The following is a 60000-nucleotide window of genomic DNA, read 5'->3' on the forward strand; positions in this document are numbered from 1 at the left end:
TGAGATTAGGGCTCAATGTTTAGATCATGTTTTTACTTAGTGTGTGTTATTGTAGATCTCATCCTATGGTTTTGTTGCCACTATACAAACGCAAATCAGATTTGTGCAAGTATGCAGTGCACTCCTTTCTAAATTTTATATCATAATATACAGTATATTGTTTAATGCCTTAATACATTAAGATTGTTAACTGTCCACTTTCTATTCAAAGTATTATTTTATTTTGGATCTTTTGACCCATCTACAACATGTCTTTAACAGCTGACAGTGATTTGCATACTGGATACCCTGGACTACACCATGGTAACAAGGCTGCAGCTACATTACAGCATGTTATGATCTGTCAACATTTACTGATATCTCAACAGAGACAAGGTTCACTGTTGTAAAGAGAAATTTCCTCTACCTTGCTCTGTTTGCAGAGGGATTTGAAAGTGCAAGCAATTATTCAAAAAAAAAAAAAAAAACTTATTTTAAAATGAAAAACCGATGCAAGAGAAACTTTTACATCCGAGAGCCACTTCAAGTCCTCAAACAGTGAATCATAGCTGGATGCTATCTTCCAGTTTCAGCGAACGCATCAGAGATAATTTCCGATGGCCTCCCTTTGAAGATGATGTTAGATTATGCCCCCATAATGTGATTATGGACCCACAATGCAAATGCCCCACTTTGGATCAGTGATATATGATACGTAATAGATCATCTTCTCTCCCTCCTCCAGGTAATTGTGACTGTAACGAAATGAGCTAATGACTTTTTTCCCTGTTCGAACGGCTAATAGTCTGATTCTGCCCCCACAAAGAAGGGCCCGCAAACTAATTATAGTCTGTTAATTCACAGGTGTCTTTATGTGGAAGGTATCTAAAATACACACCCTGAAGTGTCATTAGAGCGGATCGAAGAGTCGCCAGCAACACTATTTCCCAGGAGCACCAGTGGAAAGAGATATTCAGTCAAGGCTCAGACTTAACACGAATCAAGTGATGGATGTGCTTTAAAGTTGTAAGTAGGATATTGTTATTTTCTCTCTTTCCGTAATCCACATAGACATTGGAGGCTGTGTATTTGGACCATCTTTGAATGTAAAAAGAATGCATTTATATAGCGCCTTTCTAGTCTTAACGACTACTCGAGGCGCTTTTACATAGTACAGGAACCATTCACACACATTCATACACTGGTGCCATACCTGCTCATCAGATAAACACTCATGAACATTCACACACCGATTGGGCAGCATTGGGAATTCGGGGTTCAATGTCTTGCCTAAGGACACTTTGACATGTAGAGCAGGGTCCAGGGATCGAACCGCCAACTTCTGATTGGTAGACGAAGAATAACCAGGGTTATTATAGTGAACTAAAACTAAAAGGAAAATAAGCAGTGAAAAATATTATGTAGTAAACTAAATAAAAACTAAAACCTTAAAGAAAAACTTAAACTAAACTGAAACAATAGTGCCAGGTTAACAAATGAATGTAAATCATTTCAGGTTTAGTTTTTTAGCTATAATATTTCACTTCTGAAAAGAGAGACAGCATCACTTTTGGTGAAACTATACGGACATGACATGAATGCAAAGATCAAACATTAAACATCATGGCTATACCACCTGAGCCACAGCCGCCCTGATTGCTTTTCATAGTCTCACATTGCCAGACCTTCCTCCACAGCGCTGCGGAGGAAGGTCTGGCTACACCACACAGCATTCTGGGATGGGAGAAAAACGTGCTCTTTAGTTTATTGGCATTTCTTAAAACCAATCACAATCGTCTTGGGCGGTGCTAAGCACCAGACGGAGCAACGGTGCCTCTGCATAATAGCCTCGGTAAGGAACTTGTTTTGGTGGAACGTGTACGTTCAAAAGCAACCCCGGAAATGAAACGTTGTCTATAAAGACTACTTTGTTCATATCCTGTCTAAACTAACTAGTTTTACCAAGCCACACCAAATTCCAATTGTCACTTGTACCTTTTTAATATGGCATGGCCTGTCATATCCCGTGAGAGGAAAGCTGCAATATTTTGCACTCACCACCAAACATTTGAAGTACTGCCCAGCCATCACATGATGTATTGATTACTTACTTATTTCTTTATGTAGCCTCACTTCCAATCCATCCAGCCAGCCAGAAAGAAAGCCCTGTGTTGTTGATTGTCTGCTCCATTTATTCCATCTCATCAGCTGAAGTACTTTTTCACTCCCAGTGTAATAGTGTTAAGAGTGTTCCATCACCTATCTGTGATCGGTCATTGCTTGTACCATCTATCACCACATCCCACAGGGACCTGCACTGAGTGCCGGTGTAGAGATCCTTTTGAAACACTCAGTGTAGAGTGACAGACATTCAGGTCTTCACCGGTTTGAGTTTGTGCCTGCCTGGCCTGCGCACGTGCCCGGCCTCAGCGCCACTTTTATCAGCTGCCTGTGAAAAATAAATGGTTGACATAGCCCAGAGGGATTAGGTGGTCGGATGATTGCTGCTCAGCAGGAAAAGGGCATCAAAAGATGAAAAGTGAGAATTGGTAATGCATGCAGACAATGCAGAGAACCCTAATGTTATGCAATGTTTATATAATCAAGTTAGTTGAGTACTCACTTATGGTGAGTGTACAATCATCCACTCAGGCAGAAAAATGCCTGGATGGAAAAAAAAAGCATACTCTAGATATACAATACACTGAATGTGAGTGTATGGGTGTAAAGTTGAGGTAATGGTGAGATATTTTGTGGGCTGATTAAATAGTGTACGTCACAGTTTGCTCGGGCTTAGAGGATGAGGAGCGCTGAGGCATGATGTGGAGCAGTGGTGCAGAAATGTGGGGATTTTGTGGGTCGGCTCTCTGGGGGGGATCAAGGACAGATGGGGAAAGGGCTGGGAAATGAACCCCAGACATAAAATGACAGGTGTGGTGCTGAGGTGTGATGCTTCTCATTTGCTCTTTGTTACGGAGACATTTTACCCAAAGAGGGTAAGATGAAAAAGAATACTTGAATGCCATTTCAAAAGGTCACTGTCTCTTTAGCATTTAAAATATGGTCATGAAGCTATTTTATGCAAACGAGAAGGATAGATTGTGCGCTTTTAAACACATGTATGCGCTGAAATCAAATGGTTAACAGCTGACAAAATGAACAACTGTTAATGCTAACATAGGTCATTATTCAAGTGTATTATTCCCATAGCATGCTTCTCTGTACCTCAGGAACAGAGAGCAGCACATTGTGGTGGACCACATCTAGAGTTAGGGAGACATCTATTGCCCTGGAGCTATAGCTTCTTCCAGGGTTTTCAGTATGTATTAATGCCGCCCACTTACAACAAAAAAAGAGACATTTATGTGTACAACAATTCCTCCTGGAATTACTGTAAGGAAAGGGCTTCTGGGGTAGAACTGCCACTGGCATGGCTGACTGTTTCAGAGAGAGAGAGAGAGAGAGAGAGAGAATTGGGTCTTGGTGATTTCAAGTCCATTTCTGGGTAAACCACCCTCTTATCGTCCATTAGCGAACAGTGAGCTGTTAAGGGAATAGGAGGAGAATTGGTGGTTGGAGTGAACAACAGGACATCGTGGGATCTGAACGGTCATTTAGCCTGAAAGACAGTACAGGATGACATCTACATTATTGCTATGCCAATAAGAATGAATATGGCTGTTAGGTTATGTGCAAGAAAATAAGACAGCACTCTGCACTCTGAACAGCTGTCACCGGAAGGCTAACAGCTGTTAAATATGTTTCACTTCAGTTGTAAGTCTCGAAGGCTCAGATTTTCATCAGAAATACTGATCACCCATTTAATTACCATGTGTCTGTGTTTCACAGACTGAGTCGTTGAATTGCAAAATCCACTATTCAGAGACAGAAAAATCTGCCCGATTCGGACTCTTGGCAAATTACACAGCACTTCCACCAATATGCAGATGCAGCCATAAATAGTAATCTAGCTACTAATGTATCTTTGTAGGATACAATCTCTGCACATTTTCTATCAATCAGACCCATCGTTATTAAACGGGAATGTTGCACCCATTTCTCTTCAGACTGATTTTGAACTTCTAAAAGGCTTTAGAATTCTTTGAAGAGTTGCTCTGCTTTGACCTCGCACTGATCGTTATCATTAATATGCTCATTAAAATCAACCCAATGAGTATTGGTGGTCGTAAAGCTCTCTAAAGACTCTTGAGGAGGGCACTGTGGGAAATGCGTGCTCAATGCATTCAGGCAACAGAGACTCACAAACCCAGTGAGTCACCAGGCAATCTGGAGAACATGCCCTGTGGCTTGGCTGTGATAACGCTGGCACCGAGAGAGGCCAGACCTCAGCCGATCTGCTGGGGGAGAACAGCCTCCGCTGTCTTTGCAGTGTTTCATCTCTCCTTCTGAGATAGAGTCGGCCCCCCAGAGGAGACATCTGAGGCACAACAGAGAGGAGAAGGGAGGGAGAAAAAAAACAAGTTTTAAAAAAAATGCTCCTGTGACTGTGGAGAGGCAAAAGCACAGTCGGGTTTAAAGGCAAAGTGAGAAATCAAACAGCCTCGAGGGGTTAAGTGTGATTTAATCTCGTAGGAGAGTGTGCACATCCACACTGGTGATGTACTGTAGGCGTATCGATAACCTCTGCCGCATGGAGGGAGAATGTGAGAATTTACAGACTCCAAAAAGGAGGAATTTTTACACTGTTTTGAGAAATTATGTTTTTATTCTTGTGTTTTGGTTTTGTCAAACGACAGTAGTGTTGATTTGATAGACAATATTTGTACTCGATATTTGTAAAATGTGCAGATGTAAAGATCCATTAGAGCAGGGGTCTTCAACGTTTTTTTAGGCCAGTGACCCCTTTGCTGAAACAGAGACCGAATAGGGACCCCCTACTACATGTACTGTATACAGTTGAGTTCCATATTTTGGATATATGGATATTATTTACACATGTGGAAAGCACAGTAAATCCTTAAGCTTAACTGTATGGCTACCTATAAGCTTATCTTCAATGTCACAAATAGGCCAATTTATCTTTGCTGTAAATATGTTGCATTTATATTAGTCTATGTCCACGACGTACCAACTTCCGGGATTGTTCAGGTGCCGCCGGAAATTCTGCCGGATGTCCTTTTTTACGGCCGGATGTCCGTTACCTTCCTCTTTCTTTGTGTTGGAATTCTAAACTCCGGTGGATTCATGAGGTCTATGGTTAACTGCTCCTCAGATCTCTGCAGGGTAAATCCAGACAGCTAGCTAGACTATCTGTCCAATCTGAGTTTTCTGTTGCACGACTAAAACAACCTTTGAACGTACACATGTTCCACCAAAACAAGTTCCTTCCCGAGGCTATTTTGCAGCGGCCGCAGCTCCGTCCAGCACTTAGCACCGCCCAAGACGATTGTGATTGGTTTAAAGAAACGCCAATAAACCAGAGCACGTTTTTCTCCCATCCCAGAATGCTGTGTGGACTAGCCAGACCCTCCTCCGCAACGCTGTGAAGGAAGGTCTGGCAATTCATATCAACATATTTTTTCAGACTTATATTCATTTTTTTTTAAAGTTTCAAAAAAATCTGATTTATTTTACATAATTTGGTGGCCCCCTTGCACTAACTCTGAGGACCCCCTGTTGAAGATCTCTGCATTAGGGACCGTTTGGTATTTATGGAATGGACCACCAGAGGAAAATAGGGGAGGGTCATGTCTTTTTATTTTTTGCTGAGGGGAGGGTCATCCAACATTTTTTAGTCTGGGGGGGGGTGGGGGGGTCAACCAACTTTTTTTATTCATGAAAAGAGCAAAATTTCAAAGTGGCTTGTTTGGTGCATATTTATCCATGCAGCTCTCAGTCTCGGCCCCCTAGCAGATGGGTCTGACCGCATACGCGGAGTTTGCTGGGGGGGGGGGACAGGAGGAGCACTGCCCCCCTGGTGGCTCAAACAGGTAATTGCATTGTTTAAAAAATGAGTGGAATAATTACATCTGGCATGACCAGATATTTTATAAATATCTTAAATAACACAAAACAACTAAATGGTGGTAGGTAATACATCTGATTTCATATACTGCTTTAGTAAAAAAAAAGTATTACCTGGCTGACGATGGGAGCAGCAGGACGCAAAAAAAAACGAAAGTTACTGTTGCACTATGTCTGGACATCTTGCCGTGCCAACCTTGCAATAAAGGTTTCCTAAATGCCATGTATATAAATGTGATGTCAGCTTACTAACTGATTGCGGGTTTTGTGTAGATTTGGACTTGTATACGTTTATTCCACTTTGTTTAAACGGCGAAGTGGAGAGGCCTCGTTCACCTGTTTGGAGCTGGCTGGTGAATGTGACGCTCGTATCGGCCTTGCTGGATACACCGTGACCCTTTTTGTGGATCTACTGATCGCTGTGGATTACTTTTTTTCCCGTGTCATTGAATTACGGCAAAATACGGATCTTTTTTCTCAACGTGTCTTAACGTTTTATGGTGTGACTGCGCTTCGTTTCTGCGTTTGGAGAGGCATCTCAACAGACTGGAGGTCCAACACCGATTGTTCACTGTTACATTTTAGTTGAATTTAAGCGTCTGTCTATTGCGTTCCAAAACAGCCGTGCCGCGATTGGATTTTATAAGGGCGAATTGTTAAATTGTTACAATGTAACAGTGGGATGTGTAAGATGAGAATGCAGAGGTTAACTCCTGTACGTCAGGGCTGTAAAAATCAAATGATATCTGTACTTCTTTGCTACGTGCAAAATTGCACGCAAGTGGAGGGTCATGCCTCTTTTTCAAATCATTTTGGAGGGTCATAGGAAAATGATTCCTGACGAGGGGAGGGTCAAGTCTTTTTAGGTTAGAGGCCACAAAACTCCTCCGGTGGCCCCTTAATTAAATAACGAACAGTACCTTAGAGACATATTTCATTTTTCTCTAGGATTTGTTTTGATGTGTTGACCTTTTTCCATCTGATAATGCCCAAAATGAAACGTAATCCAACCTGGCACAGTGTTGGAAAGCAGAGTTTAGGGTGGCTTTGCTCTAATTTCATGGCTGGAAGATGGCGCTGACTGTAATCAGCGGCTCACAGAGGCTGACAGTGCAGGTGCCTAATAACCATTCAGTGACACACTCGCATCCCCGTTTTAGAAACCGAGGCCTCCTTCCTGACCCAGAATTAGTGATGCAGCAAATCCAGGCACTGGCATTTTAATTCCTGACTGGCTAACCTGCCTCCCCCTAAATTACTGTAATTGATTTAATTAGTTTGGACACAGGCCACGAGGTCCTCACCGGTGACATGCAGTAAACATCTTCTCTTTCCTTTCACGCTCCTATTTTTATATATTGTTCTTTCTCTTTCTCTCTCTGTTGATCTATCTATCTAGTTCTACTTGAAAAGCATCTTAATCCCGAGAACAGAGTGTGGAAATATTGGCAGGATTGCGAGTCAGAATACACACACACCTCGACCAACACCTAAGTGACATTAGTGTGTTTAAAGCCACCCAATCTAGCTGTTGAGAGAGATGTACAGTAGAGAACACACACACACACACACACACACACATCTATCTTAGTGTTTAGCTACACTAAGCAGTGACATTAGTGAATGATCTAACAGCCAGTATAACATCAGGCCATTATTTATAATTCCCAGGCTGCAGTGGGTAACAGATGTTCATGTACACAGTTGGGAGGGAAATTGTTATGCCTCTGTGCCTGATGTATCTAGATCAGTGATCATGCTTAATGATGCATAACTGACATATTTATACTGCTTAGATAATGGCACAGACATGTTGTTTATGTCATGCAATTGGTGGGCAACGGTTGTAGGTATATAGAAGCTTAATTTCATTAACCTGGTGGGCGTGTAATCTGTTCAAATTTAAATATAAAATAAAATGATTGAAAGAAAAACAAAGCCATAAACTTTCCTACAATATTATGAAGAAGACTGAAGAAGAGAATGAAAAATACAGTATGAAAAATCTAATTTGACTGAATTATTACAAACAACAAGGCCCTTTATCTGTTCACTCTCTGTTTCCCTTCAGAAGGTGACAGTGTGACGGTGGCAGACGGAGCACAGGGATGTAAGTGGACCAGTAAAGATGACCCTGTTGGCGGGCGATGGCTCCGACTATGACTACAGTGCCTTGAGCTGTGCCTCGGATTCCTCCCTCAACGGACCCCCCCTACAAGAGGAGGAGGCTCGGAAGGGGGCCTTCTACAACAGGGCGCAGCGGGCACCAGAGCTTAGCTCCATCCATGAGGACACCCTTTCCGGCGCCCGTAAACTCCACGCCATCATCAATGTGGGCGGCCTGCGCTACCAGCTGCCCTGGACCACCTTAGAGGACTTCCCCCTGTCCCGTCTGGGCCAGCTGCACCTCTGCAGTAGCTTTGACGAGATCATGCGCATCTGCGATGACTACGATGTCACACACAATGAGTTCTTCTTCGACCGCAGCCCCTGTGCCTTCCGCACCATCCTGACCTTCTTGCGGGCGGGGAAGTTGCGCTCCCTCAGGGAGATGTGCGCCCTCTCCTTCAGGGAGGAGCTGCTCTACTGGGGGGTGCCCGAGGAGAGCCTGGAGTGGTGCTGCCGCCGCCGGCTGCTGCAGCGCGTGGAGGAGTTTGAAGCGATGGAGAGAGCGGAGGAGGAGGAGGACCTGTTGGAGGATCTGTTGGATTCAGACAGTGGGTACAGGGAGCACGCGGCCGAGTCTAGGCTCAATCGGTGCATGGGCAAGCTCCGGGATATGGTGGAGAGGCCTCACTCGGGCCTGCCAGGGAAGATCTTTGCTTGTTTGTCAGTACTGTTTGTCACCATCACTGCCGTCAACCTGTCCATCAGCACCATGCCCGCCATGAGGGAAGAGGAGGAGGCGGTGAGTGGTGATGACATTTATATCACAGAAAGTTACCATGTACAAAAAAACATGTTGACGCCAGAGCAGAAATGTTTTCATTGAAGAAAAGTAAAAATGAAGCCGTGACCCAATACAACTCCATAGTCTGTTGGGAATTTCTCACCAAATACACCAAATATAGTCTCGCATCGCCAGACCTATCTCCACAGTGCTGTGGAGTAAGGTCTGGCTACACCACACACACGTTTTTGGACGCTAAGCTCTGGACGCAGCGACGGTGACTCTGCAAAATAGTCTCGAGAAGGAACTTGTTTTGGTGGAACATTTGCACCCCGCAAAGAAAACGCCACATACAATATTAAAGGTACACTGTGTAGTATTTTAAGTATGTTATTAGCTCAAATCAATGTCTTCATTCATAAATATGTCCTCATTGGTGTAAAGTTACCTCTGCCAATCATCTGACTTATCCTCGTAAGCGAATCATTTTTTATTTGTATTTACATTGGACGGGCAAGTCCAAGGAGACTTCCATGTCGTTCCGCCATTTTGAAAAACTATAATCGTTGAAAGGGACATAAAGCACTAGCCTACCTGTCTAGCTAATCCACGTGTTTTCGTTCAGAGCCAGCGTCACGTGAACCAGTTGAAACGGAGAAGGAGATCAGTGAGAGGTGGCTTGTCACTGCCCCGGCAAATTTGAAAGCCTCCACTGCACTTCAGTTCATAATGGAGGATCATACCTATGCTGAGCCACAGGAGAAGGAATCCTCGTCGCCAAAAAAGCGAAAATCGTAGTTGCAACACGCATTTGAAAAAGCGAGGCGCTAGAGAGCACTATTTGTTTGAATGCAAAATACAATTTCGCCGCTAGATGGGAGAAATTCCTACACAGTGTACCTTTTTAAATGAAGTTAACTTTTCACACAATACAGTAACGTGAGCTTTTTCAATTACCTAGATACATGCTTAAACATAATTTGCTCTTACCAGTGTATCGCCATGTGTACTTCGTCCTCAGCGATCCCACCAATCGGTCCCAAAACTGAAAGAACCAAGCAGGCCTGCCTTATTGCAAGACCCAAAGTTTCTTCCAAACTCTGCCATTTTTCGCGTGTAGCTTGATAGCTCGAAGTTTGTTGTTGTTTCCCGAAGCGAACATAGTTTGAGAACGGCAACACACAGAGAGAGTAAAGTGAAAGTATTGACAATGCACATTTGAACCCAACACTGTGGTGACATTGGCTTTGTCTGAGCTGTATTCAGAAGTTAAACCGAGGTAAATTGAGGTGTTACTTTGAATAGTAGGTAATAGAAAATTCTTATGATGGCTCGTCTCATCTGTCATGTCATTTAAAACGTCCTCGCAGGGAGAAAATGGAGACTAAGCAGGTTGTTTTGCCCGATTAGGAAGGAAATATTTGAAGACGTCTCGGCCTGCCTAATTATTATGTCTGACTTCAATCAGAACCTTAATTAGCACACTGGCCTCTGTAGTCAAATCAAAGGAAAATGAAATAATTGAACCACACATTATTTTCTTGCAGAGTATAAACAGGCTTAACTTTTATAGGGAGGTCTACTTTGGATGGAAGTGAAGAGTAAATGCCACCACTTTACTTTCCATTTCAAAGAAATGTTTTTTTGTGGTTTTCACTGCTTGTATATACCCAGAAAATCAAGTGCAGATACTGGATGTGTGGTACGACCAGTGGGTGGAAGGCGAAACCAAAAATCTCAATGTTTTTTATTTGAGAGTAACTGCAAACCACATATGATGCTGCTGACTCAACTTTCCAATCCAGTTGGCCTACTTCAATCTTGTGCTGTGACTCGGTGTGTTTCTGTTTCAGTCATGTTGCTTCTTAGAGCTCCGGTGTATGGAGCAATTAAATGTGGGTTAAAAGTCACTCAGCTAAACCAGTCAGCAATCACAATTTTGTATTTATTAATTTATTATTTATTTCAGGTTTATTTATCAGGGGAGAATGCACACTAATGATACATAAATACATGTACATGTAAACATGTGCCAGAATTAGCCTGGAGGCTATTTTGCTAGTGTACCGGGAAAATATAAAAGGGGCATTGAAAACAAAATGAAATAATTAAGACTGCACTGATGAAGTTACAGTATTATATTCGACCTGGCAAACTTGCTTTGTCTTCACACCTCAGTATTCTTGGTATGTTTCAAAAAAGCTTTTAAAATAGAAGTGCCAGTAACTCTCAACAACTCCGCCGCCTCTAATTTCTTGCAGCCAGACAACAAAGTGTTGCATTGAAAGTGTTTAAAGTGTTCCTCTCTGAGCGAGAACAGGTTCACTGGAGTTTTCAGGTGCTTGTATGGGTCTACTCCAACCAGCTCCTCTTCTGTGGGAGTATGTTTCATAATGATATTTTTGCCCTGATATGGACTGCATTCAAAGGCTCCGTGCCATGTTCCCATTGCTTTGAACCTTCACAGCCACGCATTGAATCAGCATCATTACTGTTTTACATCATAAAAAAGCTTCTTTTTTTTTTGAGGTGACAGTTGCTATGGTTTTATTCCACACATCATACATTTAATCAAAATTAGAGCTGCAAAGATTAATCGATTGTTGGATTAGTTGTCAACTATTGAATTAATCAGCAACTATTTTGATAATCGATTAATCGGTTTGAGTAATTTTTTTTATGAAAAAAAAGCAAAGATTCTCTGATTGCAGCTTGTTAAATGTGAATATTTTCTAGTCTCTTCACTCCTCTGTGACAGTAAACTCAATATCTTTGAGTTGTGGACAAAACAAGACATTTGAGGACGTTGTCTTAGGCTTTGGGAAACAATTATCCACATTTTTCACTTTCTGACATTTTAGAGACCAAACAACTAATCGATTAATCCAGAAAATAATCGACAGATTGATAAACGGTGACACTTATCGTTAGTTGCAGCCCTAACGAAAACTGACATTACTAAAACTTCTGCCCAAACAATTGAGCTTAATCTATGATGAGCAAATGTCTTTCCTATTCTTATTTTGTGTATTGTAAAGATATTATGTCTTTGATGTGTTCAATGCTGCAGCATCTCAAAATGCTTTTCCTGGGTTTCACATAGAAGTGGTTCCCTCTAGTGACTACGGACAGCTACCACTCACACATATAATAATAATAATAATAATAATAATAATAATAATAATAATAATAATAATGATGATAATAATAAACGTTATTTCTATAGCACTTTTCTTAACAAGGTTACAAAGAGCTTTCCAGAAACAAACAGAAGATTTCAACCAAGAACAACACAACCAACAACAATGAAGTGAAATACAAACCAGAGGTATCATAAAATATAAAACAACTGGGGGAAAAAACATGCATATATATATATATATATATATATATATATATATACACACACACACACACACACACACACACACACACACACACACACACACACACACAGGTTTGTGGCACTATCTTTGTCGGGACCCGTCATTGACATAATGCATTCCCTAGCCCCTTACCCTAACCTTAACCATCACAACTAAATTCCTAACCTTAACCATATCCTTACCCTAACCATAACCTAATTATATCCCTAATCCTAAAATCAAGTCTTCACTCTCAAACAGCCCTTTAAAGTTGTGGGGTCCAGCATTATATTAAGTACACCTGACTCCTGGTTCTTGGACCCCACGAATATAGTTAAACAAGAACACACACCACACACACACACACACACGCACACGCACGCACGCGCGTACACACACACACACACGCACGCACAGACACACTGTGCGGACACACTAAGACATACATTAAATGGTCAAGACAAGGAGGGATGATAAACCCAACAACATATTAAATAATAAACATAAACGCTTTCCTATGAAAGAAAGTTTTTAAGGAAAATGGTTTGCTGATGATGCCCGTGCTCACTCCAGTGTCTTTCTTCCCTAGGGCACATGTTCCCAGATGTGCTACAACATCTTCATAGTGGAGACGGTGTGCGTGGCCTGGTTCTCCCTGGAGTTCACACTGCGCTTTATACAGGACCGCAGCAAGCTGGCCTTCCTCCGGCAGCCCCTGAACCTGATCGACGTGGTGGCCATTCTTCCATACTACATCACCCTGGTGGTGGACAGCACCTCCCATGGGGAGAAGCGCCTGGGCTCCGGCAACAGCTACCTGGACAAAGTGGGCTTGGTGCTGCGCGTCCTGAGAGCCCTGCGCATCCTCTACGTGATGCGGCTGGCCCGCCACTCTCTGGGCCTGCAGACTCTGGGCCTAACCGCCCGCCGCTGCACACGGGAGTTCGGACTGCTCCTCCTCTTCCTGTGTGTGGCCATCGCCCTCTATTCCCCCTTGCTGTACTTGATTGAGAACGAAATGAACGCCACGCAAGAGTTCACCAGCATCCCTGCCACCTACTGGTGGGCCGTGATCACCATGACGACTGTGGGCTACGGGGACATGGTGCCGAGGAGCATCCCAGGTCAGGTGGTGGCTCTGAGCAGCATCCTGAGCGGGATCCTCCTCATGGCCTTCCCCGTCACCTCCATCTTCCACACCTTCTCGCGGAGCTACGTGGAGCTGAAGCAGGAGCAGCAGCGCCTGCTGCAGAGGAGGACACACTTCCTGCTGCGCAGCCGCATGGCCGGCCTGGGCAGCGACCTGTCCTTAGAGAGTGACGTGCTCTTCCCTATAGGGGCGTCTGACATCAGAGGCAAGGACAAGTGAGACTGCTGGACGGAGAAGGACATGCAAACTGGGAGTGGGACAGGAAGATAAGAAGAGGGGAGGCTACAAAAGAGACCGAAGGTGTGAAGAGAAGAGAGAAAGAGAGCAGGACAGAGATGAGGATATTACGGAAAGAGGATCAGGGCCACATGTGAAAAATGTATTTGAGATCTAAGTTTAGAGTCAGAACTCTGAGTTTAAAGTCAGAATTCTGAGTAAACATCTGACTATTTTGTCAGAATTCTGACTTTAAACTCAGAGTTATGACTTTAAAGAATTTTCTGAATTCAAAGCAAATTTTTCCACATCCACATTTTTCATATGTAGCCCTAATCCTCTTCCGTAGAATATAGATAGCTAGAAGGGTATAGAGAGAAGTCTGTATAAACAGGATACAGAGGAGAAAAGGGGATTTTGTTCTTCCCAGAATTGCAGACGTGCTGTGTAGCAGTGTACTTTTGGATAAACATGACAAACACACAGAGAGGAGAGGAGAAGAGGATCATAAGTATTAAAGAAATGTTTCCATCAAAAAATAATTTATCTCTGGATAAAATGCATTATCAAGGGTCACGGAATATCAAATAGAAGTCCAATTTACAGAAGAAAAAAACCCAGAATGAATCTCATCAAGCATTCGAGCATAACAACAATCTATTGTATTACAACAGTCATACTTTGAAATATATTGTAATTCAGACGTGAAATATGTTACATGACAAAAGAAATAACTGTAGAGCACGGCGGTGATGTGTCTCATCTCCAGATGTTTTAATGGCTTTGTTGATGTGGTGTGCTCCTGGAGTTAGCCAGTGTCACTAAGTGACAAAAGCTCTCCACTTTTGTTGAGTCCCAAAGTTTAAATGGTAAAACATGACACTTAGTCCACTGATTATTTTCTGAATGACTGTGCAAACTCTGAAAATGATGTTGGGTTCCTCAGTATTCCCCCCTATCTGGCACTGCCCCCATTCCACATATTAATTATGATGTATTAATTGTGCTTTCTCTACTCCTTGAGGTTCCATATGCAATTTTTTTTTTTTTTTTAATACTTTTGGACACTGAAGATTATTGTGCTTGTAATTACTGCAGTTGCTGTCCATAGCTGTTTATAATTATTTCTCTCCTTAAAGTGGATTTAAATGAAAATCTGTCTGTTTTCATTGTCGCTTCTCTTTTTCAATTTTACAGTCCCAGAGGGGAAATTGGTTTGCAGCAATAACAATAACAGTCAAAGACATAGTTCACACTTGGCATCCAATACTAGTGACAGCATACTGTATGGTGTCATACAACGCAGGCAGAAAGAAGACAATATTGCAAAGAGTGGTGGAAAGTAACTACAATGTGGAGGTACTTGTACTTATGTCCATTTTCTTCTACTATTTACTTCAACTCTGCTAGATTTCAGAGGCAAATATAGTACTTTTTCATTACTTTTTTATATAGATTGTTAAGGACTACCTCACAGTAAATGGAATAGTTATTTGATTGATTTGTTCATATGAGCGTCCTGTACCAAACAGTGCATGTAGCCTTACCAGACACAAATCATAATCATGTCATAGAATACAGGTACATACATTCGAAAGTATTCACTTTACATAAGTGTCCTATTATGGAGAATACTGTGTAATCTGTCTTATCTGCCTTATATGTTCTATACATCTCAGAGAAAGTCTACAGATCTGGATTCTTTAACTAAATTTTCAGAAAAACAGATGATTCCTAAAATTGATTGATGGAGATAGGGCAGTGAAATCCATCTTCGACAACATCGACATCACAAAAACACATATCAGGAATGCCTTTACAGCTGCTGACCTCTGAAAGGTACCAGCTCTTAACTTTAAATTAAACTCTTGACAGAGGCCATTCTGCTGCCCCATGAGTACTTTTACTTCTGCAACTCTGCATTTTGCTCATAATACTTCTGTATTTCTACTTAAGTAAATTCCGAATGCAGGTTAAATATCTTCTACAACAACTGACAGAGCACAACAATACTACACAGAACCAACCTGCAGGGCTTATGCAAGTACAAGAATCCCATGTAAGAAATAGATGTGTTTAAATAATTGCAAAAAGCAATACTGCAGAAAACAGTAGGCACAATACTACTACTAATACTTATACTATGCAGCACTATGAGTACTTTATATGAAAAAACTAAATGTGTTGGCCCTTAATCCTGCAACTCATCCTTACAGACATTTGAACACAAGGTGGCAGCATTGTGTCACAAAAGTACAAGGAAGCTTATATATGATTTTGGATTTTTACCACCGAAGGATAAAAAGCATTTATTTTGTACTGTCTTGTGCTCTAGTTCAAATGGTCTTAATTAGCCTACAGCATGGCTGCAGTCACAGTTGGTATAAGTCACATTTGAAGTCAACACTTTTGATATGCTACAGGCATCAAAACATAAGCTTTGACTTTCCATCCTAAACATTGCGTAGGCTTGTAGGATGTGAAGTTGACTGAAATTCTAGGCATAAAGAAAATAAATCTGAGCCACGTCTGAACCTGCACCCTCAGGTGAGCAGATACGTTCATGTGAAACGCCATTCACCTAAATCAGGGCTCGATTGTGCATAAAAGAATCCCACCAATCAGAGCTGGCCGATAGGCTGTAGTCCCCGCCCCCTGGCTGCCTCTAATATCACCTCCCAGTGTTGTTGTCGGGATTTGGTGTTCCTGCCTCCTCCACAGGCTGTCTGTCGGGGAAAATCTAGCTTTTACTTGTGTGATTAGGGCAAAACCAGGCATTCTGCTCTTTTCTTTTAACTTTAATGTAATTGATTTTTATGTGAATGAAAGATGTTTTCTTCAGCCTCGGAGTCATTCTCCGTCATGACCTCACCGGGCCGCCCCTCCAGTTGAATGGGATTCCTCATCGCCTCCCTGTCGCTTGTTTGGGCACCGACTGTCTCTGCTGCTGCCGCCGCAACAGGCCCCCGGTTGTTAGGATCCGTGAGCTTTTGGTTTCTCTATTCAGTTCATTAATGGTTTAATGCGAAACCAGCGTGTCTGATCGGCAGAAGAGCGACGACTCCAAATCTCCGGTAGCCTGCGCGTCAGGGTAAGTAGCCCCAAACTTGTTGTTTCAGTGCGGCTGACTTCAGTAATGACAGGCAGGACACACACACACACACGCACGCACGCACGCACACACACACACACACACACACACACACACACACACACACACACACACAGAGAGAGAGGTTAATTACAATAGACATGAATGAGAGGTTTGATCTCAACAGTGCTGCTGATGACTGTTGTTTGGAGATGGAAACCTTACTCAAACACTGACACCCCTATGACCTAAATTGTCACTAAAATGTTGCTCTGTATTTAAGATAGGCCTACTTGCGATCTAATCTAATCTTGCTTTGCTATAGTAAATCAGTAGACTGATTTCACACCGTCATTTTCTCACTTAATGATTCACCCAAAATCACTGTTATACCAGCAGCCTGGGTGTTACAGTGACTCATCAGAGCTTATTTTATTTATTTATTTTATAAGATACACGCTGCAGCCTTTGATTTAGGCCACATGCTGTACTATACAGTCACTGTTCGTCCTGCAGCACTTTTGGGAACATATAGAGCTTAATCACACAGCGCTGTGCATATGCTCACATTTTAAGAGAAATGGCTCCCTGGGTGGAAGCCTCTTCACAAGAAAATCTGAAACCTGGCAACTGTAGGCACTCTGCAGTGAGAGTTTTTATGGGCTACCTGCTGTACTTTTATGTGTGAGTGAGAAGATCAGAGCGGATGAATAAGATATAGCTGTGTATCTTTTGAACAGGACTTGCTTGCAATACTTTGCCTCTGCTTGTTCACCCAGAATGCCACCGATTTTCACACTTTGAAGACATGGCTGTCATATGCTTAGGATTAGTCTCTCCCACTCAACATGACTCAAAGGCCCAAATATTGACTGTAATGTGGTGGCAACTAATAATAGAAAAGACTAGTTACGCATAGACCTCAAAGTACTCGTATAGCCTGTAATTGATGCCCTTGAACATATAGATACAGTCAGTATCCTTCCATATTGTTTGTGTCCTAACATTGTGACATTGGCCTGTGTATACTGTACACATCAGTCCCTCTGACTGCTGATCCAGGATCACCGCACAGTAGGGCTGGGTATCACCAATGATTTCCCAAATCGATTTGATTCCGTTTCACAATGTCCCGATTAGATCACATTTCCAAATCTATTAAAGATTGGGACATGTCAGTTACAATACCAGTTTAGTTGGATATAAAAGAGATTCTCAGAGAACTTCTGCCGTAAATTGTACAAGCAAGCACCAACCCTCAAATATATTTATTTTTTTAAATGCAGCATGATAATGTTTACATCCAGAATTGACCTCCCAAAAGTTAGTTTAAAGTACTTTTTACTTAAATGGACTAACATGACATGTCATGTCATTGAAAAGGCATATATTAAAAAGATTGATTTCAGGATTTTATGAATCTATATCAGATCGCTCAAACAAAGATTGATTTTTAATTGGAGAATGGATTATTTTAACCCAGCCTTACCGCACAGATCTGCTAAACTTAGGCTGTGGTCATCTACGAAAATGAAAACTGGCTTAGTGTCTAGACCTCTCCGACGTTTCTGCAAGGTGTCACTATATGACACATTTGCCATCATGACAGTGGACACTTTGTACAGCTCTTCAACACACACACACACACACACACACACACACACACACACACACACACACACACACACACACACAGCACTTGAGCCAGCTCTGCCACTATTGCAGTGTAAAAATTGTCGCAGCTTTGTGATATGCCTAAAACCTAAATATTGTGTATAAACCTGCAGTGGATTCCAGCTTTTTTGTACCGTCTCTGTAATCCTTTCCGAAATCTAAAACTTTTCACCCAAGGCATATTTCAGAGAGGCATCGATATATTTTTACATGAAAATAAAATTGCCATGACTTATTTGATTATCAGTAGTGCATTAGACTAATCCTCCACAGATGTCCATTGTGTTTGTGTTTTCCTGAATGAGTTAGGATGTTTGGCAGCAAGCAGGCAAAATCATATTATATCCCAAGGATTCAATATCCTTAAATTGTGTATCGGGCCAGCGACATGCAAGCTGATTCTGGGGATGAAGCCCTGTTACGTATAAACACCCCAGGGCATGCATGATGCCCTTATTTGCTTGCTGTTTGTTTCCATTACACATTCTGCTAAATTCACACATCTAACATGTTCACAAAGGAATAAATGTTGCCAGTCACCAGGTTTATATTTATATTCTATTCCATTCAACCAGTGAGTGAGAAGTGTTTCTCAAGGTGGTACGAGACGCTCCATTGTACTTTCTAACTGCCAGATTTCAGGCTCCACAGAGGGGACCTAATGCTCCTTGGAATCCCATGAATGCTCTCCAGTGAAAGCCATAGATGTTTATGTCAGCTGCGATGTGATTGGTGGAAAGTGGCTCTTGAGGTTGAAATTCCTGCTAATTGGCAACATGGCTGTGGACTGGCTCCTTTGTTCCCCCTTATACTGGAGTGGTCTGTCTGTCAGGGTGATACACTGGGCCTAGCATCAATGAACTGCTTGTTTCCGCAGCTACCCGGCCCGGGAGGATCGGCGGCTTTAAGACATGTCGCTTCCACTTTTTCAAAATTGCCTTTGTGCACCTATTCAGAAGGATTTAAGGGAAGCATTTAGGGGTGCTAAGAGAGGCTGTTTCTCAAGCATCCCAGCCAAACATTTTGATAGTGATGTGTGTATTTGCCTCGGCACTGAAGTGAACTGAGCAGTTGCATTGAACGGTTTGCTGAGTTTCATCATTTGATCTAGTGAGTGGCCCACTTTCCCTTAGGTCGGATGAGGATGAATTGGCATTGAGCACTGAGGACATATTGTAATTGTTTGTGATACTATAAAGAGGATCTAGCTTATTGGCCAGAGGAATATAAAACGAAAAACAAATTGCAGGACTGTACATGAGTCGGGGCTCTAATAGCAGTCGTAGTAGTGTGCCTCTTCTTTGTTGAAACAACCCATTATTCCCCTTTGGCTTTGGAGTACTTAACAAACAAAACACTTATCTAATGCCAGCATCAACCACTCTTCAGCTTGCCAATGAGATGTGTGATAGACTCCGAAGGGGGGGGAGAGAGAACACGAAAGGGGGGCATGAGATTTAGGATGACTTCCTGCTGACAAGAGCCTTTGAATTTTTCATGTGGCAGAGACTCAACTTCTGTTGCTCTGGCCCAGATTTGGTGCTAATTAGTGCCCAGTCATTTTGAAGGGCATGCGCTTGAGCATGGGAATGCTAGTGCCACCTGTTCTCTCACTCTTTCTCCCTCCCTGTCTCACAGCTCTCCCATACTGTCAGGCTTTATCTGTTGGTCTCTCTCTCTCTGTCTCTGTGTTTAAGCTTTATGTGCCAGTGGCCTACTTTTGTGTCAGTCATTGCTGTCTTCTTTACAGTGTACACTAGGGCTGCAAGTAACCATTCTTTTTATTGTCGATTGATCTGTCGATTGTTTTCTCAATTGATCGATTAGTTGTTTGGTCTTGAAATGGTTCCGAAATGCTAAAAAATGTGGAATTCAGTGTTTCCCAAAGCCCAAGACGACGTCCTCAAATGTCTTGTTTTTTCCGCAACTCAGAGATATTCGGTTTACTGTCCCAGAGGAGTCAAGAAACTATAAAATATTCCCATTTAACAAGCTGCAATCAGAGAATATTATGACTTTTCTATTCATAAAAAAATGACTCAAACCGATTAATCGATTATCAAAATAGTGTACACTCTGTCGGCCATTAACCTAAAGGTTTCACTTCCGTGTCAATTCTACTTTGTAGCCCACGCTGTCTTGTATTACTGCCTGAATCAGCGATGTATAACACTGTTCAAACATGAAGCCACAAAGCCGGTCCGTGTAAAGGCAGTTGAATGATGAGGACGCAGAACTGAAGCGCTCTGACATGTCCCTCCTCGGGGCTCCTCGGAGGGGCCTGTGCTCGCTGGCCATTTGAATAAAGTATGTGATAGTGGTTTGATACAGACAAACAGAGGATAGCTTGTATGCTCCCAGGATCCCTTGCCACTTCCTGTCCCCTCTGCTCTGGGAACGGGCCAGCGTGACACAGGCCACGCATCTCCACTCAATTCACCCACTGTTGCAGGTTCCACAGAGCGATCGCTCTCACACCCTCATTCCCATCGCTCCGTGCACGTTTCTGGTGACAGGAAAAGCGTCTCTGGCATTTAGAAAGATGCCTCTATGTGTGGCTTTGTGTAGGCGCAGCTGTGCGAGCCTGGTCAGGATGATGAGATGCTGGGAAGAAGAGCACATGCTGCCCCCCCCCTCCTTAAAAACGTGAGGCTTTCTATCCTCTGAGAATCACTGCAGTATATGTTGACATGGGAGTTTTTTTATGCAGATCATGTTCTTGCGGAGAGGATCAACCCTGTCAGACTCAACCTCTGCCCCGGTCTTATCATCTGACCAAAATCAGATAACAGGAACATATCTGTGTGGAATTTCCCATTCAAAATTTAGCCAACGTTTAAGGGATGTGGGTACATGATGTGATTCCCATGACGCATTAAAAAGCAGAATCAGTGCCTGGATTTAATTATTACTGTACTTTCCATGGATGTCTCACTACACAATTAACTTGATTAGAGCTGAAATTATTATTTGTTAAATTGATTTGATGATCGACCAAAAATGTACATAATTGACTGTTCACTGTAACAATTTCATCCTTTTATCTGTCTTATGTGATAGTAAACGGAAAATCTTTGGGTTTCGGACTGTTGTTTGGACAAAAGGAGCTATTTGAAGAGACATAAATTTGGCATTTTTCACTATTTTCTTATGTTTTATACAAGAAACAAGAAAAGAACTGGTAGAATAATCCATAATGAATATGCTTGTCATATGTAAGTACTGTAGTTGAGATTCATGATCTGGCATCAATATTAAAGGTGCAGTAAGTCATGTTTGTTACTCTCTCATATCACAGAATATCTGTGGGAGGATGCTAAACAATACCAATGACTCAGTGATTACTTTGCCAAGAGCTGTGATTTCTCACTTTCAAATTCACCGTTATAGCCCGTAGTCTGTTTTTGAGCAAAAATCCTGCATTCGTTGGTGTTTCAAAAATACGTGCACTCTCCACCTACATCAGATTTGTTTGTTTTTTACGATTATTTTTGGGTTTTTTTGCCTTTTAAAGCTATTGTGTATAGTTTCTGTCGCCCCCCCCATGAGGAATTCTAAGTAATGACAACAAAACTGTTGGCGCGTCCACATGATACAAGCCTTCCGTGATCTCGCACACAGTTGCTAGTAGCCAAGGAGGACACGGAGGATTAAAAAACATGGACTGAGATTCTGACGGTATGATAACCTTAAGCAAAAATATCACAGTTTCACGGTATTGCGGTATTCCAGTTACAGCTTTAAAATGTATTATTTTGACATGTATGGGTAAAAAAAACTACATTTTGTTTTTCCAGTGAACACAATGTATTTTATTTTAAAACACACTGCAGGGAGAGGGGTTTCTAAACTCCACTTTCTGTCCTTGAAGACTCCGCAGGAACGCAGTGACGGAAACTTGTAGTGGTTTTGAAACCGTGACTTTTTCAAACCGCGGTATACAGTACTTTGAAACTACTAACCGGCCCCATGCCTAGTAAGGACTGAGCCTTTGTACATGTGGCGCACGCTCAACCAGATGAGCAAACCAGCACGCCCTTACACCTGATCTGTAGCTGTTAATCGCTGGACAACAAGCAGCAACACATCGATCTCGACATGTAAAGGTAAACCAAAAGCTGTATAATTATATATTTCATAACCACCTCTTTGCTGTAGTGCCTTTTTGTGTTGGTGCTGATCTCTATTAAATGTGACAGGTACAGGATCTGTTTCCTCTCTGCTCTCACGTCTGCTGTGAGTCTGGATCAGATACAGAGCGGCGGGGCCATCTTCCTCTTTCTCAGCAGGGGGGGGGGGGGGGGGGGGGGGGGGGTTTAGTGAATGCACCCTGCTGTATCTTATAAGCTCCAGCCATGCCACCAGCTCTCTGCTCTCTACTGATTGCCTGGCAGTCGGCGTCTCGTTCACCGCTTCGCCACCCCGCCGAGTAGCATTTGAATATTGAAATGAGAACAAAGAACTCTTCTGAACAAAGAGGTGGTTTAAAAGCCATGGAGGAAATGACTCCAGTTTTTTGGGGGGGGGGGCCCTCTCACCCTCCAATCTGTTATGGAAATGTCGTGGCTGGGAGCAGTTATGTTTTTGATGATGAAGCGTGACACGGGCACATTTTAAAATTTTAATGCCGAAACCCCCCGGTGTTTTTTTTTCTGCTGCTCTTATTTGTCTATCTCCAAGGAAGCAGGGCCGGCATCTTTTAGTGTCTTGTTCTCAGTTTGAATTCAGCCAAAGCAGCTGTAGAAATGTCGAGACAGCATGCTTTATTTATACTTCACATGCATCTGCACGGAAGCACACAGGTTGTGTTGTTCCCACATGTTTTGTAGGATTTGTACAAACTCTTGTTTAGTTTTTTTCCCCCCACGCTTTCTGTTTTGTCAGGGAAACATGTCATTGTTTAAAAATATACACTATATATCTGTAAATATTAATATTAAAGATGCTCTTGGAGACACAGAAATGCCAGCCTCAGCTGATGATCAGCCACAGCGTATGACAGCCTCAGCATTTCATTTTTGTGTTGACAATAAGCACAATCTGGTCTAGCGTAGGGCTGCACGATATGAGGAAAACATGCGATACGCGAAAATATCGTTTAATATCGCAGTAACAACGTGACTTGCGATAAATAAACCGATATTAAAGTGTACTCAGTTCTGCCTTTCTGCTGCTTTCAGTATTCTGCTGAAATACAACAAACTGCTTGTTGAATTTAAAACAGGAAAAGAAGGAAAATAATTTTTTATATACGGATATTTTCTTTTAACTAACACCAAAAATCTCTTGCGTGTCTTTCGCGATATGTCGCAGCCGTTCGCGATGTTTTTATTGCACCACTTGATATCGCGATGACGATTAAAAAAAACCCAACTATATACAGTATTGTGCAGCCCGAGGTCAGAGCCCTAAATGGCAGGATGAACATCCACAGTGTGTTGCAACCTAGACTCACATTCTTGTTCTTCCAACGTGGCTGCTCGTTGCTGCTTTCCCTGACAGACGTTACAGGGAATGTGTTGGGGTGGGTGGCGTGTGTGTGTGTGGCTCGAGGGCAGCCCGGGCATCTGCCGCTGTCTCTACCTGCTCCTAGTACATTCCTGCTTTAGGCTGTGTGAGCAGAGAGAGGAGTTGCAACTCGCCTTTTTCCTCCACTGTGCATTCCTCAACCATGACTGGGCTCAGTGGCGCTGCTGCAACAAACCTGGGAATGTTTCAGTGCACACGCACATGGACTGTACATGCACCTGGCTCAACTTCTCATATTTGAACAGGTTTACATGGTTATGTCGCTAAATATTAGAGATGTTCCGATACCATTCTTTCCGTCCCGATACTAGGGCTGTGCAATGAATGGTGTTTTAAGCCCCCAACGTCGTCTTCATGGCAGCGCTGCCTGGAAGGCACTAGGATTAGGCAAGGTTAGGGTTAGGGTTAGGTGCCTTGAAGACGACGGTCACAGCGCTGCCTTGAAGGCTTGGTCGGGGGCTTAAAGCAACACTATGTAACCTTTCCCGCTTCAGTCCCCCTACAGTTTGGAAGCGGAATTGTCCATTTCATTATATTATGCAAGTTTGCCAGATTGGTTAGCGGATCTGTAGTTCGAATGAACTGGACAATGTAATGTAATGGACAAATCCACTTCTAACCTGTAGGGGGACCGAAGCGGGAAAAGTTACATAGTGTTGCTTTAAAACACCATCGAGCACAATGAATGGAATTTTTTTTTCAATTTCCATTTTGGCTCCTAACGATCACAAAAACAGAGTGACCTAGAAAAAAACGATTATTTTGCACATTGCGAATAATTGTGATGATGATTTTTTTTCCATAATCGAGCAGCCGATAGCGATTGTGATACCTGAACTTGCGTATTGGCTGATACCAAGTACAGATCAGATACCACTGCGTAAAAAAGAAATATATATTACAGTATATATGTATGTTATTTTAACAGCTGTATACTACTAACCCTGTATAGCTGTGATATGATTGCTATCATTGCTGTGTGGCCTGGTTCAGGTTAAACTCTTTGTGCAGCATAAACAAATACAGAGAACGAATGCCATACGACTGTCTTTTATTATACAGTTTGACAGGCAGTCATTACGGAAAAAGAATGTAAATAAACTATTTTTAAAGTTGATTTCCTCAGGGGTAAATTACTTGGCATCAGATCGGTGCATAAACTCCAGTACTGGCCAACATTTTAGGCGGTATCAGATTACTGGTAATCGGTATCGGAACATCTCTAGCAAATATACATTGATCCAGCGATTTTTTTATTTTTTTTATTTGATTAGCAGAACTTCTCTTCTATGTATTCCATATATTCCCCCTGGGTCAGGCCTTAGATTTCTGTGCCTGAAGGGATTTCTCTTCCTGCCTGGCTGTGCTGCAGATGAGAAGTTAAACGGTGAAAGCCCTAGGCTACTGAAGCAGGAGGCACTTGGGAGCCTCTGCGGACTTGAGCACATCAAATGCTGCCTCTTTGGAATGTGATGAGAGGAGGTGAATTTAAGGGTTTGCCATCACAGTGCTTGAGTTCACTGTAGTCGACATATCTGAAGCATTACAAGGTAGGCCCACACGATATTTGTGCATTTTGATGCTGCATCTCTAGTATGTTTGTCATGTTGCGTTACCAGCTGTAGAGTTTCTTGCCATTCTCTTTCTCTGTTTCTGGTTCCCCACCTTTTGAGTTGACTAGCAGGTCACTCATACTTGGGAAGCAAAAAAAAAAATGTTTTCCTAATGTGACTTAGGCTACACTCTACAGTATACATACATATATCTCCATTATAGATACACCACTACGTTTTTAAGCGGCGTTTTGAAACAAAAACACAAGAGTTTTAGCTCCAGTAGCAGAACTAATCTCTGTCCATATTAACACATCTGACAATACATATCGCATGACCATTCTCATACACTGGGCATGTGCGTGCTGGTGTAAACAGGAAGCAAATCGGAAACGCTGGAATAGTATGGACGCGTAAACATAGCAAAAGATATTCGTTTTTTTTTTTTTGTTTTTTTTTTACCAAAACGTAGTAGTGTGTTGATGTAGCCTTATGGCTGACACATCAAATTAATTGAAATCCTTTTATTTATTTTTTTCCTTTTGGAAATCTCCTGAAAGGATTGGAGAATATCTGCAGCAAGAGTGCAAGAGAAGTGGGGGTAGACTGAGTCGGGGTAACCAAAGCCCTGGAGGATTATCTTTTTCTTCTCCTCCATCTCACTCCCCTCTCTCTCGTTCTCTTCCCGGCTTCTTGTTTGAACATATGACCACAGCTCATCAGTCTCCATTTACTTAATGGCCATATTTCCAAAGAGCAGAGCAGCGCTGCAGAGAGAGGAGGACAGAAAACTGATTTCAGAAAGCTCTGAGTGAAGCAAATTTCACTGATCCTGTAGTAGTAACGTGCTCTGCCTATTCTTGGTGTTCAATGCGCCACAGAGGAACAATACGCAGCTTCTCACTCAATCAACACAACACCGTGAACACCCGGGGGTGCCCGCAGCGCAGTCATGGTACACTGTGCCTGCCACAGATGCCTCAGATCTCTTAGTGTTCCAGGAGGAGAGATTGCTGCTGCTGCTGCTGCTGCTGCTGCTATTGGATGTATGTCTGTATTTTTTACAAGTGATAAGGTAACAGCTGAGAGATCTTGGCCTGTAAAACAGGGCATGAGGTTGGGTAATGTTCCATTCGACATCATGCTTTCTCCCCCTTCTAAACACGGAACTGTACACTAGGGTAGAATATGAAAACGATTATTTTCATACTCGATTAATCTGTTGATTCATTTCTGGATGAATGGATTAGTTTGTTTGGTCTCTAAAATGTCAGAAAATGAAAAGTGAAAAATGTTGATCAGTGTTTCCCAAAGCCCAAGATGACGTCCACAAATGTCTTTGAGAAACTAGAAACTAGAAAATATTCACATTTGACAAGCTGGAATCAGAGAGTTTCTACTCAGAACCGATTAATCAGTTATCAAAAGTTGGCGATTCATTTAATAGTTGTAGTAGTAGTAGTAACTAATTGATTAATCTTTGCAGCTCTACTGTAAAATATTGAATTATGCAATGGTAACTATTGGTTAATGTGCTTTTTTGCAACAAACATTACAGACATTACTGTAATGTCTGTCTCGTCAAAGCCATGCCTGTCACACCCAGTCTAGGAAGGTTAGTCGAAGGTCTCAGTTAAATCAGGGGAATACTTTTTGTGCAAGTAAGTAGGCCCTGTTTTCTTTTCAAGGTCTACGCCAGGAGGGCAACATTCCAAGGGAACATGGTGTGAAGTTTTCAAAGCTGGACACGATTGACAAGGAAATGTGTGAAATGATTGTGGGGTGAGGACACAGACAACCACATTGTGTGTGTGTGTGTGTGTGTGTGTAAACTCACACACTACTAACCATGTGCAACTAGACTTACTCTGTACAGATATGTGTCATATGTCTGGTCTGGTCATCACTGAAGCGGGGAAAATGTTGGATGACATGTCTAGATGTGTCCCACGGTGATGTCACGTGGCTGCTTCTCCATATTTAATCACAGTGCTGCCTGTGAAACTGGGTAGTGTTGGGCTCAAGTTATTTTCATTTTTTATTTATTTTCTAAAAGTATCTAATTTCGCTGTGGTTTGCTGCTACACACCGCCGTCTGCCTTTGCAGATGTTGGCATTTTAGGCCTTTTATTTGATATTCTATTGATATTTGATTGGACAGCTTAGACAGAGAGAGGGGAGAGAGAGGCGGAATGACATGCAGCAAAGGGCCCCAGTTTGGAACTGAACCCACGGTGAGGACTGAGCCTCTGTACATATCGGTGCACACTCTACCAGGTGAGCTACCCAGGCCCAAGTGTTGCTATGTGGGATTTGACATAATGTTGAGGATGGAGTGGGTGGCGCTAGTTCCAGATGAGTTGAAGGAGAAGGCGGAAGATGGAAAGGAGGAGATTACTGGAGACAATGAATTATACTCGGGGGGATGCCTATGCTCTCTCTGTCCATATAACAAAATGCTACAGCATGTTAGCTTAGCATAAATACTGGAAACGGTGGGAAACAGCCACCCTGGGTCTGTCTGAAGGTAGTTTATATCGACGAGGTTTCACTTCTGGGATTGTTCCGGTGCCGCCAGATATTCCGCTGGTTGTCCGTCATTCGCCCGGATGTCCGTCACCTTCCTCTTTCTTTGTGTTGTAATTTTAAACTCCGGTGGATTTATGAGAACTATGATTAACTGCTCCTCAGATCTCTGCAGGGTAAATCCAGACAGCTAGCTAGACTATCTGTCCAATCTGAGTTTTCTGTTGCAAGGCTAAAACAACTTTTGAACGTACACACGTTCCACCAAAACAAGTTCCTTCCCGAGGCTATTTTGCAGAGGCACTGTGGCTCTGTCCGGCACTTAGCTCCGCCCAAGACGATTGTAGGTTTGGGTATCAAAACGCAGTGCTAATATGGCACTGGTGCCTAGATGGCCGGTATCTACCGGACCAAATAGCAACGCAGATTTCGGTGCCTCATTTCGGTGCCACTTAAATGCCTGCACTGCTCTCTGATGCTCCGAAACAGACATTACAGGCAACAGAAACATGCTGCATGTAACGCTAGTTAACACTAAACTTGCCAGCAGGTAACGTTAGCCTACCGTTAGCTAGTAGCTGGATTAATCATGATTAAAATGCTGACAGCTAAACGGTGTAAGTGACTGTATTTCACTGTAGAGGATTCCAACACCAGGGCGTAACTGTGTGCAGCTGCCGTTGTCGGAAAAACACAGACGGTGCATTCACTTGAAACCGCTAGCTTAAGCCTCGTTGTGCATTCAAAGTTATTGTAAAATACCCTTTTCCCCATCTTCCCCTTTTTATTTTTTTATTTTTACATATTTTTACATTTTTAAAAGTATCGGTTTAGGCACCGGCACCGTTTTAAAAGTATCACTTTAGCACCAGTGTTAAGGAGGAGGGTCCAGTTTTAGAGGGTGATTACCATCGTCATGAGGCATCTGTTAGAATGCATGAGTGAGCCACAGAGTTTGTGTTTATTCAACAAAGATTTATTTAACAAAAGGGTGAGGCAAATGATAATGGAAAACATAACAGACACACATGGGTTGGAGGATCTAGAAGAAACAAATAGAAATTAGAACTTAACAAAGTCAATATTCTCACAGATAAATAGGGAATAGGGATCTTTAGTACAACCGGTATCGGGAAAAAATCCAAACGATACCCAACCCTAGATGATTGTGATTGGTTTAAAGAAATGGCAATAAACCAGAGCACGTTTTTCTTCCATCCCAGAATGCTGTGTGGACTAGCCAGACCCTCCTATGCAGCGCTGTGAAGGAAGGTCCGGCAATGCGAGACTAGTCTGAAGGTAACAAAATCAGCACCTCTAAAGCTAATAAACATTGATTTATTCTGTATTTTTCTTTTCATTCTTCTAGTGTAAAAAAGTCTGTCGAAGTAAAATCACTAGTTGTCGTTTTCACACTTAACTAAAGAAGGTATGACATGTTTTAGAGGTGCTGGAAGACATTTTGTTTTCTTTAGAGAGCCAGGCTAGCTGTTTCCCCCGGTTTCCAGTCGTTAAGCTTAGCTATGCTAACTGTCTGCTGGCTCCGGCTTCATAGTTAGCATACAGACATGAATCACATCTAACCTTGCATTAAGAAAGCGAATGACCATATTTCCCAAAATGCTCAACTATTCCTTTTTACCAACATGTATCAGTAGGTCTCTCCCTTCAGTCCAAAAGCCAAGACCTCATCTAAAATGGCTCAGATATTTTCTTACTGAGCCTCAATCCCGGAAATAATTTCATGTATGTCATACTCAGATTAGCAACAAGGGATAACAGAAAATCCAAGGACCTAGAGTTGGTGCCAGCAGTGTTTGTTGTTTGGAAGTGGACGAGGGGGAAAAAAATTCCTGTATAAGCACGGGGTTTAAGATAGAGCGGCCAGCTGCTCAGCTCTGCGAGCCCAGAGATGTCATATGATTTTAAAGGTTGGGTAAGCTGTGGCGTTTGGCAAACAAAAGGTGATCTGACATCACCTACAGCACACTGTAGGTCGCTTTTTTAGCACAAATACCAGTGGCACACACGCAGGCACCCAGTGAAAGGGATAAGGGCTCACAGCCTCTGATCCTATTATAGAAGCCAAAGCACTGCAGCCTCCTGAGAAGCTGGGAAAATGGGTAAACATGATGTTTTTATTGGAATCTTCGTGCTGTAAACCCGGAAATATCACAATGGAAAGAAATGAGGTGATCTCTCTTTCTCTCTGTGTCACTTTTCTCTCCCGGTCAGCCCACCCCCCCCCAATTCACTTTTTCTCAAATTCTTTCAGGAAGTGCCAGACGTGTCATAATTTAGAGAGACGGAGCCTCCGCTAATCTTGACTTTTTCTTCATCAGATAGGCATGCAGCGTTCTGGCCCAGAAAAGTCTGTGTGCAACTATCCTACATCTGTGCCGTTTGTTGGTTTGTGGAATGCTTGGAATCACCTCCATGGCAACGGGCTGTGTGTGTGTGTGCGTGGAGCGGTAAATATTGACTTCACCACCTCCCCATCCCTGTGTCAGTCCATGACAGGAGCATGGGGGGGGGGGGAGATCAGTACACAAACTTTATCCAGGAATCAGCAAAGTCCTGCCAACGGGGGCGTGTGTTTACCTTCAGACCTCCAAACACAGAGGAGCATCCTGGCTCCGAGTGGTTCAGTTGGATTCAGTGTGTACTTACAATACAAAAGAACTGCAATGCCAGGAGATATTTGGGACATACTACTTCATCTTAATTCTTTTTTTTAATGATCGACCTAACGGGGAAAGTAAACGGAAGTGTGGTTTCCCTACACAGGTTTCAGTCTTTGAAACTTAACTGTCTGTATCTGATTTTGTTTGGCCTTCCTGTCTCTCATAACCACTCACACATACACACATAAGTCCACACATCCTCATTGTATCTATATTCTTGTAATTTATTTTATGCCTTTTGCTGTTTCATGTAGCCAACCTTATGCTTTATGTTTTCTAATTCCATGCTTACTTATGTTTTATTTGTAGATTTTAGGACTTTTGTAATTGCTCATAATATACATATTTGTTCTCTTCCTTAAGTGAGATTGCTTCTATAAACCCCTAGGGGTTTTCTTAATCTCACTTGCACAATCTTTCTTTTTATTTTTATTTTCTTGTTGTGTTTCTGTTGCCTTGATTTTATTGTGCCAGTTACTGTACATAAACCTTAAACCTGTGCAGGGGAAGCACAGATGTGCAAACACATCCAAGCAGCCATTTCCTCTATTCGTGTTTAAGAGAAACAAGATGACATTTAACCGTTACCAATGTTTGTTCAGAACCAGGAACCAGTCCACCTGTTTTGGTACAGAATGAGTTACTTATCAAACTGTGTGATTAGGGCTTGTAAACCGTAAGTGGAGATTGTTTGCAGTTTTCCCACAGCAGATGGATTTGTTGAGACAGAATCAGAGAAGTGCGTTAAGGCCTAGCAGCAGCAGCAGCAGTAACAACAGTAGTAGTAGTAGTAGTGGTTTGACCTGTCTATCCTGTCTTGTCATTGCAGTGGCTGTGCTGTTTGCAGGCCCCCAGATGGAATGTCATCACAGCGTTTGGCGAATACGATTAGGGAATAGATGTTGTTAATCTGGAGAGAACAAGCAGGGCTGGATTATGCTACGATTGGTCGCTGGTGACGCAGGAGCCAAAGCCCAGCTGTAGTAATTACATATAGTGTAGAGAGCATTGAGATGAAGGAATACATCCACCAGGCTGACATCAGGATCACTCGCCTACACAGGCACAGACTGTATACATTACCTATAGACACACACACACACACACACACACACACACACACACACACACACTTCCAATACCCTAAACTACATCAGTTGTCCCCTCTTTACTCCAACTTTTAGGCACAGTTCAAGGCAAAAATAAAAAAAAAATGTATATATTTTTTTCTTACCTGTAGTGCTAATTATCAACAGGGTTGGGCATCGTTTTGATTTGAACAATTCTGATTCTTCCTTTCGAATATATATATCTCTCTCATTGGAATCATAATAATTGAAACGATTCCAAGTTGGAACTCGATGCCCAATCTTATTTATGAATCAAGATGGTTTTGGTGTGAGTTACCCAGTGTTGGAGATATTGGCTGAAATGATGTCTGCCTTCTCTCCAATTTAAGGAAACTAGACGGCTCTCAGCTTGTAGTGCTCAAAGCGGCAAGAAATCTCCTCGAACAACTCAACATCAATGTCTCTTTACAGAAACCATGACCTGGTTACTCAAGATGATCCACAGGCCTGGTTGGGAGCAGTTTCATCTAGGAACTTTTCTTTCTACCGAAATACACCCGCCAATCGTATCAACCAACCTCCTGATACTGAGCTGTTACTGCAGCCAACCGATACTGCTAGCTCACCTGAGCTAACGCTACAGCTCGGCAGAGGAGGATGCAATTAGCCTTTACATCTCGCGCTGTCACGAGCATGAACCTCTTATCCATGAGTACACTTCCTTCTGCGCGGTGATACGGTTGGCGGGTGTAGTTCTGTAGGAAGAAAACAGTTCCTCCACGAAACTGCTCACAACCAGGTTTGTGAATTATATTGAGTAACCAGGTCATGATTTCTGGAAAGAGACCTTGATGTTGACTTAGTCAAATGTATTTATTTGGCGCTTTGAGCACTATCAAGTTCTAATTTCTTTGACAGAAGGCAGACATCTCTGGAGCCGATATCTCCAAAATTGCACCACCGTTAAGAGGAAAAATATGTATTTTTGAATTTGGGATGAACTCTCCCGTTTACATAACAAGAAGACTGGTGTATGGATTTTTTTTCCTACTGTACCCCTTTTAAATAGAGTACAGACTGTCCATCCTTGTTCATGGTCATGGTTTCCAGCACACATGAATAATACACACACACACACACACACACACACACACACACACACACATTTAAACGTTTGATCTCACCTTATGCAAATGCAATAAAAACAGGATGATATCTCCATGTAGTCCGGCACCTGTTGTTCACTCAGCCTGTGGAGACGACATGTTAATTTGTCTCCTGCACATGTTCTGCACAATGGCTTCATTCAGGATCATATCAGCTATCTTTTCTAATTCAAAATGTACTTTTTTTTTTTTTTAAGTGGTCAACCTTGGGTCATCACTGTCAGTGTCTAAGCCTGCAACGTAATAATCACTATCACCACTGTTTTGTCTGCTGAAGTACGCAACTTCTAAACAGGAGCATGGTAGAGTTACCGCATCCGATCACTAAAATGTCCAGCAACTAGCCATCTAGATTCCCGCTTATTAAAATGTACCTCCCACCATCTGCCGCGGGAGGTCGTTGTTTACATGATCCTGTTTAAATAAATCTAAAATAAAATCCATTACAGCTAGAGCTAGTCATTCTTTTTGCCACAGAAAGCTAAGGCTTTTGTCTTTCGGGTCACGTTGTACACTCGGGATGGCACGATCACGTTACGGGACGTCCGGTGCAAAAACGACAGGCGGACCATTTCTATTGAAGATGAAACTATTAAAACGCCTTCATACACTGCTCATAAAAATGAGCAAATCTCAAAAATGTACAAAGTTCAAATAACTAATGGCGTGTTAAGCAATATTTTGTTCACGTTTCTACATTCAGAAATCTTTTGGATCAATATGTTTTGTGTGTTTATAAGGTTGATGAAAACACATGTCAAATTCTTTTCTTTTTTTTTAATGAATGCAGTGTTTCCTCTGTTGATTTTGTAGTGGCGGCCCGCCATGGCAAAATTTCTGCCGCCACGGTATCAGAAATAGGGCAGACGCACAATGTAGTCGCGGTTGCCTTTTAAATGATCCTGCCGACATAATGCACATAGGCACCGATAAAATACTGAGCACCCACAAAGGTAAAAATAGACATACACAAGACGTATGTTAATGTCATGTGAATAACCATAATTCCAAGGACATTATTAAACAAGATAGGCAGGCAGAATAATTTTTTTTTTGTCTTCTTAAACTCATGGCTGCACGTTCTGTATGTATTTCATCTTACTCGGGTGGCGTCAGAGGAAAAAATGCAGAGGGTTTTAAACTAATCCCAGTGTGCCTGCCCTGAGCGATCCATCATCATATGTGAACGGGGACACGTGAAAGAATGTCATTATACAGGAGCACTTGTTTTTCCTATTAAGTGTTAAGACAACAGTTTCATTGTTGTAATTCTAGTGTTACAGAAAAGGCTTAATTGTGACCTTTTAACCTGCTGCCTGAGGCATCAAAGATGGGTCTTTTAGTGAAGGTAGATTGTGAGTACATGCCCAATCCATATATTGGCACCGTTAGTTGGAAGTGAGGGGTCTACTGTAGCTGTCATCGCAACATACAAGTCGTGACATGCCACTTCACATAGCAGAGTTTCACCATTTTCCTCAGTATTTCTTTGTGTTTGCTTCAGCTTTGTAGTGGAAATGTCTCGTTAATACATAATGCATACAGAGCATCTGAAGCAAGATTTGTTCAATTATGATGTGCATGACTTTTTGATCCTTACCAAAAGATGAAAAGAATTAAACGAGCCAGTCAGAGCACAGTAGACTTCATTACAAAGCCTGTGTTGTTGGGGGGCAGTGTCATGATCCTTCACTGACAAAGACTCCATCAGTGAAGCCTGTTTATAGAGAAATGACACCACCTCCTTTCTTTTATTTCAATAAGAGGATACCAGTGAGAGATTTGTAATTGTTTTCTTTTCATATTAAATGGAAAAAGCAAGCAAAACAGGGATATGCAACATCCTGTAGGGGGAAAACAACCCACGCAGCAATATTTTTAAAGACTATTCCCATTTACCAAAAGCCCAGGAGACTTGAAGGATTTGGAATTCATTGTCAGATCTTATGCATAATTAAGCAAATCCCAGCCCCCCACCACCACCACCACCACCACCACCACCCCAGACAGTGGGTGCTTGTTACAGTACCTCAGCTCTATTAGGCCAGAATCAGGCTCTCGTTACCATTAGCTACTGATGATACTCACACAAACATGATTCCTGCAAGACATGACATTGTTTGGCTTCATGACTTCCTTCATTTCCATATTTCCCGCCGGCTGTTGAGAGCTAAAACACGCTAAGATCTGGCAGCCCGCGAGCCGCAGGCCACTTCTGTGTCTTGTTTATGGCGCCTGCTGTGAGCCGACAAAAGATGGCTCTGTTGCAAACTGAGTGTGAAGTAAAGGTCCGGGACTCTCTTAGTGCTCTGTTTGGCGTTTATTTAGTTTGGTCTTCCCTTTCTGTGAGTTTTCATTGTCTTTGTCTGGGTCCCAGTATTAGGACGCTGTTTGGCCAAAAGAAACAAATTCTATTTAATCCTGATATTATTTTTCCCCCCCACTTGTTCACCACATCCGATGCCATCTTACATGCACAGCTGCTGTCCTACAAGCAAATTCAGCGTGTCAGCAAGTGTCATTTAAGCACCATCTGAGTTGTATCATTAAGGCGACATCCCTTAAGTGAAAGTGTCATCTGTGTGGAACGGGGAAATCTTTTCCACGGCTAACAACTGGAGATGTGTGTGTGTGTGTGTGTGTAACCGCACGCTATGTTACACTCGCTGTGATGCGACCCCCTTTACGCAGACATGCCCCGGGGGGAGATATTGACTGTCCGACCCTATTGACCCCTCTTCCCATTCATGATGCCAACCCAAAATGAACCCCCGTGCTATGTTCCCCTTGCCATTCCTCGCTCTTCTCGTACTTTCATTTCTCCTGCCGAGATATTATCGGTGACCGCTTCACTAATATCCCTTGCGTGGTTAGATAACTTCTTTGTGCCACACATTTTCCACCATATGTCTCTGCATTGCTCTGACTGCGAGCATGCCTGCCAGCTTGTGTACTGTAGCTTGTCTCTTGTTTAGGATTAGACTGTTTGCCTGTGAATGAGAGTGGGCTCATGCATTAGCTGACTCCAATGTTGGATCCAACAGATGCTTGGCTTCCTAAATAGCAACAGTCAGGTTGGGGGATGTCAGCAGAAGGCTGAGCAGCCTGACACTACTCATGTGCACTCTGACCCTCCTCTGCTTATCAGAAGGGTTTCCAAGCCACCCCACCTTTTTAGTGTTTTCTGTAAATTAGCATTCCCTAGTGGACCCCCGTGGCTATATCCATGATAGCACAGGCTTGAGTCTCTAAATTATCCTTGGATTAATGTAATGATTTCCCGCCACTAAGCTGTTATTAGAGCCACTTCATCAGCCCGAGTAGGCGGCAAAGCTTTAGTAATGAAGAGACAGAGGCCAAATCTAAAAGACCTTTTTGGTTTGTTCTCATTTGGTCTCTTGGTAGAGTATCTCAAATTCTGTCCATTACTGACGTTCAACACTGCCATCTGATGATGACTCACTAATGCTCACACTGATTTAAGTCAATCTAGAACTACTTCACTGGTGTAACAGTCAGAAACATGATAAAAAATAAAAGCCATGTTCAAGCAACGTGCTCTTAACTGTTGTGATCCACATAGAGCCTATAAATGGATCAGTGGCTGCACAGTGGAGATGCAACTCATTATCAATTCATGTGGTGATTATGTGTTGCCATTAAAGCTGCACAAATCAATGATTTTAAATGAACAATGGATCAAATGAGCTCATTTCCTGTTCCTTTGCATGTTTGTCACACTTAAGTGTTTCGGAACATCAAACCAATTTAAACAAAAGTCAAGGACAACACAAGTAAACACAAAATGCAATTTGTAAATGAAGGTGTTTATTATTAAAGGAGAAAAAAATCCAAACCATCATGGCCCTGTGTGAAAAAGTGATTGCCCCCCTTGTTAAAACATACTATAACTGTGGTTGTCCACACCTGAGTTCAATTTCTCTAGCCACACCCAGGCCTGATTATTGCCACACCTGTTCACAATCAAGGCATCACTTAAATAGGAGCTGCTTGACACAGTAAGGTCCACCAGAAGATCCTTAAAAGCTACACATCATGCCGAGACCCAAAGAAATTCAGGAACAATTGAGAAAGAAAGTAATTGAGATCTATCAGTCTGGAAAGGGTTATAAAGCCATTTCCAAAGCTTTGGGAATCCAGCGAACCACAGTGAGAGCCATTATCCACAAATGGCGAAGACATGGAACAGTGGTGAACCTTCCCAGGAGTGGCCGGCCGCCCAAAATTACCCCCAAGAGCGCAGCGACGACTCATCCAAGAGGTCACAAAAGACCCCACAACAACGTCCCAAAGAACTGCAGGCCTCACTTGCCTCAGTTAAGGTCAGCGCTCATGCCTCCACCATCAGGAAAAAGACTGGGCAAAAATGGCCTGCATGGCAGAGTTCCAAGGAGAAAACCACTGCTGAGCAAAAAGAACATCAAAGCTCGTCTCACTTTCTCCAGAACACATCTTGATGATCCCCAAGACTTTTGGGACAACATTCTGTGGACCGATGAGACAAAAGTGGAACTCTTTGGAAGGTGTGTGTCCAAGTATATCTGGCGTAGAAGGAACACTGCATTTCATAAAAAGAACATTATACCAACTGTAAAATATGGTGGTGGTAGTGTGATGGTCTGGGGCTGTTTTGCTGCTTCAGGACCTGGAAGACTTGCCGTGATAAAAGGAACTATGAATTCTGCTGTCTACCAAGAGATCCTGAAGGAGAATGTCCGACCATCTGTTCGTGTACTCAAGCTGAAACGAACTTGGGTTCTGCAGCAGGACAATGATCCTAAACACACCAGCAAGTCCACCACCGAATGGCTGAAGAAAAACTAAATGAAGACTTTGGAGTGGCCTAGCCAAAGTCCTGACCTGAATCCTATTGAGATGTTGTGGTATGACCTTAAAAAGGCCGCTCATGCTCGAAAAACCCTCTAATGTAACTGAATTAGGACAATTCTGCAAAGATGAGTGGGCCAAAATTCCTCCAGGACGCTGTAAAAGCCTCATTGCACGTTATCGCAAACGCTTGGCTGCAGTTGTTGCTGCTAAGGGTGGCCCAACCAGTTATTAGGTTTAGGGGGCAATCACTTTTTCACACAGGGCCATGATGGTTTGGATTTTTTTTTCACCTTTAATAATTAACACCTTCATTTACAAATTGCATTTTGTGTTTACTTGTGTTGTCCTTGACTATTGTTTAAATTGGTTTGATGTTCCAAACACTTAAGTGTGACAAACATGCAAAGGAACAGGAAATGAGGAAGGGGGCAAACACTTTTTCACACCACTGTATGTGTAATGTGAGCGTGTTCCCTCACTTGTAGTGATGAAACCACAGAGTTACCAACTCCCATTTCTCACAAGTTACAGAGCGTTTTAGCATCTTTCGGGCAATTGTTTTGGTTTCTACGGCCCGCAACTCCACTGTTTTGGTTCACTCTCAAGTCTCCCGGTAAACTTGTTTCCCATCGCAGTAGCAATCAGTAAACAAACTCTGATGAACCCAATGTTCGCTACCTCCCCAACACCAAACGACACACAGTTATCAACTAACAGGTGAACATAGTGAAGCATTTAGCAGCTGAAGAGCCAGATATCTCAGGATTTGGTTGAGACCAAAACAGAGCTAAAAAGGAAATGAATATTGAACTTATGTTTGTCAGTTGGCCAGAGACATGTCTCCAAATGAGAGTTCATGAGGCCGTCTCCAATTTGACCAACAGTCCAATATCCAAAGCTATTCAATTTACTGTGCAAAACTGCAAATCCTCCCATTTGAGAGGCTAGAGCTATGGAATGTTTGCCAATTTTTAGCCGTGTCAGTCGCGGCTCTAGTGATTGCAATGTTGGCTGGTCAGTCCGTTCATCACCACCACCAATTACTTTGGTGATCCCTTGACTTTTCATCTAAAAATTACATTTGTCCAATACTTTGGTTTATGACCAAATACCTTTTTTAAAAAATAATTCTCGTCAGCATCAGCTGTACTTAGTGTTTTAGTGCTAATTAGCAGATTTTAACAAGCTAACCCGCTAAACTAAGATGGTGAACATTTCCTCTGCTAAACATCAGCATGTTAACATTATCATGTTATCATGTTAACATGCTGGGTTTAGCAACAGTGTGCCTAAGCACAGCCTCGCAGAGCTGTTAGTATGGCTGCAAATTATTTAAATGATAAATTGGTTTTCATAATTGTTGGTGATCAACATGGTCACACGGAATATGCGGAAGCAGATTTTCCGCGGACTTTAAACAAATGAAAAATGAATTAAAATAAAACTCATAATGTTAACACATCTCCATCCCAAGCAGAAAAAAATCTGCTGTTTGGGCCTGGTGATCAATTTTTTTTTTTGGTCATTTAATTACTGCAGCACTTCTACATAGATGAAGAGCGAAGTAGCTACCTTTTTAGTTTCCTGTTAATGACTGAAGTGGTGTGAATGTAAATACGGTTTGGTGGGAGATGTACTTAATAAATAAACTGACTCATCTTGGGAATGATCAGTTTGAATAAAGCTATGGACTATGATGACTCTGGACCATGATGACTCTACAAAATGTTGACGTCTCTGTATGTGCATCTGTGTCTGACACATGCGCATGCAGGCATGCGTGACATGTCTGCTGTGTGTATGTGCTCAGCTGGTGGCACTCGAGTGAAGTGGATCTCATGTCTGTGTTGAAACCGAGGAGTGGCAGCTGCTCCACCGTCCGTTGGGAGGTTATGGTTCATGTGGTCTACATGACACTGTGTCTCAGTGGGTTTAGAGCTGCGGTCTCCATTCCGTCTCTGGTTAGCGTTAATCCAAACAAGCATTTTGAAATGACGTATCGGAATACTGTCAAATTGAAGATAAACTATCCACTGGTCTGTTGTAAAATTAAAGATTTCTGCAGCTGTTATTATTGCTGTCAAAGGAATTTATTCCTGAGAATGTATTCTGAGAAAATTACATAAGACAGGAAGTCTATCTGATGCAAAAATGATGTAATTTATCTTTTACTGTGCCTTGAAAATCCATTTTCTTTTTTTAACCTGCAGTCTCGTAGACATTTTATCTCTGTCCTTGAATGCACCACAGGCCTTGGCCATGGGGGGATCCAAGAGTAAACCCAAGGATGTTGGCCAACGAACCCGCAGCCTCGAAGGCAACCTCAGCTCTGGAGGAGGAGCTGGCGGCCATTACCTCAGCTCTAATCAACAGTCCTTAACACCCAATCGTAGTCCTATTATAGATGGAGGTGTGGGTGGCAATCAGCCCATGACCAATACCCCAGAGCTGGCCCTGTTTGGAGGTGTGGACAGTAATACTGTCACTTCTCCCAACAGAATCACACTAGCAGGTGAGAACCTCGGCTTTTAGATGTAGTGCTTTGTTGTGAGGGTTGTTTAAACTGTACTGTGTATGCCCTGTATGTACCGTATGTCTTTGGTAAAAGCCAAACTTTCTCTCCTTTTTAGGAGGTGTGACAACCTTCGTGGCCTTGTATGACTATGAGTCTAGAACGGCCTCAGACCTGTCATTCAGGAAGGGTGAACGCCTCCAGATAGTCAACAACACGTAAGTAAAATACAGAAAACGATCACATGCCCTTTTTTTTTTTTTTTTTTTTAAATCCATCTCTGCCACATGCACACACAAACACACTCAAGAATTGTCCAAAAACACGTATTTCATATACATACACTGTGTAAATGATATGGAATAACTGCACATAGACACGTCCACAGATTGTCTGTCTGGCTGCTTTGCACCCCGAAATGCATGTCACTTATCGTCTCTCTAAGACCCACTGTAACCATAGGAACGGGCTTCCCTCACAAAGAGCTCGCAGAAACGTGTCAACTGGCACATTTCTGCACAATCTTTTGCTTAATTCACAAAGAACTGACTACATCTCGCTGCTCAGCCCACCGTAGTAAGGACATGGCTATTTGTATTGTTTTTTTCTGAGAAGTAGACACAGTGCGAGACCCAGTTACCAAACACAAATCTAACCTGTTTAAGAGGAGTCATGCTTGGTTTTTATAAAATATGGGCCTGCTCTATGAATCAATAGAGGTGCAGTGAACCATATACTGTAGTGCTGCTTGCCCGCTAACAAACTACTGACCTAGAAGGCAGCAGCTGAGGACAATAGAGGATTATCGCTGCATCTGGCCCCTTAAGCCAAAGACCTGGGTCATTATTGGGTCAAATACACCCAGAATCCATTAAAAATCTCTAAGACTAGTTAACGGGTTGTCACAGTCAAATAAGGTGTCAGTCAGGCTCGTCTTAGCTGTCTGATTGGTCCAGTTAAATGATATAGCCATGCACAGTGATCTGATAGGCTTTTGTTGTGATAACATCCGAGACGGTTTAGAACCGAGACACCCCAACTCAAAGTAATTTCCTGTATCTGTGTCACGTAGGTTGCTCCACTGCCACTCCTCTTTAGGAGACTAGCGGCAGGTCCTGAACGGGAACGCAGATTATGAGCAATTATTTCGCCCCATAGTCCCCAAAGTAAATATTGGACCTAATTTTTCACAAGTCACATATCTCCGGAACATTCTGACACTAAAATGGCATTTTTCAGACGAATCGGGAGTAAATTAACTTTGTTCCAGACCTGTTTCTGACTCAGGAACAAACTCTCGCGAGATCTGGCAACACAGAGAAGCTAACGTCAGCTAACGTCCATGAACGCCTTAACAATTTTCATGATGCTAAATATGTCTCTTACCTGTGTAAATATGTAATGTTAGCAAAAGAAAAATATGAATTAATTATACACTAACTTTTCATCCATCCCCATGAAGTGTACACTTTCAAACGAGGCCACGCCCATTTCGGAGACAGGAAGTGTAGGCCGTTTCGTGCAGCGCATAATGCGCTTTCTTTAGTTATAGACAATCTTTTATATTATTGTGCCCCATGCATGTTTTTCACCCTTTTGCCCTAATCATTGTGCCTCTTTCATCTGCAAGTTATGTAGCGGTTTCAATATTTTACATTCATTGCTTTATGCACTGTATTGGTTGTGTTATAAGTCTGTTCTGTGTACTCTGCTATTCTTCCACTGCTCATAACATGCTCTCTGTATTTTCTTTAACCCCTTTCTTCTCCACCATTTCCCTTTCATCTCTCCTTCCATTTCTCCATAAAAAAAAAAAAAATCACAATTTTTTTACAGGAGGAAGGTGAACTGCAGGTTTGTGAAGCTTCTCTGGAATTGCATTTGAATGTGCCGTTTGTCTGCCTGTGTGTTTGTATCACCTGAAGCATATGTAGCACTTTTGCACTGTAATACCACCTCACTAGGAAGGCACCGACCGACCACATAACTCTGCCCATGCCCCATGAGCCCTCAGCACTGTAGTCACGGGAAGTTGGTGCAAAGCCTTGCAGCACTGTAATCAATTCAGGTTAAATGGAGGCAATTAAGGTAATCAAACCGTAATTTGATCTGCAACCGTTGATCTTATTTAATACTATTTTAACATTCGAATATATGTTTTATAAAATGTATTTTAAGGGGTATTCAAAAAGTTCAACGGGAAAAGTATTTAGGGAAATTTCACAGCTGTTTCACAGTTTTTCAATCAACATTTATTGAAGTTTTCCAGTTCAATAAATGCAACATCTTTCCAAAAAAAAAAAATTGTGTTTGTTTTCCATAATCGAGCAGCCCTAATTTGGATTCTCTGAAGTGAATGTCGTGCTGCAAAGCAACTCACTCCCTGATGATGAAGTAGAATACAAGCACCATCCCTCCCTGTTGTCATATCCACACGAATGCATGTTTTTGTTTTAATACTTTTATATAACCTCCAAATGTATATTTTAACAGTAGAGATGCCTGGCCTTGCATTTATCAAGCTTCTCCGTTAGCAAAGAGCTCAATTAACGTTGGGGGGGGGGGGCGGGGAGATCAGCAACAATTTATTTATACTCTGAGATGCTTGATAAACACCAGCCCTGTAAGTCAGACGGAGTGTTTTATTTGCGTGGTGGATGTGCGATGAGCCTCGGTGAAGCTGTGTGTTTTCCTTTCATCTATGCAGAGAAGGCGACTGGTGGCTGGCGCGCTCCCTCACCACCGGAGAGAGCGGTTATATCCCCAGCAATTATGTGGCTCCATCTGACTCCATCCAGGCAGAAGAGTAAACTTTTTTTTTTCTTTTTTTTCTGTCTCTTGTATCTTTCATCAAGCACAAAGAAATACCACTCGCATGTTTGATTCTTAAGACTTTTCTTTGCTTTTTATCTTCAATGTGAATTTGAAATGAGAATTCAAAGGAATATTTCGACACATATTTGCTTTCTAAGAGTTAGATGAGAACACCGATACCACTCTCTGTAAATAGGAAGGTACAGCCAGTTAGCTTAGCTTAGCTTAGCATAGAGACTGAAAACGGGGGCCACTGCTTGCCTGGCCTCTTTCCAAGGTAATGACGTCTGCCTACTTAAACCTATTGACACACTATTATCTCGTTTGTTTAATCATTATAAAAAAACAGAAGTGTAAAAATGTCATTTTGTGGCTTGAGGAGGGGGGGGGTTATGTGTGGGACTATTTCTTGGCTGGGCACAGCAACTTCCTGGAGTCTCAGCTGGTTGCCTGGCAACCTCACAGTCAAGACAAGACTCCTGGAAGTCACTGCGCCCTTCAGAGAAATAGTCACGCTCATTATCCACTGGTAGGCGGATTTCTTTTGACAGAGCCAGGCTAGCTGTTTCCCTCTGTTTGCAGTCTTTATGCTAAGCTAAGCTAACTGACTAACTTCCGGCTGTAGTGTTGTATTTATCGTACAGACATTTGAGTGATCTCAATCTTTGCATCTAAGTCTCGGCAAGAAAGCAAATGAGCGTATTTCCCAGAATGCGGAAGTATTCCTTTGAATGACTCTGGTACGTTTACTGTTTTCTACTCTTGGGAGAGACATGCACTGCAGATCTTTACATGCTAACCTGCTTGCTTACACAGTCAAGCCACACAAACTACTTTTTATACTTATACTTATACAACTCAATTTCTCACTTTTCCTCCTGCCCCTGCAGTCATCTCAGACTGACTCTAGAGTCCAGGTAAGCAGCTGTTGCACTGTAGGCATTAGTATGCATTGCATCTGGAATGCAAAAATAGAGTTTCACTGCACTTTCTTAAAAAAAACCCATCAGCAACCACTCACACTCGCTTCGTCATTTCTTCTCTTCCACCCACATACATCTTCTTCCCCTCACCAACCTGCTCCTGTGTGTCCCATCTTCTTTTTATCTCAACCTCGCCAGGTGGTACTTTGGCAGAATCACTCGCCGCGACTCCGAGAGGCTGCTGCTAAGTTTAGAGAACAGGAGAGGGACTTTCCTGGTTCGAGAGAGTGAGACCACCAAAGGTAAGTGTGTGGAGCCAAATACTGTACAAAGAATCCTCATTAATGCTGCCTCTATAGACCGTAGGGCTGGGTACCAAACCTCAATACGTCTCAAGTCTCGACCAAAATGTGTTCTCGACATCACATGCTTTAAAATGAAGAAATGAAGAAAGGGGTTTTGTAGAAAAACGTGTTGATATTCCCCAAACTAAGATGTACGGAGGAGGATTAGGGCAACATGACATTTTTATTTGAGTACTGAGTTTAAAGATTTAAGTTAAAGTCCACATTTATTTCTATTTCAAATTTTAGTGTAATTTTGAAATTTTACTGAAACACTTATATAGCAGAAAATACCCAGCTCTATTAAACAGTAGAACTATACTACCTGGGGCAGTAGACCTAATTATTTAGTTAATGATATACAATCCTACCCAGAGAAAAAAAATTTTGTCCAGGAAATAGAATTTTGACTAATACCATTGATTACCGGCGTTTTTTCAAATGTAGTAGTGTTTTTGTAGGATCCTTCGTGTTCTTTTCTTTTCTTTTTATGAACTTGATCTGAATCTCAGATCTGTCTTACCAAAATGCACCAAGGAGAAGAAAGCAAATTCTGCCTAGGATTAAGACATGACACCCTGCTGTTCAGTGTGCGCCCCGCTGCGTCGCGTGGCGGTGTGGGTACAGAAGAGGGACCAATCAGGCAGATGGAGAAAGGTTGGATGTGACGCCTGTGGGACTGGAGATAGTTCTGATAGGCAGCTGCTCTGCACATGTGCATTACAGGATTCCTGTAGTTTGTTATTACTGGATTTCTGACGTGTGCATTTTTTTTTATTTTTTAGAAAACAATTAGTTTTTAGAAATGTCTCATGATATATTTTACAACTTTTTAGTTTTTTGTAAAAGAGAGAAAAGAAAATCGCAACACTCGCAATACTTCTAGAATCGCAATACAAATCAACTACACCCATGTATCGGGAGAGAATCGAATCGGGACAAAAGCATATCGTCCCAGCCCTGCTATATACTGTAGCTCTGCATAGAATGAGAAAAGGGTCAAGGTGGGGAGGGATGGAGGGGAGGCGAGTCAGTGGGGAGGTACTGGGTGGGTGAGCCCGACAGAATTAGGTCAGTGTGGAGCTGAGGATGAAGACTGTTCAACCACAGGCCATATCACCCAGTTCAAACATTCAGAGAAGGGGGAGGCATGGCCTTGAGCCACTTTGTAATGCCGTTTTGTTTTCCACCCGACTGACGCTGCCCTCTGGTGGCGTAGTGAGCACATTTCACCAAAACCTCAAAGCCTAATTTCTCCATTTTATATCCATGCAAACAACCGTGTCACCCCGATTTTAATTTGCTTTTATATTTTTGTCCAGATTATATATATTATATATTTCCCCCCCCACGACATGCATTGTCCCATTTGCTTTTCTTCTCACCAGGTGCCTACTGTCTGTCTGTGTTGGACTATGACAACACTAAAGGGCTGAATGTGAAGCACTACAAGATCAGGAAGCTGGACAGCGGAGGCTTCTACATCACATCCCGCACGCAGTTCAGCAACCTGCAGCAGCTTGTCAACCACTATCGCAGTCAGTTCATGTCAAATTTGTTTATTAGAGGGTAACTTCGTTATTTTTTGTTTTGTTTTTTTAAACCTGGACCTTATTTATTATGTTTTTGTGTGTAAGTGACTGATGGGAACAACAATCTTTGAAATTGGTCCAGTATTAAGCTAGATCGCTGCAGCCGGCAGCGGAGAAACAAGTTAGAAGTTATTGGGCAATTGCGCACCTTCAATTTACGTCCACATAAAAACATTCCCGAAAGTGCTATCGCCAAACCCACCAGACTCCATGGAAATAAACAGTAATTTTATCATCGTAAAATACACTCAAAGTCGGCAGAAACCAAATAAAACTATCAAATACATGAAATGAACACATAATTTACTAATTTACATGTGGAAATATGCTGGCTCTATATACGCTAAAAGGATTGTTTATTTAAATGGAGTGTGGTGGGTTTGGTGATAGTGATTTCTGAGCTGTTTCTGGTTGAACAAAAAGGACTTAACTTTTTAACAAAAAGGTCTATATCTGTAGGGATCCTTTCCATAATGTTGTCAGACACTTAGAATAATAATCTGAGCCTGTCAGTGACAAAAACGGCACTTTTATTGGACTGACGATGCACATTTCAGTTCACATTTCACATTTCGGCTGCCCGTTACAGCGTTCTCGCTCAATACTGGACCAATTGTAAGATAGGGTCCAAGTTTGAAAAAAAAACAACGGAATTACCCTTTAAGTCACACACTGCCTGCGTTTCTTGTACACCGAGAAGAATATTCTGTGATTAGGATGGATTTTCTTTTCCCACATTCCGTGTCTTGTGTCGTGTCCCCCAGAGCATGCTGATGGGCTGTGTCACACTCTATCAGACGTCTGTCCGGTACTGAAGCCTCAGACTCAGGGCTTATCCAAGGATGCCTGGGAGATCCCGAGAGATTCCCTCCGCCTTGACCTCAAGCTCGGACAGGGCTGCTTTGGAGAGGTCTGGATGGGTAAGCCGTGCTTTCTCGAACAAATCTCCAAAAGCCGCTGCTGATTTTCTGGTCTTTCTGTGGAGACATTTGCATTTTATTGATCACTGAAAAGGAAAGTTTCAAGGCACACTCCCACTTCCAGTGAAGTATAAAAAAAACTATGTGAAGACCAAGAGTTAAATTCTTCCATACTCCTTTCAAATATTTACCCATCTTTTCTCTCTAATGCTTTTGTCATTGCTGTAGCATGTAACTGACATCCCCCCGCTCAGTAAGGAAATACTGTATTTCATGACTCTGGACAGTTTAACAGATGATCAAAGGCAATAAGCATCCATCAATATTGTTCCTCAGCAGATGTACAGCTGGCAGTTGTCTTTTGTGATATGGGATTTGATTGATAAATACCACCAGTGGCATGTTTAATTAAAGGCCTGTAATTGGATGTGCATTACACTGTACATTGTATAGGCCTGTGGGTACCAACCTTTTGGTTAGATGTACTCTACCCCCACAGCCTTATCAGCTTAACTTCATCAACACCAGCCGCCATGTTCCAAATTAAAAAATAATAATAATAGAACTCAAAATGTTACCACATCTCCCCTTCCAAGCAGAAAAAAACGTCTGCTAAATTCTGCCGATTTTCAGATTCTGTTTGGGTCTGTTAATGATATGAAAGTAGATATTTTACAAAATGTAGTTTTATGCAATTGAACTGTCCACTTCCGGTCGCGCGCATTAGAGCGGCATGCTGAAAAACGGCGTCCTCCAAGCCCGGAAGTTTACAAAAAAATAATGATCACAGAGAATTAAAAAGACAAACTGCACAAGATATCTTTGAAGGGGAATGAACTTACGATCTGGATCAATAACAAAAAAGAAGGACTGAAACACAAGATGGGAAAAACAATAGGCAGCCTCGCGGACAAAAACGCCAGGAGACAGTGAAGTTACACAACTGATGATTGAGCTGAAAAACTCAATCACAACACAAATCAAGGACTTAAGAGCAGAATTCAAAATGTATCGAGAGGAAAATGAAAGAGATATGGAAAAAAAAAACTGTCAATGTAAAGGTTGTTTGCATCAGTAGCCTACATGTACCACTTTGAAATTAGAGAAGCTAAATGCTTTAACCATTTATCCAATGTTTTTGGCTATTTCAACCATTTATCCATCACATGACTGTTAACTGTGCAACTTCTTTGCTTTTTAATAGATAGTTTTCACATACTCATATTTGCAACATTTGGTGTTCAGGTGTTATAGCTACTCCCAATCTTTGGCTACTGCAGAAGTACCCCATGGTGTACAGGTACCACTGTTTGTAAACCACTGCTAAGGCATTGTTGTGTCCTTAGCAGTGGTATTGGTAATTTGTTTTAATGCCACTCTATGCTGGAATCTTAGAATTGATTGCCTTGTAACAAGGAATACTGCTGTGACCTTCATCGCTCATCAGGAACATGGAACGGTACAACACGGGTGGCGATAAAGACTCTGAAGACGGGCACGATGTCCCCTGAGGCCTTCCTCCAGGAAGCTCAGGTCATGAAGAAGCTGAGACATGAAAAGCTGGTTCAGCTCTATGCTGTGGTGTCCGAGGAGCCCATCTACATCGTCACAGAGTACATGGGACAAGGTCAGCATCGACTTTCACATATACACACATTTCTATCGTAGAACTCGGGGAAACAAGTGACGTCATTGTGGTTTTTCAAATAATTGTAGCCTAGTTTGAGTGAACGTACCTACTGAATGGCGGTAAAATACCTGTGTATAACGGGAGAAAAACTAAATCAAGACAAGCTATGAGGCATTTACTGCCTACAAAAACAAATACATTTAAACAAAATGTAACTTTTAAAAAGGTTGAAGGATTCTGAGGCACTCGGGAGGGTAAAGTTTAAAAAGCCTTCAGCATTTTCTTCGCTATAAAGTCATTAAAAACATGCTACATGGGGCGCCCGGATAGCTCAGTGGGTAGAGCGGGTACCCATATATAGAGGTTTACTCCTCGACGCAGCGGTCCCAGGTTCGACTCCGACCTGCAGCCCTTTGCTGCATGTCATTTATTTTCCATAGATTCCTTTTAACCTTTTTAAACTTCCATTTTGTTTTAAAAAATTTTTAAATAAAATAATAAAACGGCACCAGAGGGACACTTTCTACACACCCGAGCAGCTCTCTCCATGCAGACAGCATTGTGACAAAATGGAACTTTATTTTATTAAATACGCTTCATTATGTACAGTATGTACAAAAATAGAAGAATAGAAGATTTATAACAGCAATAACATGGGGAATTTGACACTAAATAAACGCTGAAATGACCACAACAGCTCCAACAGTGTTACACTAACCGTCAGTATGTCTCCTTGCCAACAGGTAGCTTACTGGATTTCCTGAAAGGTGACATGGGCAAGATGCTCCGCCTCCCCCAGCTGGTGGACATGGCCTCACAGGTCAGCACAAAGAATTTGCTGCTGCATAATTTAAATCACTTCATAATACTCTCGTTGGTGTTTTCCTTAAGTGTAGACAACTACAAAGCTATATGTCGTTCTCAGATTGCTTCGGGGATGGCTTATGTGGAGAGGATGAACTACGTGCACAGAGACCTGCGAGCTGCTAACATTCTGGTGGGAGATAACCTGGTTTGCAAAGTGGCTGACTTTGGTCTGGCTCGCCTCATTGAGGATAATGAATATACTGCCAGGCAGGGTAAGACCACAGGAGGGTGTTGCTAGCTTTTAGCATTTGTTTTTTTGTACGCTTGTTTCTTTATGTAGCACATTGCTCCCCACCTTTTTATATTGTTACCTCTTAAAATGAAGTCATGGGGCGCCCTAATAGCTCAACTGGTTGAGCGTACCACCATGTACAGAGGCTCAGTCCTTATCGCAGTGGCCCGGGTTCGCTTCCGACCTGCGGCCCTGTACTGCATGTTATTCCCCCTCTCCTTCCCCCTTTGCTGCATGTCATTCTCTCTCTCTCTCTCCCTCCCCTTTCCTGTCTTCAACTGTCCTGTCAAATAAAGGCCAAACATCCTATTTATGTTTTATCGAAGTCATATCTATTTGTGACCCCACGTTACAGGGTATCGTGCTGTGTATGTGGGTTATGAGCAGTCCAACCAAAGGGATTATTCCCCCAGAATGTCTAATTTTTTTGTTTAGATCTAAGGAAGTTAAAAGATCCAGTATTTCAAAGACCATAATGAAAAAAAAAAAAAGGTTTTCTTTCTCATCCCTTCAATCATCTCATGACCCCTCAGATTTGAGTCCCAACAACCAAGTTGGGAACAACAGATGCAGCACCTGTAGTTATAAAAGTGTTTAAGGAAACTTTATGATTTTATGCAACTGATGTGATGTGTCTGTGCTACCATGATCTCATATTAACTTGCTGATAAACCTGTCCTCTTGCAGGAGCAAAGTTTCCCATCAAGTGGACTGCTCCTGAGGCTGCTCTGTACGGCCGCTTCACCATTAAATCCGACGTCTGGTCATTTGGGGTCCTGCTGACTGAACTGGCCACCAAAGGCAGAGTGCCCTATCCAGGCAAGGATCTGGTTCTTTTTGACATGTGTCAGTCTGAGAGATCAACCTGTGTATTTTAGGTTGAGTGCATAGTGCTTTTATCAACATGTTCCACCAGTCCAACCGCATCCAGATTCATGACTCAGAGTCTATAGGCCTGTGTCACACTTCCTGCTTCCAGAACGCAGAGTAGGGAATCCGAACTTCCGGTCAACAGTCCCTTTCTCCATAAGGATTTAGATTATCAGCCATAATGTCTAAACAATCCGTGGTAGACTGACCCCGAGCTACTTGGTTGTGAGACTAAAGTTTCTGCTCCTGTAGAATCTATAAGTCCGTATGAAATCAACCTTGTTTTAAGAAAAACATGTTTTATCTGCGATCGTATGGAGAAAAACTACACTACCCACAATGCTATGCGTAACAGCAACGTCTCTGATTGGTCCAACTCGCTGTTACCATAGAAATGTTTACCGTACCCGCGAAACCGTGAACGGCTAGAGCGAGCTTCTACCATTGAAGTCTATGATAGTTTCTGTACACCGGTCTTGTACCTTTTTTCCTTTTTTGCCGTTTTCAAAAATGTTTTTTACTTTGAGAGTGTTCATTTACAATCCGAACCACATCATCGTAGGTGACTTCAGGCAGGTTGCGGAGAGACTTGGTCCAGCAGTATCTATCGGGCTCCGCCATTGTAAAAAGCCAACCGGAAGAGCCGTATCCCCACTCGGAGACGTTCTTCCGGTCTTCAGTTGTTGTGTAACATAGGCCTATTAGTCATAAGCAGGGCCATATGGAATCTACAGACACGGAATTTAGCAGAATGTTCCATGAGAATGTTAAAATATCTTTTACCCAAGCAGCGCCCTGGTAGCTCACCTCGTTGAGCGTGCGCCCCATGTACCAAGGCTCAGTCCTTACCGCAGCGGCCGCAGCTCCGTCTTTAGCTGTAAATAAATGCCCAAAAAAAATTCTGCAGCTTTTCATTCTGGATCACCGCTGAAACTGTAAAAAAAAGTCATAAGGTCATAAGCAAACGTATGATTGAAAGTGCGATTATGTGTGACTAACATCATACCTTTGCTCTCCCAGGTATGGTGAACCGCGAGGTGTTGGACCAGGTGGAGCGTGGCTACAGGATGCCGTGCCCAGCAGAGTGCCCTGAATCCATGCATGAGCTGATGCTGACCTGCTGGAGAAAAGAGCCAGAGGAGAGGCCCACCTTCGAGTACCTGCAGGGCTTCCTGGAGGATTACTTCACCTCCACGGAGCCTCAGTACCAGCCGGGAGAGAACTTGTAACTGGGCTGCACGTGGAAATGTGCATGCGTCATGCATGTGCAAAACTGAGCATGTGCATCTAATACAGAGTGCATGGACAAGTATGTGCGAGGGTTACGTATGTACAGTATAACGGGGCAGAAAGCCAACTGCATTCTGGGCACAATCAGTAACTCTAAGGAGTATCAGTGGGACATCCGACCAATCTGCAACATTCAGTTCCTGCCTCTTTCCAAAGTCATTGTCATGCTCTCCAACATGTCAGCAGCTCTGAAGCAATGTTTTCAAAGTAAAAGACTAAACTGTGGTATTATTTTGAGTTTATCCTACAGTACTGTGTTATTTTCTTTCAGTGAAATCAACACCCTACACACCCAAGCCGGTTTTTCTACCTTCCTAGAGTTTGTAAGGGGCCCTAATAATATACATTTTCCATGCACTTTTCCTTTGTTAACTCACCTAGTTTGCCAGCTTCAACACTGCAATTGACCCCAGACTATGACTATGTAAAATACTGCATATGGGTCAAACATGGTAGTCCAGAGAATACATTTTGGATAATGTGTATACAATACAATACAATACTATAACAATAAGTGTTGCCCTGCTGAAAGCACCACTTCAGGAGGTCTATTTTTATTACATTTTCTTTGGGAAACACACATGCTCGGAGCCTGTCTTCCATTTTGACAAGTAACTATTTGGGACGTACAATAATTTGCCAGAATATTTTGGGTTTTATTTGGTTATTAGACCTGGATCAACTGGAATATGTTCAGGTAAAAATATTTTATTTTACAATCATGCTTCCCCTGTACAACATTTTGGCTAGTGTTTCACTGCTGTGAGATTTAGTACTAGAGTGTAGTCTCACTCGCCAATAGGACAAATTGGTTTATCGCTGTGACCAATATACAGCTCAACTCAAAGAAGAGAAGACACAGAGTCTATCTCTCTATTTTCTAATTGTTGACTTTTCTTACAAACAAATGGCTACTGATCACTAACGGTCATCTCAGGATAGAGATGGAGAAGACTAGAATTCTGCTGCAAGGATTTTTGTGCCAATGAAAGTCTCTTTTGTACTCTCTTCTACTGTGTAAACATGTATTTTACTACTCTACTTTTCTTACAATGAAGTTTGAGTTGTGTAAGCAGTTCTTCTTCTTAAAGGATAATCCACTGTTTTGGGATCCCGCACCTGTGTACTGTACCAACCGACTTACCAGAAAAGGTTTCAAGGTGCTGATTTGTTTTCAAGCATTCAAATTAAAATCAGGGGAATCTTCTTGTCTCCTTTCAGTTCTAACCTTCATTAATGTGCAGATTTCTATATTTTATCAACCTCAGTATGTCCCTAATTAGTGCATCTTTGTGCACAATCGTACACTGGATATATTCTGTTTCTGTGCTGCCAAATGAGCAACAGAGCGATCCTGTGCTGAGTACGGCTATGCCTTCCTTCAGCCTGCAGGAGGCAGACCAGAACGCATTCCCATATGCATACATCATGTATAGCAAAACAATTGGCATCTTGAAACTTAATTGTAAATATCCTTATTGTATATATCATCTTTATAATTTATTCCTTTTAAAAATAACCCAATTGTTTATTTTGCCCATTGTTCAAACTTTAATGTTTATGGTACTTTTATGGGTTGAATAACATCTGACAATAACGATATGTTATAGAAACACTTTCACATTACAAGTATGTTGTTTCTGTGCACATATTTTCTACATTTTCAGTATGACTTGAATTGGTGAACTGCTCCGTATCCCCTGAATGACAACGGTTGTGTCTTGCCAGACACTGATCATCTAGCAGCATTACGCCTTCCCATAATACAATCAAAACCACAAGTGTGTGTGTGTCCGTGTGTGTGTGTCCGTGTTCACAATCGCTCAATGGTTTGATTGACGTCTCCAGCTTGTTGTTCATGAAGCACTACTCATTATGATTACATAACTCCATACAGAAGAGGGTGTGGTGCCATTGTTTATTTTGCCCATTGTTCAAACTTTAATGTTTATGGTACTTTTATGGGTTGAATAACATCTGACAATAACGATATGTTATAGAAACACTTTCACATTACAAGTATGTTGTTTCTGTGCACATATTTTCTACATTTTCAGTATGACTTGAATTGGTGAACTGCTCCGTATCCCCTGAATGACAACGGTTGTGTCTTGCCAGACACTGATCATCTAGCAGCATTACGCCTTCCCATAATACAATCAAAACCACAAGTGTTTACATCATGATAATGTTCTAGTCATTTTGGTGCTGCTTCAGAGACTGGTAAATGAGCAGGCAATCCTGTGTGTGTGTGTGTGTGTGTGTGTGTGTGTGTGTGTGTGTGTGTGTGAGTGTGTGTGTGTGTGTGCTTCCACAATCGCTCAGTGGTTTGACGTCTCCAGCTTGTTGTTCATGAAGCACTACTCATTATGATTACATAACTCCATACAGAAGAGGGTGTGAGTGCCACAGCGTTTGATCTCCGTGTAACATCTACTGTGTCCTGTGGACATGGGCTATGCCACAATTAATGCATTTAACCTGCATGGGTGTAGTCAGGCTGTCTGGCATTGTCCCCTCATTTGTCTCATTGAATCCTCATGAGCAAAGGTGCACAAAAAAGATCATATTGTATGCAGCCTTGCTCACAAACCAAGGACATTTCCTTTTGGGTTCTGTGGGTCTTCTTTCTGGCAATGCAGATATTTTTTTAAATCTCTGATATTCCTATATACTCTTTTCTACTGTATCCAATGGGGATTTTCAGATACATAGCTCTTTGTTAAATCCTACTGAATATTGTTCAAATTTGAAAGTACGTTTGAATAAAATTTGTATATTTCAGACTGTATCCTATGGTGTTTGAATCAATTTGGTCTCCATAATCAGGAAGAGCTGACTGAGTTTGTGTCTGTGATCAAAGGTCATAACCAATAATTGACCTGCTTTTTACTTTCAGTTGTCAGTTGCCTCAATAAAGGTGTGAATGTTTACCAGGTGTTCCCCACATACAGCTGCAGTATCATGAATATTGTGAACTAAATCCACAATTTGTTGAAAGTGGCCTTACAATTATTACAGCATAATTCCATTCAAGTGGGAATACTATGTTTTTTTAAAATGCAGAAAGTCAATAATGTGTTTCTATCGATATGAACATCGGAAAAATCCATGAAAAAATTGTAGTCATTTTTTAATTTTGTTTTTCTTTATCAACTGTGTAGTATTGAGATGGTAACACAGTGCTGGAAGTACTCAAATATTTTACCCAAGTAGAAGTAGAAATACCACAAAGTATATCAGCAAAATGTGATTATACTCATGATGCAGACACTTGTCTGTGTTATATTATTATGTTATATGAATTGATTATTATTACTGATGCATTAACATGTTAAAAGCTTTTCATGTTGGAACTGGTCGAGCTAATTTCAAATACTTTGTACAATTTGGGTAGTTTAATCTGTAGGCTTTTCGTTTGTTTTCTGTTTTTATCTGATTACATGTTTTGTATGTAAAATCACCATCTGCAGAGTAAACACTAAGCATAGCTGTCACAAAAAGTAATCATTTACCTCTGAAATGTGGAGTAGAAGTACAAAGTAGCATAAAACGGGAATAGTCAGGTAATGTACAAGTACCTCAAAACTGTTTAATCCTATTGCTGTTTGGGTTTCATCACATCTTTACATCGGGACTTTTCCATGAGAATTCCTTATCGATATGATTTTGAGCTGATGGAATGTTTCAGAAGTCAGATATAATAAATTACGCACTAGTTTAGTTTGGGGTCTCAGAGACCCCATCTGTAAAACATGGTTAAATACAATGGGTTTTCGTATTGATATTATTATTGTTGTTGTTTATTTCCAAGTAGGTTTACATATACAAGAAATTTGTTTTGGTGTATAGGTGCATAGACAAGAACCATAATTATAGAATAGAAAAAAAAATACAATATACATTTTAAACATGTATAAAATGAAAATATGTACAGTACATATAGGCAGGAATGTGCAAGAATATATTTCAAGGGATGTGCAAAGGTTCACAGTATTAACAATAAAAGAATATGCAATGTACAATGTATTATTATTATTCAGTGTGTCGATGTGTTGCAATTGTAGCAATCGGCAGAATGACTATTATCCCCCCAACCCACTTATTATTATTGGTGTGAATGCTGAAAGCATTCCCAACTATGTTAATCTACATTTTTATTTATTCTTATTCTTCCGTACCACTTTTTTTGCACATTATGGCTGAATCCCATTTCTCTGTCTTACCCCTACCCCTTACCCCTACCCCTTAGTTTACCCCTAGCCCTTGGCCTTCGAAAACGAGTGGTAAGGGATAGCGGTGAAAACGTACCCCTATGAAATGAGACGCCACTTGGTTACATCATCATACATACTTAGGTCCGTTTGCAATTAATATTTGTATACACACTGCATGGTGTGTTGTATATCTGTTTCAGTTATCACTGTTTTGAATGTCATTGATGTTCAGAAACACTTTCTTTATTAACAAAAAGCTGTCTTTATTGCCCAATAAAGTAAATATTATTACAACTATTACAACTATTAGAACCAAAACTTACATGTCACACACATTCAAGGCACTCAAATGTATAAAACAAAAAAAAGACACACAAGACCACAAACAAACAAAAACCTACAGCTGAAATTCCAGACCCCAGTCTGATGCCTGTTGGCCAGTAACCTTTCCCTCCATACCCCATTTCTTTCATTAGTGTCCTGTATCATAACCAACAACAATGTACAGGTGCATGAACAGGAATGAATTACACGTTTACAATAATGAATGGCTACAACATGAACACAGAAACTTTTCAGCCCAGAAAGTGGATCAGCTGCTGGGTTTCCTCCGGCGTCCCTGTGTGATACAGGATGGTATATGTAAAGCACGTATCGATGTCTCCAAAGCAAGTAGTGTTATCAAACGAAATTTTCTGCTAATGGAGTTTAGTTAACACTGTAGACATGCATGGAGTCCATTCAAGGCAGAGAAATGCGGGACTGTTGTGCAAATAAGCAATGTAGCTAACATTAATGTTAACTTTAGCATTTGCGCTAGCGTTAGCATTGCAAGCTAGCGATTTTTAAAAACGTTTCAATTACAAATATGGTTGCAAATATATATGTACAGGACTGTGTAGAGCACAAAACAAGACCATCGTAATTTTTAAATCAATTCTTTAAGCCGAAAATACTTACATTTATGGGTCTCTCTGGTCGACCTGGCAGACATTTTCCTTGTTGCGCAATGAATCTGGATACCCCTTGCTTTTCAAGTAAGCTCGCGTCCTTGCTTGGCGTTAAGGGGTATATAGCCCTTCCCCTTAGCCCTACCCCTCGACCAAAATGAGTATTGGGACAGCACTTACTCTCACATGAGCGTGCAAAACTAAGGGGTAGGGGTAAGGGGAAGGGTTAAGACAGAGAAATGAGACGCAGCCTAACTCCTTCCACATTTTTCAACATAGAAACTACATTCAAACATCAAAACGTTCAGCTTGATTCAGAATGGTGTGCTTCTATTTATAATATTCATCACATTCATAATTTCTGAATTATTCAACATTTGCCCCATTGAAGCAGATGGACTAAAGGTTCAAAGTTGACACATTTTCATACATTTTCAACTGCTAGCTACTCATTCATACATTCACCGAGAAACTCCATTCAAACTTTAAAACTTTCCACATTTTTCATACATTCAGGGTTGGTATTCAACTTTCAAATCCCATTAGTACTTTTTAAAATATTCAGTCTTCTTTGAGGATTAGAAAAAATTCCTTTCTGCCATTTTTACATTGGTTTGTGTGGAGTGGAATGTTCGGACTCAGAGGGCAGGAGCCAACTGACAGAGTGGAAAGAAGCAGAAGCAAAATTCTCTTAACCTTGGAATACCATCCACAGTTTTAACTCTTCATACATTACTTTTACATCAACATGTAGGGAATCTTGCGCCCTTTCTAACAATGTGCTTAGGGAGGCAAACTGACTTTTACATAAGGCACAGTGAGCTTCCAAGTGAAGCCATGTCCACCAACTTCCACACTGCCTACTGTACTAAATCATACCAGAAATACCAGGAGAAGAAGAGAAACAGGCCCTTTTTGGACAGCTACTGTCCTCACATTTCTTACACAACACACAAAATTCTTGCACACGATGATCAGCACAGTGTCTTATCTCTCACAGTATTAAACATTAAGCGATAGGAGTTACGGTTTTTGAGCTAGGAGCAGGACTATCAAAGGTGAGCCAGAGCCTCGTTTCTGTGAGAAGAACTCTCGGAGACAGGAGTCGTCATGGCAACCTTTAACTGCAGTTGTACATGTGATCTGATCCTTGACATGTTGATCTGTTGTGTGTGTGTTTGTGTGGTTGTGTGTGTGGTTGTATGTGCATGTGTGTGTGTATATCTCTGTCTGTGTGTGTGCGTGTGTGTGTGTGTGTGTGTGTGTGTGTGTGTGTGTGTGTGTGTGTGTGTGTGTGTGTGTGGGTATATCTCTGTCTGTGTGTATGTGTGTGTGTGTGTTATTGTGGTTGTGTGTGTGTGTGTGTGTGTGTGTGTGTGTATGTGTATATCTCTGTCTGTGTGTGTCTCCATCTTTTTGTATCAGCTCGTATTTTCATTCCGATCACTCCTAGCTTCACTGTAAGATTAATATCTGTCCTGTGTCCGTGTGTGTGTGTCTGTCTGTGTGTGTGTTTGTGTCTGTCTGTGTGTGTGTTTGTGTCTGTCTGTCTGTCTGTGTGTGTGTGTGTGTGTGTGTGTGTGTGTGTGTGTGTGTGTGTGTGTGTGTTCAAGTCAAGCTGTTTTTTAAAAAAAAATGCAAACTTCTTCCTTAAGCTCCTGCCAAGAACACTATCAGTCTTTTGCAGGTGTGGTTTCTACAGAAGTGAACACGCTCTTTCCCGCAAAACTTGCACAAGAACTGATTTTTATCAAGCAAGTATCTCAGGCTTTACTTGCTGTATTTCTTGTGGTTAAAATATTTAACACTGCATTACAACACGGTTGTTATGTTTCAGGTCTCTATAAGTGAAGTTAAAGGTGAGTTTAGTCATTTTCAACCTGGACACTATGACTGATGGGAACAACAATCTTTGAAATTGCTACAGTATTCAATTCAATTTTATTTATAGTGTCAAATCACAACAGGAGTTATTTTGGGACACTTTACGGATAGAATAGGTCTAGACCACACAATTCAATGCACCCAGCAAATTGAAACCCAAAACATTAAAGCTGATGCTTTAACTCTGCTGTACAACAACAAACCAAAGGTTATGTTATGTATCATCAGGTTTGATACCAGTAAAGTCACATGAAAAACTGTCATGCTGTAATTATGAAATTCTTCACTGAAATTCTGTGATAAACAATGCTAGGATTAGACTGAATGTACTGAAAGTGTGTGTATATGTGTGTGTGTGTGTGTGTGTGTGTGTGTGTGTGTGTGTGTGTGTGTGTGTGTGTGTGTGTGATGTGAGTGTGTAAGTGTGTGTATATTTCTGTCTGTGTGTGTGTGTGTGTGTGTGTGTGTGTGTGTGTGTGTGTATGTGTGCATGTCTGTGTGTGTGTGTGTGTGTATATATCTGTGTGTGTGTGTGTGTGTGTGTGTGTGTGTGTGTGTGTGTCTGTGTGTGTGTGTGTGTGTGTGTGTGTGTGTGTGTGTGTGTGTGTGTGTTTTCATCTTTTTTTTCTTCCTTAAACTCCTGCCAGCAACACTGTCATTCTTTTGGAGGTGTGGTTTCCACAGAACTAATAAAAACACTTGATAAACAAAATATTAAATCATTATATTCCACATCCTTCAAACATTCTCGGTATTATTCAACTTTTCAAAGACATTCATACTAATTAAACTGATTCCCACTTTTTCAACTAAAAACAATTAAAACATGCCACACCTTTCAAACATTCTTGGTATTATTCAACTTTTCTAAGACATTCATGCTAATTAAACCCATTCCCACTTTTTGAACTATTCTCACTACTTTACCTTCTTGTAACACAATTCAATTCAGCAATCCAGTGTAGCGTCAGCCTTTCAACATGCAGCATTCAGACCGCAATTTCTTCAGAAATTGCATTCTCTAGTTATTATTATTCCGCTACATTTTGTCCCGCAACTAGTCACGGAGCGTTGCCAACACGTGCACACAAAATACATCAAAACATGTGTAATGACCGGGAATGGTGTGCTATCATTCAAATAAGAGATTTTCCGCAGGGCATTCAAGATATCGGCAAAAAAAACGCAGCAAAATTTCCCATTGACTTTAATGGGAAATCTTCGGT

The 60000-nt window shown here is 41.8% G+C and overlaps 2 protein-coding genes across 4 annotated transcripts; both read left to right on the top strand.

The window, feature by feature from the left end:
• Positions 1-8092: 8092 nt before the first annotated feature.
• kcng1 (potassium voltage-gated channel, subfamily G, member 1) lies at positions 8093-13588 on the top strand. The gene is made up of 2 exons (XM_078254053.1): positions 8093-8872; positions 12809-13588. Exons 1-2 carry the CDS (start codon positions 8093-8095, stop codon positions 13586-13588), a joined length of 1560 nt encoding a protein of 519 aa, XP_078110179.1.
• Positions 13589-16267: 2679 nt separating this feature from the next.
• On the top strand, positions 16268-54514 carry src (v-src avian sarcoma (Schmidt-Ruppin A-2) viral oncogene homolog). 3 transcript variants are annotated; one of them, XM_078255822.1, is made up of 13 exons: positions 16268-16676; positions 29182-29257; positions 39980-40241; positions 40360-40459; positions 42949-43047; positions 44177-44280; positions 45711-45860; positions 46679-46834; positions 48282-48461; positions 49208-49284; positions 49390-49543; positions 50251-50382; positions 51454-54514. In XM_078255822.1, the coding sequence occupies exons 3-13, from the start codon at positions 39989-39991 to the stop codon at positions 51660-51662; spliced, it is 1614 nt and encodes a 537-aa protein (XP_078111948.1). In that variant the 5' UTR covers positions 16268-16676; positions 29182-29257; positions 39980-39988; the 3' UTR covers positions 51663-54514. The 3 variants fall into 3 exon arrangements, with proteins under 3 accessions (XP_078111948.1, XP_078111947.1, XP_078111949.1); XM_078255821.1 differs by lacking the exon at positions 29182-29257; XM_078255823.1 differs by lacking the exons at positions 16268-16676; positions 29182-29257 and adding an exon at positions 25409-25429.
• Positions 54515-60000: the final 5486 nt, after the last annotated feature.

The sequence above is a fragment of the Sander vitreus genome, chromosome 7 (assembly GCF_031162955.1).
Source record: "Sander vitreus isolate 19-12246 chromosome 7, sanVit1, whole genome shotgun sequence".
Lineage (NCBI taxonomy): Eukaryota > Metazoa > Chordata > Actinopteri > Perciformes > Percidae > Sander > Sander vitreus.

Excerpts from the sequence above, each read along its gene's own strand:
- kcng1 (XM_078254053.1), top strand. The coding sequence starts at position 8,093 with ATGACCCTGTTGGCGGGCGATGGCTCCGACTATGACTACAGTGCCTTG. Across the intron at positions 8,873-12,808 it reads TGAGGGAAGAGGAGGAGGCG|GGCACATGTTCCCAGATGTG; the intron begins GTGAGTGGTGAT and ends TTTCTTCCCTAG.
- src (XM_078255822.1), top strand. The coding sequence starts at position 39,989 with ATGGGGGGATCCAAGAGTAAACCCAAGGATGTTGGCCAACGAACCCGC. Across the intron at positions 44,281-45,710 it reads AGAGAGTGAGACCACCAAAG|GTGCCTACTGTCTGTCTGTG; the intron begins GTAAGTGTGTGG and ends TCTTCTCACCAG. Across the intron at positions 45,861-46,678 it reads GCTTGTCAACCACTATCGCA|AGCATGCTGATGGGCTGTGT; the intron begins GTCAGTTCATGT and ends CGTGTCCCCCAG.